At 45.2% G+C, this 72,089-nt stretch overlaps 2 protein-coding genes across 14 annotated transcripts in view; both read right to left on the bottom strand.

Moving 5' to 3' along the window:
- Nucleotides 1-1,329, bottom strand: part of elp6 (elongator acetyltransferase complex subunit 6) — a 3,396-nt gene extending 2,067 nt beyond the window's left edge. Inside the window, exons 1-4 of one of the 2 annotated variants that reach the window (XM_014162759.3) lie at nucleotides 850-1,329; nucleotides 684-762; nucleotides 383-453; nucleotides 88-212 (exon numbers count right to left, since the gene is read on the bottom strand). In XM_014162759.3, coding sequence (XP_014018234.1) covers nucleotides 88-212; nucleotides 383-453; nucleotides 684-762; nucleotides 850-903 — 329 coding nt within the window. In that variant the 5' untranslated portion in view covers nucleotides 904-1,329. The remainder of the gene's footprint in view (nucleotides 1-87; nucleotides 213-382; nucleotides 454-683; nucleotides 763-849) is intronic. The other variant, XM_014162768.3, reaches the window with a different exon arrangement.
- Nucleotides 1,330-16,573: 15,244 nt separating this feature from the next.
- On the bottom strand, nucleotides 16,574-63,170 carry cspg5a (chondroitin sulfate proteoglycan 5a). 12 transcript variants are annotated; one of them, XM_045702875.2, is made up of 7 exons: nucleotides 62,553-63,170; nucleotides 51,073-52,048; nucleotides 25,469-25,657; nucleotides 22,131-22,287; nucleotides 20,152-20,208; nucleotides 18,641-18,742; nucleotides 17,290-17,425 (listed from the first exon to the last, which is right to left on the bottom strand). In XM_045702875.2, the coding sequence occupies exons 1-6, from the start codon at nucleotides 62,647-62,649 to the stop codon at nucleotides 18,656-18,658; spliced, it is 1,563 nt and encodes a 520-aa protein (XP_045558831.2). In that variant the 5' UTR covers nucleotides 62,650-63,170; the 3' UTR covers nucleotides 17,290-17,425; nucleotides 18,641-18,655. The 12 variants fall into 12 exon arrangements, with proteins under 12 accessions (XP_014018255.2, XP_014018252.2, XP_014018266.2 ...); XM_014162810.3 differs by having other exon boundaries at nucleotides 22,209-22,287; nucleotides 62,553-63,165; XM_014162780.3 differs by lacking the exon at nucleotides 18,641-18,742 and having other exon boundaries at nucleotides 16,574-17,425; nucleotides 22,131-22,284; nucleotides 62,553-63,162.
- Nucleotides 63,171-72,089: the final 8,919 nt, after the last annotated feature.

The following is a 72,089-nucleotide window of genomic DNA, read 5'->3' as shown; positions in this document are numbered from 1 at the left end:
GCACTCTCAATGGAGCTTCTGCACTGAATGAACATGCTTTTTAGTCCAGGAGTAGGCTTGATCAGAGTCAACGCTACAGACAGGTACCTGAGGAAGTCCACTGCCCGGGTTCCTTTGCTGGCCTCCCCCTGAAGCAGTACCCCCAAGGATTCCTTTAGTCCCTCTAAGAACACCAGCTGCCCTTTCTCCCTTGCCTGGGTCAAACTCACACCCTGATTAACATGAAACACAGTGAAAGAACCCATACAAAATGTAGTTAATACATCTCCACCAAGCAACAGCAAATCATACACAACTGTAAAGACACATTTACTTGCACAGTATGTATAAGAGTGGCTGGGGGAAAGTTTAACCCAGCGTTTTGGAAGATAAGTATACTCACCAACCGTTGACTGATTGCACTGTAGTGACTGAAGGACTGCACAAGACCCAGGAAACACACCTTACAGCCTGCTGTAAATCACACCAAAAAATTCTGAGCACGTCTGGCCTCAACAGATTTTATTTTTACCACTTATGAGAGTGCATCATAGTACACAACTTAGCCCCATATCTTCCCTCCATTACTGTCTTTCATTGTTTCTCACCTAACACTACAATCAACAGTCAACATCAATAGAGGGCACAGTGTTACAGACAAGTATCAGTCAACTAGACATCAGTCCACTCACATAAATCCTCACCTCGTAAATAAAAGGAGAGGAAATGGTGAATGAGGAAGGACGCGTCTGTATGTTTGTCAGACACTAAAATAAACTCTCCCTGCAGAGAACACACATAAATCCACAAAGGTTAGGATTAGGCATAGGGGTTTAAATTGGTTACGGTTAGAGGTGAGGTTAGGGTTACCGGCTTGAAGCTGTCGGGACTAGTATTGAGAATACTGTTGAGTTCTGCAAACATCTTGAGAATGGATGAAGACGTATCTCATACGAATCTTTGGGATGTCTTCTGGTGAGTTGCTAGTTATCTAGATAAATACTAACATCGATTGACATAAATTACTTTATTAATAGCTAGCTAGATATCTTAACCAATGTCTTTATATATGAAAGCTTAACACTCCCAGGAAAGTACATTTAACGTTAGCTAGCTACAGTAGAAGTGCAGACTGTCGAGGGAGGCTATGAAGTTGGTTAGATTGTTGACACGAATTTTTTGCGTTATCCAGGACAAATCACAACAGCTCAAAGTACCCTTTCGTCAATATAACTGCATTAATAGAATATGTTTAAAACAATTCCCTATTCATAGCTATTTCTTTTTCCGAATGTTTGTTGTGAAAAAGTAGCATGGTACACGACCGTAGTTTCTACTGCACGAAGAGAGGGACAATCTGAGTATGTGAAAAGCGTTTCGACTTCTTCTTCGATGAGGTTTAACGGCGGTTGGCATCCAATAAATGTTGCATTACCGCCACCCACTAGACTGGAGTACAACTCCCTTATTCTTTGCTTGAAAAAATTAACAATAAAATAAACAAATACCCTACCATCTTAAACTACACTCCCCCCAAAATCACCCTACTCCACTATTTAAATATATTTAGTCCTACATCAGGCCAACAACCTGAAAGGATGGGACACCACCACTTATCACACCCTGTAACTCTGATGTCAAGTCTCGCACACCCAAATACCTCACTGCAGCTGCCACCACAACCACAATTTTCTGCGATTTACTTTCCATACCTGCAATAAAGTTGATAACCATTGCTATAAAGGCAAAACATCCAATCTTACTGAAACATATATCACTTGTTGGCCTATCCCTCTGTACTGGTACAGATCTACTACTCACACCACTCCTCTCAAAGTCCCTCCCCCTTGACCCATATTCCTCTACTTTCTTCACTGCCTCAGCATATGACAACTTTCTGCACTACTGGAAACCTCAACCTGCCTCTCTCGCACAGGACATTTCTGATCCCCAGTCCCATGGGCACACCTACAATTAACACATACCACTACTTTCCCCAATGCTACACATTCCTTTGTCTCATGCCCTTCTGCACACTTCTCACATCTAGGAACCACCCTCCTACACGCTGCTCCCACATGCCCATAAGCTTGACACCTGTAACAACGTAATGTATTCGGCACAAAAACTCATACAGGATAACTTATCTATCCTAACATCACTTTGTCGGGCAAAGACTCAACATAAAAACTCAAAAGAAGAGACAATGACTCTTCTCTTTCACCACTCACGCCACCCTGTCTGTGTTGTACCAAATGTCTAGCATCACAAACACCGGGAATCTTCTCCTTCAGTTGGTCAACTTTTATATTTACTGCTACCCCAGTAATCTCGCTTTTCAATGGTGCCCTTTTCTTGAGAGCAAAACATTTCACATTTCTTGCCTCCATTCGTTTAACACAGAGCACCTTCTCCCTCTGACCAGCAGAAACACAAACAATTATCACAAGACCACTTCTGGTTCCCCTCCCGATTCCACAGCACCCAACTCTGTTTTCACCCACCCTGAAACCACAAATGGATCAGCCAAAAGGCAAGGGTCCATTTTTTCCAAAAACTTCACTCCTACTGTCACAGACTCATCTTTATCCTGAACCTCAGTGCAAGGCTCATTCTCCAAGAACTTCACCATACCTACCACCTCCAATACTTCGACCTCATTCACTTCCATTTCTCCTCCTGTCTTCAGCTCACTCTACTTACACTTTCTACCATTCTACTTTAACAAACCATCTCCCTTTTTCCAGCGATTTGTAACACACTGAAGCTCACCCTCTTCCTCCCTCTCTCTCTTAGACCTCCTCTGCCTCTCTTTTCCCTCCATTGCTCCTCCGTATTCCAAGTATACGACTCCTTATGATAATCATGCACTTCTCTGACATGCATCTTGTTCTTGCCTTCTCAAGGGACACCATTTAGCCAGCTGTCACAATCTCCATATGGACCCCTTCTTCTTCTTTGGAGTTTAACGGCGGGTGGCATCCAATATGTTGCATTACCGCCCCCAACTCAACTATAATATAAATCCCTTATACTTTGTGATACAATTATTTTTTTTTTTAAACTTACAACTAACCATACACATTAAAAACCCACTACCCCATTCCACTACTTAAACCCTATCTGTTCCTGCACCATACCAACGGCCTGGGAAGACGGGACACCACCACTCAACACCCGCTGTAACTCTTCTGAAATCAGATCTTGTATGCCCAAATACTTCTCTGCAGCTGCCACTACAACATCTATTTTCTGTGATTTATGTTCTATTTCTGCAGTACAATTGATAACCATTGCTATGAATGCTAAGAAGTCAACCTTACTGAAGCATGCAGTACCACTCAAAAGTTTGGACACACCTACTCATTCAAGGGTTTTTCTTTATTTTTTACTATTTCTACATTGTAGAATAATAGTGAAGACATCAAAACCATGAAATAACACCCATGGAGTCATGTAGTAACCAAAAAAGTGTTATAACATATATTTTGATTTGTTTATTTTAGATTCTTCAAAGTAGCCACCCTTTAACTTGATGACAGCTTTGCACACTCTTGGCATTCTCTCAACCAGCTTCATGAGGTAGTCATCTGGAATGTGTGCCTTGTTAAACATTAATTTGTGGAATTTTCCTTTCCTTTTTAATGTGTGTGAGCCAATCAGTTGTGTGTGACAAGGTATGGTATACAGAAGATAGCCCTATTTGGTAAAAGACCAAGTCCATATTATGGCAAGAACAGCTCAAATAAGCAAAGGGAAATGACAGTCCATCATTACTTTAAGACACGAAGGTCAGTCAATATGGAAAATGTCAAGAACTTTGAAAGTAAATACATTACAATTGTCAGGGGTGTGAATACTTATGTAAATGAGATATTTCGGTTTTTCATTTTCAATACGTTTTTTTTTACAATTTCTAACATGTTTTCACTTTGTCATGATTGGGTAATGTGGGTAGATGGGCGAGGGAAAAAAAACATATTTATTTCATTCTCAATTCAGGCTGTAACACAACAAAATGTGGAAGAAATCAAGGGGTATGAATACTTTCTGAAGGCACTGTAAATTGTAGTAAATTTGACTAAATGACTCACTCAAAATGTACCAAGTATAATATATTATCCAAAATGTGACCAGAAGACAATACTTAGGAAGTATTTCAAAACCCACAAAAAGTAGGCTATTTGAATGACAGCGTATCTTACTTCTGTTACAATGTAAAAATGCAATCATAGACTTTCAAAATGTAGATAACCTCTCTCAATAAGATTTAGTACAGACCAGGTTTGAAACAAAATGTCGAAATAATAGCCTAGCAACGATTCAGTGAATGCAACAAGTATTAGAAAAGATGCAAAACACAACTACTGTTCAGAGAAAAAGTTTATTTGCATTTAGCCTACAACATGCCATGAAACTTCTTGAAGCATTGCCCCATCCTGCAAAGTGGCACAAAATGTAAAAAATAGTACTTTGACAACAATTCAGTAAATGCAATACGTATTAGATAAAGATTCAGAGCAAAAAAAATCAAAATGCTTATTGAGAGTTATCATATTGACAAAAAACATTTACTTCTGTAACAATGTAAAAATGCTAACAACTATTCAGAGACCTCTCTCAATAATATTTAGTACATGCTAGGCCTGACACAATGAAGAAATAGTAGCCTACTTTGACAGCAATTCAGTGAAAAGAGAAAATACAAAACACAGTTTTTAAAACAAAGCAAATTCCCTATAAGACTTGTAGGACAAATGTATATTTCATACTGTCATGGTATTTCTGGAAGCACAGCCCCATCCTGCAAAGTGGCACAGAACACATAGAACACCCAAAGGAGGTTTTTACACATTTCCCAGTCTTAGCCCTGCATCCACTCTGGATGCACACCACACACCCTCTCGTGCGCCCTTCAAACTTCACCGGGGAGTGGCCTGCTTTCAAATTATGAGTAACAGCTCGGGTCCACACCCCATGGTGCCACACAATTGGCACCCTGTTTCCTTCCACTGTAGCCATTACAAAGTGAATGCACAAGCTGCATTTTGAATGCCTTCAGGGACCAGTACCTGTCGTTTCTGGGAAGGGGCCTTTGCAGGGTCCCCCACACTGGTCTACTGACACCACAGTCGTGTCGTGACTACCATTAATGCGATGATGGCTATCCTTTGAATAATTACATACCACATTCAATTATTACGCGATTAAATTAATCATATAACAATTAATTAAGTAGTAATCTGGGGCACCACGGGACAATTTTGTTTAATGAGTTGCCGTTTCCCGAATTAACTCAAGAATAGATCAGTCAATGCGGAAAAGTTTAAAAACTGAATGTTTCTTCAAGTGCAGTTGCAAAAACAATCAAGCGCTATGATGAAACTGGCTCTCACGAGGACCGCCACAGGAAAGGAAGACCCAGAGTTACCTCTGCTGCAGAGTATACGTTCATTAGAGTTACCAGTCTCAGAAATAAATTACCAGCCCAAATAAATTCTTCACAGAGTTCAAGTAACAGACACAACTCAACATCAACTGTTCAGAGACAGCATGAATCAGGCCTTCATGGTGGAATTGCTGCAAAGAAACCACTACTAAAGGACACCAATAAGAAGAAGGGACTTGCTTGGGCTAAGAAACATGAGCAATGGACCTTAGACCGGTGGAAATTTGTCCTTTGGTCTGGAGTCCAAATTTGATATTTTTGGTTCCAACCACCGTGTCTTTGTGAGACGCAGACTAGGTGAACGGATGATCTTCGCATGTGTGGTTCCCACCGTGAAGCATGGAAGATGTGTGATGGTTTGGGGGTGCTTTGCTGGTGACACTGTCTGTGATTTATTTCGAATTCAAGGCACACTTAACCAGCATGGCTACTACAGCATTCTGCAGCAATACGCCATCCCATTTTGCGCTTAGTGGGACTATAATTTGTTTTTAACGGCACAATGACCCAACACACCTCCAGGCTGTGTAAGGACTATTTGACCAAGAGCGAGAGTGATGGAGTGCTGCATCAGATGACCTGGCCTCCACAATCACCCAACCTCAACCCAATTGATATGGTTTGGGGTGAGTTGGACCGCGGAGTGTAGGATAAGTAGCCAACAAGTGCTCAGCATATGTAGGAACTCCTTCAAGACTGTTAGAAAAGCATTGTACAAAGTTGTCATCAAGGCAAAGAGTGGCTACTTTGAAGAATCTCAAATTTGAAATATGTTTTGATTTGTTTAACACTGTTTGGTTACTACATGATTCCATATGTGTTATTTCATAGTTTGGATGTTTTCACTATTATTCTACAATGTAGAAAATAGTAAAAATAAAGAAAAAACCCTTGAATGAGTACGTGTGTCCAAACTTTTGACTGGTACTGTATAACACTAGTTGGCTTATCCCTCTGTAGTGGCACAGATCTACTACTCACAGGGATCCTCTCAGGATCCCTCAACCATGAGCAGCCCTACAGTTGACACATACAATTTCATCCACCGAAATGATACACAATCCTCTATCCCATGCCCTCCTGCACACTTATTACATCATGGAATCTCCGTCCTACAAACTGCTGCGACATGTCCATAAACGGTGCACCTGAAACAGCGCAGTGGATTCTGTACCAAAGCTCTAACAGGGTAACTGATATATCCTAAGATGACTCAAAACTCAGAAGGACTGACAGTGACTCCTCTGTTTCACCGCGCTCACCACTGGGTCTGCGTCACAGCAAACGGCGGGCATCACAAACACCATGAATCTTCAGCTTCAATTGCTCCACCTCCACACTTAACGCTACCCCAGAAATCACTCATTTCAATTGTGCCCTGTTCCTAAGAGCAAAGCAAGAAATAGATCTTGAACCAAGTTACATGACACCGAGCGCTCACTCCCTCTGGTCAGAAGAAACACAAAGAAATATCACAAGTCTACTACAGGTTACCTTCAGTGATTCAACTGCACCCACCTCCTTTCCCACCCACCCAGAAACCACAAATGGATCCTCCAAAAGGCAAGGACCCACTTTCTCCAAAAATGTCACTCCTACTGGACCAGATTCTTCTTTCATGTCCATTGATGCCAGGCTCGGGTCCGAGCTGTTCACTACACCTTCCACCTCACTTAACTCACCCTCATTCACTTTCATTTCCCCTCCAGAACTCGGTCTGGCACACGGCTCACTCTGCTGGCACTTGACATCAATCCTGTTCCTGTTCAACACCCCATCTCTATTTTTATCACCATCTTCCTCAATTTCAAATTCAACCTTTCCTTTCCTCATTTCTCTTCGACCTCTTCTTCCTCTTTCCCCCTCCATTCTTCGTCAGAATACACCTTTCTGTGTCCCTATCCCAATATACCTCTTTGCTTGCGGCCCGGTGGCATCCTGACGTAACTCCCTCTCATAATCCTGCTCACCTCAGAAACGTGTCTTCTCCGGGCGCCAACATTTTGAGAGCATGATCACAGGCCACACCCCCAAACTTAACTCTGTTCTACTCTCGTCGCGGTGGAAAACCTTCAGCTCTCCACTTCTTTCGTCTCTCTGAACGTTGGACCTCGTTCAACGCATTTCCCCCGTGTCGACATTTCACAAACAAATTTTACACATCATGTTTTAAAATATATGTTGCTCTCATGGAATGTAATTAATTGAGCAGTGCTCAATTATAGATTATAGATATGAAGCGCTATTTGCATTTGAACATATCAAGGGAGGAATCAAGGATGCATTTAATTGACGCATTTGCTCCATACACGTGCTTGTTATTCTTCTTCTTCTATAAATTTGTATTGACGGATGGCAACCGAGAGGTGCATACACCGCCATTGTACTGGACTGTGACGCAGGTCACGGCCTCTCTATTAATCAAATCCTCTTCACTAGCCCTGTGTTTCCGCCTACTGTTCTGGAGTGTGAATTTATTACACTTTGTGACACAAAAAAATAAGTGAAATTTACGGGGTAAAGGGAATTAAAAATGCCCGACCAACTAACCTTACACCCATTAAAACATCAGCACTTTTCCACTGCTTGGGTCTATCTTATCCTACACCAGGCCGGCAGCTTCGGAGGACGGGCCACTATCGTTCAACACACCTTGTAACTCTTCTGCAGTAAAATCTCATACACCCAAGTACTTCTCTGCAGCTGCCATCACAACATCTATTTTCTGTGATTTACGTTCCATTTCTAAGGTACAGTTGACAACCATGGCTACGAATGCTAAGAATCCAACCTTACTGAAGCACATGTTATTCCTATCAATCTCTATTGGCCTCAGCCTACTTAAAGGGAGCCTCTTAGGATCCCTCTCCCTGGACCCATCTTCCTTTACTACTCTCTTCACTGCCTCGGCATATGACACCTTCTGTACTACTCTGATCCTGGCAACCTCAACCTGCCTTTCCATCACCGGACACTTCTGATCTCCGGCACCATGGGTACTCCTCCCTATAGGTAACACACACACAACTTTTCCCACCGATGCTGCAACCTGGTCTCAGAGCATTTCATTAGTATATGTTACGTCTCGTATGGTATGTATTCATTTGTGGATTTCATCACTCATTTCATATGATATGTTACGAATTTGCAAAACGTACAATATGTTACAAATTTGCAAAACATACCTTATGTTATGATTTGCAAAAAAGTACGATATTTTATGAATTCTAGATAGGTGGCTAACGTTAGTTAGCCTAGGGGTTAGGGTTAAGGTTAAGGTTATGGTTAAGTTTATGAGTTAGGTTAAAGGGTTAGGGCAGGGGTGGGCAATTCCAGTCCTTGGGGGCCTGATTGGTGTCACAGTTTTTCCCAGCCCCAGCTAACACACCTGACTCCAATAATCACCTAATCATGATCTTCAGTTTAGAATGCAATTTGATTAATCAGCTGTGTTTGCTAGGGATGGAGAAAAAGTGTGACACCAATCAGGGCCCTGAGGACGAGTTGCCCACCCCGGGTTAAGGGAAGGGTTAGCTAAAAGGTTTAGGATTAGGGGAAGGGTTAGCTAACATGCTAACAAGTAGTTGCAAAGTAGCTAAAAAGTAGTAAGGAGTTGAAAAGTTGCTAAAATGCTAAGTTGTCCATGATGAGATTTGAACTTTGGTTGCTAGATGTTTGCGTTACACACCTACCCATCCTCCCCTACCAACCACCCTACTTTAGTTTTTGCCTTAAGTAACTATCTGTCTTATGAAACCATACCAAACGTAACATATCATACTAATTTGAGTGTTACATATTTTCATTTACTATGTTATGTCTAGTCTATGAGACCAGGCTGCAACTACACATTCCTTTGTCTCATGCCCTCCTGCACACTTCTCACATCTAGGAAACTCCCTCCAACACACTGCTACAATATGACCATAAGCTTGGCACCTAAAACACTGTAATGGGTTTGGGACAAAAGCGTTCATGGTGCTTGTTAATCTAACAACCACTAATAAGCCATACCTCTGGTTCGTTCAGCCATTCTTATGGAGGAAATTAATGCAGAAAGAATGGTGTTTTGGGATAAACGCTGAAAATAAGGTCTGAGGTTAACACAGGTTTAGGAGATCTTAGAATTTTTGTTCTATGAGATAATATCAGTCAGTTATGACCTTTAGGAATTATGAAGCTTGTATGTGCTTTATGTGCTCCTTTAGATTACATGAATGCAAAAAAAATCACAAAAAGTGAAAGAAACAAATCTCTAAAAGCTGATGAAGATTATCTCCAGTGGCGTGCAGTTTTATAAATAATTGCATGCTATTCTAACATTTTCCCATGAGGCTGAGAGAAAATGTTGCTGTTTTAAAGCTAATTTCCTGCAATTCTACACATATTGCCACATATGTCGCTGCATGTATAAAATTCGAAGAAATGTTCAGTAATTGACACAAGCTGTCTCCAATCAATCAATGTCTGGTTGTGTGTTTGGCAGGGAGGGGTCACCTGAGGGGTATACTACAAAGCAGCATCAATGAGTTAGCCAGCTAACTAAAGAGAAACAACCAACAATAACCACATATTTTCTGGTTCATTGAGAAATGTAAACTTAGATATGTGTTTTTGGTTGTGGAGTCAACTACATCATGCCATTTCAAGCTTATCTTTCAAAAAAATATAAAGTTATGTCAGAATATTGAGCTGAGTAACTCATTGATCTTGCTTTGTAGTATACCCCTCTGAGCCAGGGGAGGCTGAGTTCTGTGAATCTTGATCGTATACAAAACCTATCGTTTGAACTCACAAACGTAAGAAGCTTGTGGGAACGTCAGCATGGAAGATCCGCCCATTAAATGTTCATGTCCTTTTAAAAAAAAAGACAACTGAGGAAGGTTTTGATCCATCGACCTCTGGGTTATGGGCCCAGTGCGCTTCCAGTGCGCCACTCTGCTACTAACCACCCAGATTGATCCAAACTCACAATTCATGGCTTTGAAGGAAAGTGCCTCATCCATTAGGCCACTGGGGCTTGATGACACAAGTACAGACTGTATGAACTGAAAGAAGCAGGGAAACTGTGATCCCCTGCTCCATGTGCTTCCCATGCCGTATGTCTTCGTTCTGTGGTCCTGTGGTTATGAATAGAAAAGTAATCTTTAGATAGCCTCACAGAAACTCACAAGAAACAGTTCATATTAACAGAGAAATGATTTTACTTTATTGTATAGAAACAATTATTTTGTTTATATCATAAAAATATAAGTATTTACATAAGTATTCAGACCCTTTACTCAGTACTTTGTGGATGCACCTTTTAGCAGTGATTTACAGCCTCAAATCTTCTTGGGTATGATGCTACAAGCTTGGCACACCTGTATTTGGGGAGTTCCTCCCATTTTTCTCTGCAGATCCTCTCAAGCTCTTTCAGGTTGGATGGGGAGTTTCGCTGCACAGCTATTTTCAGGTCTCTCCAGAGATGTTCAATCGGGTTCAAGTCAGGGCTCTGGCTGGGCCACTCAAGGACATTCAGAGACTTGTCCCGAAGTCACTCCTGCGTTGTCTTGGCTGTGTGCTTAGGGTCGTTGTCCTGTTGGAAGGTAAACCTTCGCCCCAGTCTGAGGCCCTGAGCACTCTGGAGCAGGTTTTCATCAAGGAGCTCTCTGTACATTGCTCCGTTCATCTTTCCCTCGATCCTGACTATTCTCCCAGTCCCTGTCACTGAAAAACATCCCCACAGCATGATGCTGCCACCACCATGCTTCACCGTAGGGATGGTGCCAGGTTTCCTCCAGACGTGACACTTGGCATTCAGGCCAAAGAGTTCAATTTTGGTTTCATCAGACCAGAGAATCTTGCTTCTCATCGTCTGAGAGTCCTTTAGGTGACTTTTGGCAAACTCCAAGCGGGTTGTCATGTGCCTTTTACTGAGGAGTGGCTTCCGTCTGGCCATTCTACCATAAAGGCCTGATTGGTGGAGTGCTGCAGAAATGGTTGTCCTTCTGGAAGGTTCTCCCATCTCCACAAAGGAACTGTGGAGCTCTGTCAGAGTGAGCATCAGGTTCTTGGTCACCTCCCTGACCAAGGTCCTTCTCCCCCGATTGCTCAGTTTGGCCGGGTGGCCAGCTCTAGGAAGAGTCTTGGTGGTTCCAAACTTCTTCCATTTAAGAATGATGGAGGCCACTGTGTTCTTGGGGACCTTTAATGCTGCAGACATTTGTTGGTACCCTTCCCCAGATCTGTGCCTCTACACAATCCTGTCTTGGAGCTCTACGGACAATTCCTTTGACCTCATGGCTTGGTTTTTGGATGATCAATGGATCAGGATGCACCTGAGCTCAATTTATTTTGAGTCTCATAGCAAAGGGTCTGAATACTTATGTAAATAAGGTATTTCTATTTTTTTATTTGTAAGAAATTTGCAAACATTTCTAAAAACCTGTTTTCGCTTTGTCATTATGGGGTATTGTGTGCAGAATGATGAGGAAAAAAAAACTTTTATCCATTTTTAATAAGGCTGTAACATAACAAAATGTGGAAAAAGTAAAGGGGTCTGAATACTTTCCGAATGCACTGTATGTGTTCAGTATATCCATGGTGAAATAGCTAGCTGCTCGAGTGACTGTTTGTTTTAAAATCAAGTATCCTCAATGTGTCTGAGACTTCCCACTTGAGTTGTGTCACATTCATTTGCCAGTGTTCAAGTTTGTAGTGCATTTACAGCCACTGTTATGTAACTAACTATAGTATCCACCAGATGATGTGAGGTAGTTTGAAATCACGGCGACCAGTAAACTTAATGGTCTGAAATAGCTTACTCTCCCAGATCAGTGCAATAGACGGAGAAGAGAAAAGAAGAGAAAGCCATTTTAGACTATTGAAATACAGACCAAGACTTTTGATTAATATTTCAGCTGCACGGTTATGGAAGAATCCACCTTTTATGTTTTGCAACTCGCCAAAAACCCACTGATGATGGATAAAAAGTTCAGTATGACTCTGTCCAGATGAGTATATTTCATTGTTTGTCAGTACAGTCTTTCATTCTCCAGTTCCAGTACATTGCAACACTCTGTTTCAGTTGTCAGTATACTCCTATACAGTGATAGATAGAGGTGTGGCGATGTTTGACCCAGGGCTTAGGGAGTGCACACCTTGGCTGTCCGTGATCGTGCCCTATAACCCCTGGCGTCGATGGTCGGTAAGGACTGTGTACTTAGGGGGCTGTACATAGGACAGGGGTGTGAAGAGGGGTACATGTCATCCTCCCACCTCAGTACCTTACCCCTGGGCCTGGCCCCTATCCGGTTGACAACAGGAGCTTTGGGCAGGGCTTTGGGCACCTTGTAGAGGTACACGTCATAGTGGATCAGGGGACTGCAGGGGGGCCTCGGCTTGGCGTTTCTGGGACGGTAGAGCTCCATCTCGATGGTCACCTCGCCCTGTAAGAACACGCGCACAGACACACACACACACACACATACAGTACAGAGTTGGGTAGGATCTGAATACATGTAATCAGTACATGTAATCTCTTCAAATAAAAACTGTAACTGTAATCAGTTACATTACATTACAAGCAATATATTGTACTCAGATTACAGATACTTTTGAAAAACTAGAGGATTACTTCTTGGATTACTTTTAAATTCAGAAAGGACGATTGCGGAACAAAATACATTATGACACCTTTCTGTTTTCTCAATGACATTCAATTCAACATTGAAAAACGGCGAAAGTTTAAGTTTGTTCCACCTGAGCGAGTCTGACCACAAATCAGAGACCACTATGATAACACACTAAAATGTGTTTGATGGATTCTTTTTTCTCTTCTAATGCCTCCTAAGAGGAAAGTAATTCAAAAGTAACTGAAAGTAATCTGATTATGTTACTGAGTTTGGGAAATCCAAAAGTTATGTTACTGATTACAATTTTGGACAGGAGGTAACTAATAAATGTAACGGATTACATTTAGAAAGTAATGTATCCCACCCTACACACACACACACACACACACACACACACACACACACACACACACCAGCTCATAGACACACATCTGTGTGGTTACTTCTACCTAAAAACGGTTTTCTACAGAATTGAAACACCAACATAAAGTGTCTTAATAGGGCGTTGAGCCACCACAAACCAGAACAGCTTCAATGCGCCTTGGTATAGATTCCATAAATGTCTGGAACTCTATTGGAGGGATGCGACAGCATTATTCCACAAGAAATTCCATAATTTGGTGTTTTATTGATGGTGGTGGAAAACGCTGTCTCAGGCGCTGCTCCAGAATCTCCCATATTGGGTTTTATACATAACGCTAAGCATGATGGGATGTGGATTTCTTAATTCACTCAGGAACCACACCTGTGTGGAAGCACCTGCTTTCAATTTACTTTGCATCCCTCATTTACTCAAGTATTTCCTTTATTTTGTCAATTACCTGTACCATCCAGCTCTTTACATATAGCCTTTCCTTCTACCCCCCAACCCTCCATTGCAGCCGTACATTGTTCTACACAGGATAACACATCAGAGAAAGGCCACACTCTGTGGTGTGAATAATTGTATATTTTTTCCCTCTCTCCTTTCTTTGGGGAAAAGTGGGAGTAGGATTTGACCTCAGTGTGGTAACGTGTGTATACTTTGACTCTGTGCAATTTTGTGTGCTTTCATGTGTGTATGTGTGCGCTCGTGACTGTGCGTGCGGGCATGTATGTTTGTCTGTGTGTATATGTGTTTGCGTTGGCCAATCCTGAGGCTCCCTGTGGAATTCACACACCATCGTTCCACCACATCCTCAGCCAATGGCAGTGTGCGGATGAATCCAACATCCCAGCAGGCTTAGGGAGGCAGAGAAAAATCTTGACACGCACTGTTTGTGCCCTCTCTTCCCGCCTTACCCCCTCTCTCCCTACCTGAAGTGTGCCCTTCCTCTCTCCTCTCCAGATAAATGATTTGGTAAAGGTGAGCAGGAGTGCATTCATCATCAGAACGTTGTAAAAATGCTATAAGAACACAAAGTGGTGTTAATGTCAGCTAGAGAGAGAGAGGGAGTATTGTAAGGGGGTTATGTAGAATCAGAGTGTATTTAATGTCAACAATTCATGTTTTCCTAGATAAACATTAAATCTGCATAATGCATTCTTGATTTTATATATCTATTATACATCATTTTCTGAGTCTCAGTACAACGCGACAGTCTGGCTGTTCTAATTGTGTGTGTGTGAGTGAGTGAGTGAGAGAGAGAGTGAGAGAGAGAGAGAGTGAGAGTGAGAGAGAGAGTGAGAGAGAGAGAGAGAGAGAGAGAGAGAGAGAGAGAGAGAGAGAGAGAGAGAGAGAGAGAGAGAGAGATGAGAGAGAGAGAGAGAGTGAGAGAGAGAGAGAGAGAGAGAGAGAGAGAGAGAGAGAGAGAGAGAGAGAGAGAGAGAGAGAGAGAGAGAGAGAGAGAGAGAGAGAGAGAGAGAGAGAGAAATGGTGAGGTCATTGAGTTGGTCCTCTCAAGCTTGGACCAAAGCGACAGAATTGGTTTCCATGGCAACGGCGCCCCCTCTGTCTTAGGCTGCATTTGTAAAGACCCTCCAGCAACAGGGAGGAGAGGAGCGATAGGAGAGTGGAGAGAGAGATAGAGGAGAGAGAGGACTGGGGGAACGATGTGAAACATTTTCTGGAGAGAGAGGGGGAATAAGCCAGACAGAGAGGGGGAGAGGTTGATGCCAGAAAAAGAGATATAAAAATAACAAAAGGGAACAAAAGGGAAAGAGGGAGGGGTGGGGGGGGCTGTATAAAAATACATTTAGAAAGGGCGAGCGGATTTTAGAGGAATAGAGATAGACATCTATCTCAGTGCCCAGCTCTCTCAACCACACCATCACCTCTTGTCCTGTGGTGTGATGGACACTGTGCTCTCTCTTCCCAGAGACAAGCCTGAACACACACACACACACGCATGCATACACACACAATCACACACACATTCACACAGAAACACACACAAACAGTCAAATTCAGAGTGGCCCCCAGGGAAGGGAGGCTTTCTGGTTGAGTCCTCAAGTGTCATTGGTGTTGATTGGAGATAAAGCGGAAATTAAAGAGATGAGGGTAGAAACATAACAGGTTCATTGGAGAGTTCTTGGGTCTGCTAAAATACCAAAGAACAATCCCTAATGTAACGGACATCATGCTGCTTGCTTAGCTAGTACCACTTTCTCCTGATTGGTCTCACACCAAGGCTCGAACCAGGCACAATTGAGGAGCAAGTTGTTGAGCTATAGCTCATGCAGGTTGATTGATTTTATATTCTTTGTCCGTCCAAGGACACACAAATGTTTCAGCTTTTAACCTTCTTCAGTGTGTGTATGTGTATGTTTGTGCAAAGCCGTTCAAATTTTGTCTGAGAAAGGTGCAAAGCCAATAGGTCTTCTCGTTTGAACCACGAGTGCTATGTGTTCTCTTACATTACGGAGACTGAGGGAGAGATAGAGAGAATGTGTTAAATGCTGTTGTAGCTGCTTGCCTGCTGTTCATTCCCATAGCCAAACTTTTCCTCTGTAGTGGTTTGAATATTTCTCTGTCCCTATTGATGGGAGAGGGGTCCTCCATCCCCCATCCACCCAACCAAAGGTCCCGCAGCCTGAGAAGGGCCCTAGAATAACAGACTCTGTCCAATCAGTCTAGAACTCTCTCAATGATCACTCTGACAAAGGCATGGCATCGGAGAGGCCTCCTTTGAGACTCATTGAGAATGCTGTCCGGTATGAAAAATGATGTGTGAACGGGGAATGTAACAGAGGGTGTGTGTGTGTGCGCGTGTGTGTGTAAGAAAGAAAGATAGTTATTTGTGTGTTTGGCCTTCTGAATAAGGCCCTTTCTGGCATGAGTGGTGAGAGAAGAGTTTTCGTTTGGTGTCAGCTGCAGTTCTGTGAGAAAGCAAACTACAGGATCCATGCAAGCTGCAGGTGTGTGTGTGTGTGTGTGTGTGTGTGTGTGTGTGTGTGTGTGTGTGTGTGTGTGTGTGTGTGTGTGTGTGTGTGTGTGTGTGTGTGTGTGTGTGTGTGTGCAACCTAAGGCGCTACCAAGATGTAATAAGCCATGCAAGAGTTTGAGAGGGAAAGGGACAGTATTGTTCAGGAAAACACAGGGACAAAGGTGTCATGTTAAAAAGGTTTATTTCAACAACTCAGATTTTGTTCTCTGTTTTGAAGTCTGTATTCCCAAAAAAGTACAAAATAAAACAAGTACATCAAAGGATTAGAAATCACATCAATGAAAACGAAGACACATTGTGTTGTTTCTTTTATATCAATCCAAGCATTTTTTTCATATATTTATACATACTCACTTAATTAGTCAGACAAACATTGAAACCTCTCAGTAACTTTTATATTTTTTACAATGTTTAACTTCTTTTTTTAAACTTCATATGATTTTTTTTCTTTTACAAAATACACCAATGCAGGCAGGGGAATATGAGTGTATATGTGAGTGTGTGTATGTACATATATGTGTGTGTTTGTGTGTTCTGGTGTGTCGGTTTGTGTGTTCTAGTGTGTGTATGTGCGTGCGGGCAGGGGGTAAGAGGGAGCAGAGTGACAGCAACGAAGGGCAGGGCAGCGAGGCAGGGGGGCGTGATTGGGCGTAAGGGGTCGCTATAGGCGGTGGCAGGTCAGGGGGGAGTTTCAGCAGGGGTGGTGTGTTTTTTTTTTTCAGCGGCGTGGGCCGCTTGGTGGCAGTGTTGCCGTGTTGTAGACGGTGGTTGGCTGGTGGTAGCAGTTGTAGGCGTGGTGGCTGAGATAGAGAGCAGGACTGGAGCTCTCATCCCGACCCAGGCTTCTACATCATGTTGTTCTGCAGTGAGTTTACCTCCGAGGAGTTCTCCTCGCCCAGTACCTTGTGGTTCTCGTGTTTGGGGGTCAGGGAGTTGTGGATGTTCAGGGAGTCGTCCTCCTTGGGCACCGGGGCCTTCACGGGGTCCTCCAGCTTGTTCTGGGTATTAGGATCATCCTGCCAGGGACGGACGGACAGATGGACGGAGGGAGGAGAAAACACTGTTAGGCCCACCCAGTCAGACCGCCCCAAAACTGTTATAAACCAAACCCTCCCACTAGTCTACCATGTGATCTTTTGTTGCATCCTGTTATTGGGACTGTCACAACATCGGCCAATAGATGGCCTTCAACCAATCAATTTATAGCCCCTTATAGACAGACCACTGCTATTGCATATTGTCATTCCCCTAAAAGAGATGAGAATATCTGAAATAGCATTCTAACATCTCCAAATACTAGAGCCTCTAACTCCACCTCTTACCACCCCTCCATCCCTCTCTGTAATCCCATTTAATATATTGTTTGGATATAAATATCCCAAAATCCCATATTATCCTCACACTACCTGACTATCCGTCAATGGAAGAGAGCTGTGAGTCAGCTAACCGTAAAAAAGACCCATTGTACATTGGCCGTGGCTATCCAATTGTTTCAACATCATGCTCTCTTTGCACATTTGTTTTGGTTGAAGGGACATAGAGGTGATTGAAGAACTGTATGAGCGACCCCCCTCCCACCCTTCATAACCCACCAACAAGCACCCCATCCTGGCCAACCGGGAAGCTCATGCACATCCACATGCAAGACCCCCCCCCCCCCCATCACTCATCCAGCCCCCTTCACCTCGCTACTGTCCCAATTAAAACACAATGAGTCGTGCCCTCATTGGCATTAAACACATTGTCTGTGGAACCACCTTCATACATACCTAGAGTACAGCTGGGGCTGGAAAAACAACGCATTAGGAGACAACTCTGTTTCACTTCAATTCATCCTTTTGGCTGCATTTAATTAAGGTCAAGAACAAGAATGGATTGGCATTCATTTGAACCTGATTTTCCTAGCCTGTTATCCTCATTAATATTGCATAGCTTCATCGACCCTGCTGTGTAGAGGTTGAAGTGTCTGTCTGTGCTCAGGCTGACTGACAGACACACACATGCATACACACATACAAACACACACGCATATACACACATGTGCACGCACACACACACACACACACACACACACACACACGCGCGCAAGCACACACACACGCACGCACACACACACAGGCACACGCACGCGAACGCACACACACTGCAGACCCTGAGGGCTGTGCCATTACGAAACAGAGCTGAATGCTTGTTATTCAATGGCACACAAAAGGGATGGCGAGAGCATTTACCCATTGGCTGATGGCCTAGATAGTAACTTCGGGCAGGACGTGGGGATACGTCACTTCCATGGTTACAGGATAGGGGCCATCTTTCCTTCCGTCAGCGTGAAACTGGAAAATGTGTTTGTTTGTTTGCTGTTGTTTTTCATTGTATTGGGGAACGAGGGTGAGAGGGACTTTACGGGGACTTTTTGGAACAGAGATATACGAGGTGTTGAGATGAAGATGAAACATGACAGATCTTTGTATCCTTCCTGCTTTGTGTGTGTGTGTGTGTGTGTGTGTGTGTGTGTGTGTGTGTGTGTGTGTGTGTGTGTGTGTGTGTGTGTGTGTGTGTGTGTGTGTGTGTGTGTGTGTGTGTGTGTGTGTGTGCGCGTAGTGGAGGAAGGACACGAAGAGGGTGGGACAGGACTGAGTCAAACGATTTGTTACAGATAGAGAGCCTCAATGCTCTTCACTGGCACAGCACAGTACAGTATGGCTCAGCACAGCACAGCAAAGCACAGCCTACGGGGCAGGACTGGACAATAGGAACACCGGTACTGTACATCCCGGGACTTTTAACCACAGCACAGGACTGGCATGTCAACATTACAAGGACATGTCAGTATTATGAAAACATGTCACTATGTATCAGTACAATCCTATAATAATCACTTTATCAATTCCATTTTAATTCAATCAATACAGAGCACATGGACATATACATGTATTAATTACTCTAAATATAGACTTTTACTTATCATCTTTATAATTTTGTCAGTTGACTGAGTTAGAATGGAATTGACACAAGCCATAGTTAAATATATACTGTGAACCAGCATGGTCCATAAAAGGACAGGTATTAATGTTGATAGGAGATTAAGGGTAAACGGATACAATCCACTGTACTCAGTCCATGTAATGCTGAAAATAAAGAAACTATTCTCCCTACAACAATATTTCACTTTCTAGTTGTATTATCTGTGTTTCTGTATATATTATAGTGTTTTATGCATGTTGGAGTGTGTACAGTTTCTGACCGTGTGTTTATCTGAAGAGAGATTTCTCTGGTTTCAGTTTACTGCAGTGTTTTCTCTTCTGCAAAGAACTCATGTGGGAAGGGTCGATATCCCCTTTCTGAAGGACACTTCAAGGACAGAATCGTACTGCTACTGGACTGCTACAATGTTTATCTCTGTGCCATTTAACCTAGATAAAAGACTGTACATTTCATATTTTAAATGATGTTTATTTCGTTGTTGTTATTTTAAGAGCCCACAATATGTAAAGATATGGATCATGTCTAAAATCAGCATTTACTCGAATCCGGAAATGATCCATTAAGAGGTAATGGCTAACTTAACTTATAAACTGACTTTAGATCAGCACTTAGAAATAACAGCACTAGGTTCTGACTAGCCAAGTTTGGGGCCGTGGATTGGGCCGTTGAGTTGAGAGAGGGTGACTGACAGGGTCACAGTACAATGAGAGCCGTTTAAGGGAGAGGGGGACGGGCCATCTGAGGGGGTTTATCTTACCTCACTGTCGGGCTCCTCTTTGGTCTTACACTCCCAGGTGTATCTGCTCATGGTTTTCTGAAGGGGGGGAAGAGGGTTATATACATAACATCCTCAGAGAGAGAAGAGAAGAGAAGAGAAGAGAAGAGAAGAGAAGAGAAGAGAAGAGAAGAGAAGAGAAGAGAAGAGAAGAGAAGAGAAGAGAAGAGAAGAGAAGAGAAGAGAAGAGAAGAGAAGAGAAGAGAAGAGAAGAGAGAGAGAGACCTAGTAAGGGGAACTTCTTAAGGATGATAGCTGATATTCCCAGCTCACATTGAGAGGTAGAGACTGTCTTGCCCATATAAGGACACTGAAGGATTTGTCTCAGTAACTATGGTGCTTTGTGGCCTTGACATTACCATAGTAAATGTTGGATTAAACTTTTCTGAGGGTACCGTGTTGACATAGAAACACAGGGGTTTTAGTTCATGAACTAGATGGAGGGATTTGAGGTATTGGTTATTCACAATATTAGTTTATGTTTTCTGAGCTTTTTTAGTAAGAAGTATGTCTCTATGGTGTTGGCTGTTCTCTGCAGATGAATCTACATAGTATTTTAATGGACCTTTTTTCCAGATACTGTATACTGGTGCTCTATATTGACTCCTATGGATAGATAGATGTACTAATACATTGACTTAGAGCTGTAGAGCTAAGCTGCAAATCCAGGTTGAGACTCAAAGAGCAGAGCGATCCTGTTTCAGTGATTAGAAGATGTCTGGAAGATGAGGGTGTTATATGGTGTTTTATTTGGTTGTGGATGGTATTGGGTTGTGGTTACGGTTAGTAGTGTTCTGTATCATGGTATGAACCACTGCAATATGATGCCCCCCAAGTTGTCACTATATTATATTTACAGAAACATTATCGCAATTACCCAGAAGGAAGAATAACACTGCATCTACAAACAAACAAAAAAACGAGCAAAAGAAAGCTAAGTGAAGCAATTTGCTTGTGGTTCTACCAAGTATAATGACCAGAACTATTTGATGAGTTGTTAGAAAGTGGCATCACATCTTATGTCGTAGCACTACTTCTACTCATGCTGCTATGACCATGTTAGCGCTATGCTACCCCATGCTTCCGTTTGTTGTGCATCTAGGTCTATACTCTCCCCCGCCACCTACAGGCAGCAGGGAGACGTTGCATCTCAGATGCTTATCCTGACTTAATAGCCCCGCCCACCTTGCACACCTCTCGCACACCATCCGCTATCAACCTGATAATAACCCCATAAACGAAATACATTTCATGCCCCCGGATTCATCGCCCCCCCAAAGCCCTATTATCGACCAATCAAGAGCCCTTCTTCCCTTTTCCAACCTATCCAGCCCAAGTCAGGATAAACGAGTGAAACAGACAGACAGAGATACAGAGGCAGAGCGACAGACAGGCTGCTGCAGTGGCTGACATGGCCACCAGGGGGGGCTACCATGTGAGCGATAGAGCAGGCATGCAGTGACATACCGATCGAAGGGAGAGCAGATCAGGGATAGATGGGGTGGAGGGGGTTACAGTGAGGGCTATAGGAGTTCTCTCTTGGTCAAGTCTTATCCTAGGCAGATAGGCAGAACTGACCACACCACCGGGTCAGGAAGATGTATAGGTAAAATAAACGTATTTCCTTGCTCCATCTTTCGCATCTGCAGTGTGTGTACATGCATGTGTGTGTTTGTGTCACCTTCAAGTGGGATCAATAGCTAACAAAAAAACTCAACCAATAACTGCCAACGAAGCAATACACAGTAGAGACTTTACAGCCACGTTGTTGCTATGGTAACAGTGTTGCCTCAGTAACCGGGAGTAGTACTACGCCTGCCTATCTGGCTGTAGACTTGTCCCATAGCGAAAGAGAACGCCCCCACTGTAACACCCGCCTTGTACCCCGGAGAGGTGACACTCAAGCCCATGCGGAGGAGGGAAGGAAGAAAAGGGTGAGAGAGAGACGAGAACCACGTTACCTGACAGATAATGTTATCATAGTAAGCCAAAGCACGGGCATGAGGGACGTTAGGAGGGGTGTCGCACAGTTTCCTTACATTTGGGTGGGAGCCCTCAGCGATGGTGGACAGGGAGAAATTATCATTGTGCTGCTCCGATGGAGGCCGGTACTTACTGCTGGGAAGAGGAGGAGGACAGGGAGGGGACCAGAGACGAGAGGAAGGGAGGACAGGGAGGGGACCAGAGACGAGAGGAAGGGAGGACAGGGAGGGGACCAGAGACGAGAGGAAGGGAGGACATGGAGGGGACCAGAGACGAGAGGAAGGGAGGACATGGAGGGGACCAGAGACGAGAGGAAGGGAGGACAGGGAGGGGACCAGAGACGAGAGGAAGGGAGGACAGGGAGGGGACCAGAGACGAGAGGAAGGGAGGACAGGGAGGGGACCAGAGACGAGAGGAAGGGAGGACAGGGAGGGGACCAGAGACGAGAGGAAGGGAGGACATGGAGGGGACCAGAGACGAGAGGAAGGGAGGACAGGGAGGGGACCAGAGACGAGAGGAAGGGAGGACAGGGAGGGGACCAGAGACGAGAGGAAGGGAGGACAGGGAGGGGACCAGAGACGAGAGGAAGGGAGGACAGGGAGGGGACCAGAGACGAGAGGAAGGGAGGACAGGGAGGGGACCAGAGATGAGAGGAAGGGAGGAGGGAGAACAGGTAAAAAAGGATTAAACGAGGAGGAAAGTAGGAGGGGTCACATTGTGGAGGAAAAGGAGAGTGTCGATGGGGAGGGGGAAAATGAAAAAGAGGATGCAGCGAGAGGTGGCGAGAAGAGAAAAAAGAGAGATGAACGGAGAATAGGGAGGGCAAAATCAGGATTCAAGGACGAGGGGAAAATATGTGAAAACGGGGGTAAAGGAGGTGGGGAGAGGAGGAAGGAGGGAGAGAAAAAGCAAGAGAGAGCAGTGTTAGTTACAGTATAGTGTAAGACTTCAGTTAGCAGATGACAGACAGACAGACAGACAGACAGACAGACAGACAGACAGACAGACAGACAGACAGACAGACAGACAGACAGACAGACAGACAGACAGACAGACAGACTCCCTCTGTGATGCAACAAATCAGCTGTGACTCAAAACTAGACTATAGCTATTGCCACTGAAAGCCAATCCTGGGTTGCATTCAATAGGGCACACTGTATAGCAAAATGTTTTGCAACCGAAAACAAAAATGAGAGGTACTTTCCAAACAGGCAACAATGACTCACCATTGACCTACCATTGAAGCACTGTGATTCACTTTGTGTACCCAATTAAAAACTTGGAGAAACTTGATATCCAAAACAGACTTCCCAAACAGTCATTTGTCATTTTGTGTTATTCCAGAAACTGGAAAGAGTCTCTCAGTTTCTCTGTCTCTTCTCGATCTCCTCCTCTCCCACTCCTCATCATATCCATAGTTAAACATCCTCTGAACTAGACCCATCAGCACAGCCCCAGCTGTTCCCACTACTGTCTGATTGAGATGCAGCGCCAATATTTATATTTAAAGAGTTCATATGACAGGCCAAACAAAGCTCAAGTAATGATGAGGGAGAGTGTGCTAGAGAGATGGAGTAGAGAAATAAATAAATAGGGAGACAGAAAGAAGTTGACAATATTGACTATTATAATTTTAATTATGTTAATATTGAAATCTCCAAAGTAAGCTTTGGCAATATATACATTGTTATATCATGCCAATAAATCAGAGAGAGAGAGAGAGAGAGAGAGAGAGAGAGAGAGAGAGAGAGAGAGAGAGAGAGAGAGAGAGAGAGAGAGAGAGAGAGAGAGAGAGAGAGAGAGAGAGAGACGTGGCATAGGAGAAAAGGGACTAAAGCCAGGATGTCTCAGTTTTAATCTGGCTCTTCAGCCAGAACACACACACACTCCTCTCTGCAAAGATAATGTTACCTGCATCTCTCTCTCTCTGTCCTCTGCCATTCACTTTCTGCCACTCTTGTCACCCCTCTCGCTTTCTCTCTCTTTCCCTCCCTCAATCCCTACTATTTTTCCTTCCCTTTCTCCCCATCATCCCATTCATGACCTCTCTCTTTCTCCACCTTCCCCAGCACCTGTCCCTCCATCACTCTCTCGCTCCATCTTTCTCTCTGCCTCTCTCTCTCTGACAGGGAAGCAGACCCCATCTTGACTGTGGCACATACACTGTGCAGCCCACTGCAATTATCTGCAGCAGATGGAGGGAGAGAGAGGTGGGTGTCTCATGTATACATGAGCCTCATCAGCAGTGCCCTATACATGCGCGCGCACACACACACACACACACACACACACGCACACGCACACGCACACGCACACCCCCCCCCCCCCCCCCCCCCCCCCAGGTCGCACAGCTGTATGTAGGTCAACTTCACCTCCCCTGCCTTGTCTCCCCCTCCCCTCCCCTCTCATACACTCCTGATCAGACTGCCCTACTTTCAGCTGGAGCCAGAGCAGCAATGACATCACTATTTTCAGCTAGCACCGCGCGCTAGCCATCAGCACGCTATCCACCGCACTGACTGCTGCACTTTTCTTCATCATCATCATAATGCTAACATCATCATCCTCAGCTAAGAAATGTGCATTGCTGATGGAGGCATCCACACTCATCCACCCTCCTACATGACTTCACTGTTGCTAGGCAAAACGACCAGCGAAGGCACAGCCGCATCTCATACTGCACTCGTTCTAGCTATCCTCATCCTGTTCTCTTTCAATGCAAACTCAATCCCTCCCTTTTTTTCACTCTCTCTCTCTGCTTTATCTTTTCACTCTTTCTGCGTTTCCTCTCTCATCTATCTTGTCATCGTGTTTTCCGCCCCCTCCTCCTCCTCCGCATTCCTTCATTGTCTCCTTCGCTCATTTAATATCCTCCCCCCTTTATCTGATCCATCCAATTCTCCCCCTCTGTCTGTCCTGTCTATCGCCTCTTCTTGTTTGTGACCCATCCCCCATCCGCCTCTTTCCAGTCCAGCCTCCCTCTCTCAGCCTCTTCTCTTGAATACTAAATATGATCATTTTCAAAAGTGCTACAAATGCTAAGCTTTGTTGATAGTGAGTGTGATTTTTATTTTATTTCACATACATATGCTGTGAGAATACAAGAGCTGAAATACCTGTCTATCTGCTGCCTGGTTTTTCTAGTCCATAAGCTCACCTGCGTTTGCACAGCCAGTTTTCCATGGGTTCTATGATCTATGGTTGCACTGCCTGGTTTCTCCTGGTTTTCTTACACCTTTGTGCTAGCTGGTTTTGTCTGGTCCATAAACTCCCCTATATTTGTGCAGGTTTCCCCAGGTCCACGCTGTAAGCTTACCTGCGTTTGCGCAGCTTGCTGTTCTCGGTCTTGAGCACGTGGAGCTTCTTGGCGAAGCAGACGATGATCATGAAGAGCAGCAGCACCATGAGGGCCGACGCCCCGATGGTCAGACACAGCACCTGGAACTCTGTCACCACCGACTCACAGCGGGAACCCTTATGCCAGATGTAGTCCTGGACATTACACCTGCATGGAGGAGGAGGGATGAGAGAGAGAGGAGAGAAAAGGAGAGGAGAGAAAAAGAAAAAGAAGACGAAGAAAGAGGAAGAACAGGAAGACGAAGATGAAGACGAAGAGGGGAAGTAGTAGTAGTGGAAACAATGAGGCATGTGTGATGGAATACGGAGAGGAGGGAGAAGAGCAGCCAGGGAAAGATAGATAGGGTGACAGATGAAATGGCCAGATAAGGGAAGAGTGGAGAAAGGCCATGAGAGGAGGGTAAAGGGAAATAAATCAAGGATGGAGAGAAAAGAAGGGCGGGTGAGAAATGGCAGAGGGTTTATTTACCAAATAAAACACTTCAACAAAATAGTGTGTGTGTGTGTGTGTATCTCTGTCTGTGTGTGTCTCTGTCTGTGTGTGTGTGCAGGCTCTAAATTATTTAGATTAGGGTGAGGGCAGTACCACTGTGTCATTCATAGTTCAAGCTTGAATGGTTGGCACACATTTACATCCAGTTTGCTCTGTTTAAGAAAATAAAGAATTTCTGTTTATAATTATCCCAAGTACTTAATTATGTGAGTCTGAAAGCTTTCAGGGCTGGATTCAATCCGTATCGTGGACAATCTCAGGTTTTTATTTTTTTTATTTTACCTTTATTTAACCAGGTAGGCCAGTTGAGAACAAGTTCTCATTTACAACTGCGACCTTGCCAAGATAAAGCAAAGCAGTGCGACAAAAACAACAAGACTGTAACGCCCTGGCCATAGAGAGGGGTTTTTTGTTCTTTATTTTGGTTAGGCCAGGGTGTTACATTGGGTGGGCGTTCTATGTTATTTTTCTAGGTTTTTTGTATTTCTTTGTTTTGGGCCGTGTGTGGCTCCCAATCAGGCACAGCTGTAGTTCGTTGTTGTTGATTGGGAGTCACACATAAGGAGCATGTTTTTCCTTTGGGTTTTGTGGGTAATTGTATTTTCTGTTTAGTTTTGTACCTAGCAGAACTGTAGGCTGTCGTTCATTTTCGTGTTTTGTTTGAAGTGTTTCTATTAATTAAATATTGAATATGAACACATCCTCCGCTGCGTATTGGTCCACCTTTTCCGACGATGACTTCTCTGTTTCATCTGACGACGAAGACAGCCGTTACAAAGACAGAGTTACACATAAACAAACGTACAATCATATAACACAATAGAGAAATCTATGCGGGAACATTGTCTTTCAATTTAAATCGTGCTATACCACGGATCTTCCACGATACAGATTAAATCCAGCCCTGAGTGTGGGGTCTAAAAAAGGCTCTTCAACATCCCACATATGCAGCAGTGTATGTCATTTATGGAAGTGAAATTTCAACTCCTAGTCTAAAACAGACTCTCAGATGCCTTAAGTGTCACCAGCAGGCCTTCAACATGGCTCTATTTGAAGGGATAATGTGATCATTCTGTCAGAAAATAAAATAGAAATAAACAAAGAGCCAGAGGCTGTTTTCCATACACACACACACACACACACACACACACACACACACACACACACACACACACACACACACACACACACACACACACACACACACCCCCCCCCCCCCCCCCTCCCCCCCCCCCCCCCCTCCCGCCATCTGAGCCCTAGACTCTTTTTGCTCCAGTTTGCCAGTGTACGGTTTCTGCCTGCGGACAAAAATGACAGAGGCAGATGGCTTTGTCTGCTGACTATCTGGCATCTAAATATCTCAGTTCTTAACAAGACTGGAACCTTACTAACCAAATGTGCTGCTTCACATGCTTGTAACCACTAGGAGAATGAGTTGTATGGCATGTTGCATAAGAAGACATAGACTCTATAAACTGGGTCGATCACACTGGTTAACAAGGGGAAGTGGTAATGACTCGTCTCTCACTGCTTATAACAGGAATGAAACCATAGTAACCAGATACTATGCATATTCCTGCCGCTACTGTATCTAGAACCTAAAAGGGTTCTTTGGTTGTTCCCACAGGAGAACCCTTTGAAGAACCCTTTTTGGTTCCAGGTAGAACCCTTTAGGTTCCAGGTTGAATGTCTGCATGTGGATTTTAGGGGGAAATCACCACTTTCGGATGGACACACATTCACTTGGAAGAATTTGAATGTGATGAGCAACAGAAATGCACCTCTCCCTTCCCCTGTTCCCCTAACACAGGCCAAGAGACCTACAGACTCACACATATGAATGTAAATGCGCAGTATGAATGGAGGTGTGGGTATGGCCTTTCAGATTCACAGTTTCAATTCAGCCTAGTGAGCGGGTGATGGGGGGCTCGGTTCCTTTCAGCACCACTTCCTGCATCCTGCCCCCTTTCTGCCTGTGCTGAACGTGCCAACCGAGGGGCGTTGGCTCTGTGCCAGGGTACCAGGGACCCTCCGTGCCAGGGTACTGTATGTTGGTACAAAGAGGTAGTTTATATAGGGAAGAGAAAGATATAGCGAGAGAGAGTACATTTAAGGAGAGGGTAAGGAGGATGGTTGGTTGCCATGGCGATCCAGCTGAGTCACACAAGAAGCAGATGCAGAACTGATATGTCATTCCACCACATGCATGCACGCACGCACGCACACACACGCACACACACACACACACACACACACACACACACACACACACACACACACACACACACACACACACACACACACACACACACACACACACACACACACACAGAGCTCTCATGAGACTCTCTCGCTTAGTAATCACTCTTTATTTCTCATTCTCAATGTCCTCCTCCTCCCTCCTCTATCACTCTTGCTCCTTGAGTTTCTCCATCTCTCCAATTTATCACAGATTTACCACCTCTTCTCCTCCTCCTCCCACTATCCTTATGTCTTTCTCTACCCTTCCGCTCTCCTGCTCTTTGCCAGCTGCCTCCAGCAGACTGTAATCTTGTTTCCATTGGTTTTGACATAATTTAAATGGTGTCCTAAAAACCCTACAATTTGACTTGAAGATTTTGGTTGCACGTTTTCTCAAGTGTTAAAATCAAACCGAAACAATCCAGCTGAAATAAACCCAGTAGAAACATTCACTATGGCTCTTTGTTTGATTTACCTTAAAAGGCTTGGCTCTTGCTAGGCTTGGTTCTCTTTCTCTCTCTGAGCTCCTCGTTTAAACACTCACGACTCCCACAGCTTTACCCTAACCAGTTACCCAGTGTAACCACAGAGCCTTCCCTCCCTACCCCATCATTAACTCAATTAAGGTTTACCACAACCTCCAATCGCCACCAAATACAGCCCTCTAACCCAGCGACACAATGGAATTACCCGAGCCTGAGCCACATTACAAAGAGCTCACAAATCCCCTCAATATTAACTTGATAAGGCTTGTAAAGGCTGCTCGACTGCCAAAATCCCCCGGGATAGATACCCTAACCTGGCCAAGAGGAGGGGGGCAGAGAGTGGGTTGGAAGGTAGAGGGGGGCACAGATGGGATGCCCCCCTACTGGGAGCCCCCCCATAGTGTTGTGGGGTGAGGTTGAAGGGGGATGAGGGTAGATGGGGGATAGGAAGGAAATGGGGTTGGGGGCAGGTTAGTGGGGGGTACTGTACAAAGGGAAGGAGAACGAGGGATAATGAAAGGGTAATGGAGGGTAAATGGAGGGGAGGATCAGCAACATTAATCAGAGTCCAGCGTGACTGTCACAACATTGAGCAGTGTTTCCCCTAGTTTTACAACTAGAGCCCCAGCTTAGTCAGCCCCCGAATCGATACTAAAATAATAAATAGAAACTCATTTAATTGACAAATGATGGTGTGGGAAGTCATTAGGTGAGTGGCACCATGATCGGGAAAATGTTATCGATAGAGGAAACAAATCAGTCAAACTATCACCCATATGCCTCCTCTGGCAATACAAAACCCATTACCCTGCTGGGTAACGCTTTACATGACACCTAGCATCATAACACCTTATGACACGGCCATAACCATGTCATAACAGCTGACATAACTTGTCATAACCTGTCATAATATGGTCATAACACTGTCATGACAAATATATTTAGACCTGTTGTGACATATATTGCGTTATGTTATGGCTGGTTATGACACCTACATAAGAGTGTCAAAACTCACTCCATTACACCCTAGCCGACTTGTCAACAGTATTTTTATGTTATATAACATTTTCAGAAATGGGCCATATTAAATTATCTTTGTAATTGCGCACACATTGATGTCAGACATGCACCTACCCCAATGCTCTGTTGCTGATGACTGGGATGAATGCAGGAGTAGATTTCAGGAGCAGGACAAGACACCCTCTTTTTAACTGATGACTGACATAAGGGCATGTACGTGATAGGTCTATCTGGCTCATATGATTATGAGGGTTATAATTCTTAGTCCAATTAAAGTGACACAGTATAGTCATAATGCTTCATGACAGTGTCAAAAAGGGTATTTCTTTAGTTCAAGTAAAGTGACGCAGGATGGTCATAATTTCTCTATAATTTTCTCTAAAGTGTATTTTATACAAGTTCTTTAAGATACGATGAAAAAAACATGACTGTAAAGAAATCATTACTACAACCAACTTGCAAACAAAAGGAAACTTCTTGGCAGGGAAAAATACATTTGAATAAATGTGGGTTTTGACACTCTTTAGTAGGTGTCATAATATACACTACATGACCAAAAGTATTCCTAAATCATGGGCATTAATATGGAGTTGATCCCCCCTTTGCTGCTATAACAGCCTCCACTCTCCTGGGAAGGTTTTCCACTAGATGTTGGAACAGTGGGGACTTGCTTCCATTCAGCTACAAAAGCATTAGTGAAGTCGGGCACTGATGTTGGGCGATTAGACCTGGCTTGCAGTCGGTGTTACAATTCATCCCAAGTGTTCGATGGGGTTGAGGTCAAGGCTCTGTGCAGGCCATTCAAGTTCTTCCACATCAGTCTTGACAAACCAATTGTTATTAAAAAAAAAACATCTTACCCCCATTTTTGATCTTGTCTCATCGCTGCAACTCCCCAACGGGCTCGGGAGAGGCGAAGGTCGAGTCATGCGTCCTCCGAAACATGACTCACCAAAACACACTTCTTAACCCCTGCCAGTTAACCTGTAAGCCAGCTGCACCAATGTGTCAGAGGAAACACAGTTCAACTGACAACGGTAGGCACCCAGCCCACCACAGCACAATGTGCCAAGTAAAGCCCCCCCAGCCAAACCCTTCCAATTACACACCATCCTATGGGACTCCCAGTCACAGCAGGTTGTGACACAACCTGGGATCGGACCCGGGTCTGCAGTGACACCTCAAGCACTCCAGTGCAGTGCCTTAGACTGCTGCGCCACTCGGGAGGCCTCGACTAACCATTTCTGTATGGACCTTGCTTTGTGAACTGGGGCATTGTCATGTTAAAACAGGAAAGGGCCTTCCCCAAACTGTTGCCACAAATTTGGAAGCACAGAAAAGTCTAGAATGTCACTGTATGCGGTCGCTTTAAGATTTCCCTTCACTGGAACTAAGGGGCCTAGGCCGAACCATGACAAACAGCACCAGACCATTATTCTTCCTCCACCAAACTCTACAGTTGGCACTATGCATTGGGGCAGGTAGCGTTCTCCTGGCATCCACCAAAACCAGATTCATCCGTCGGACTGCCAGACGGTGAGGCGTGATTTATCACTCCAGAGAACGCGCTTCCACTGCTCTAGAGTCCAAAAGCGGCGAGCTTTACACCACTCCAGCCGACGCTTGGCAATGCGCATGGTGATCTTAGGCTTGTGTGCGGCTGCTCGGCCATGGAAACCCATTTCATGAAGCTCCCAACGACCAGTTCTTGTGCTGACGTTGCATCCAGAAGCAGTTTGAAACTTGGTAGTGAGTGTTACAACCGAGGACAGACCATTTTTACGCACTACGCGCTTCAGCACTCGACAGTCCCATTCTGTGAGCTTGTGTGGCCTAACACTTCGCGTCTCAGCTGTTGTTGCTCCTAGACGTTTCCACTTCACAATGACAGCACTTACAATTGACCGGGGCAGCTCTAGCAGGGCAGACATTTAATGAACTGTCTTGTTGGAAAGGTGGCATCCTATGACGGTGCCACGTTGAAAGTCACTGAGCTCTTCAGTAAGGCCATTCTACTGCCAATGTTTGGCTTTGGAGATTGCATGGCCATGTGCTCGATTTTATACATCTGTCAGCAACGGGTGTGGCTGAAATAACTGAATCCACTAATTTGAAGGGGTGTCCACATACTTTTGTATATAAAGTGAATGTCACAGCAGGTGTAAATATATAGATCATGACAGTGTTATGACCATATTATTACAGGTTATGACCGTGTCATAACAGGTTTTGACGCTAGATGTCAAGTAAAGTGTTACCAAACACTGTCCTCCCCATAGTGTGATAACAATGCCATGAACCCTAATTTGAAATACCTGTAGTACATCTGCCTCGTGTTCCATTCAACTGCTGTGTGTGTGTGTGTGTGTGTGTGTGTGTGTGTGTGTGTGTGTGTGTGTGTGTGTGTGTGTGTGTGTGTGTGTGTGTGTGTGTGTGTGTGTGTGTGTGTGTAACACAAATCAACAAACCAGACTCTACTGCCATGGAATGGCTCATCGGATACATTACTGTGTCCGTGTTTGTGTGGGTCTGTATGTTTGGGTCTGTGTGTTTGCACGTGTGTGTGTGTGTGTGTGTGTGTGTTCCCTGATCTGAGCCCTCTCACTAGATCTTCATCTCCTGTGTCTGACCTCCGGACCTCTTGAATGACCCTGTGCTCTCTTACTTCTGCTAATTGGTGGAGGGGGTCTTAATATAGCCATAATCCTAGAGGAGGGGAGTGCGTGCGTGCGTATGTGTGCATGCGCATGCATGTTTATTTGTGTGTATGCTTGTCATAATGCGAACAAAATTTGAAATCGCTATGACTACATGGGACTCCTGGTGGTAATACCTCTTTTTAATTATATCAAGCTGCAGGACACACACACACACACACACACTAACACACAAACACAGCTATGACTGTATACACACACACACATGCTCACAGTTAATTCAACCTGGCTCGTCCTGATCTGTTTCCATACTGGCAGGCAGGACGAGCTCTGACTCATTTTCTCTCTCGGTCCCTCCTACTCTCTTTTTCTCTCTTTCTCTGCCATGTCTATCTCCATCCATCTCGCTCTCTTTCCCTCCTACACTCCATTTTACAGAGTGTTGTCCTCAGTCCTCCAGCTTTGGGGGAAATTATAAAAAATCTTAGCGCTCTCAGGCCGTGTCAGTTAGGATAGTAGAGAGAGGTAAAATATTGACAACGTTAGGTAGATCAAACATTCAAATTAGAACCACTTCATATCCAAACCAACACACACATGCGCACACACATGTAGAATGCAAACGCTTACAGTACACACATACAAAGCAGGACATGGCTTTGTCGGTAAACCCCAGAGAGAGATGTGAAGGGCAGACACAACCAACTACTTGTTGGAGTGTGTTATAACAGAGGGCAGAGCCCTTTGCATTCATCCCACTGTAATTCAATTGGGCTGGTGTATGAATCAGCCTCAGTTCACCATTACACACAGACACACACAGACACACACAAACTGGGCTAAAATTGTGCCAGAGCTCCACTGACCCATATTGCTTCTTACTCCAACCTCAGACAGAACTTGGACTGTCCCTCAGTGTAACACAGATCTTCACTGACTCAGTCCAACAGTCTCGTGGGACAGTGTCATCTAATATGGACTTCTCACAGACATCAAAATCAATGTACTTAGTGCATTGTTTACTGTTTGTGACCTTGTCTTCTAAAAGTGCAGTGATAACCATTTACATTTGAGTCATTTATCAGATGCAGAGTGACTTACAGAAGCAATTAGGGTTAAGTGCCTTGCTCAAGGGCACATTAACAGACTTTTCAACTAATCGGCTCAGGGATTTCGAACCAGCGATCTTTTTGTTTATTGGCCCAACGCTCTTAACCACTAGATTACGTGCCGCCACACTGCTGTAAAATCCTAGTTAAGTTTTATGGGAGCGATTTGCGATATTGCTCTTGGCTTTCCAACTCCATGGCCTGTTACTCGAATGATTGTAAATTAGGATTATATGGACCGTGGCTCCAATGACTATAAACGAGTATAAAGGATAAAACCAATCTCTGCAAAGATTGGGCATCTGCCATCTCAATCCCACACCTCATCTCTGGCCATTAGGCCTGCTGGGAGATGACCTACTGCTGACCTGCCACAGGAAACTGTCAGGGTCAAGAGGTCAGGGCCAAGATCACTGAACAGTTTAACTGTATAGCCACACACTGATGAGAAACGGTGTGTCTGCAGGGGGAGGAGAACAGAGGGTCATTATGTCATGATTAGGGCCTTGAGTTGGGAGAGGTTCTATTGGGCTCATGGTAAAAGCAAAATGTATGTGTGTGTGTGTGTGTGTGTGTGTGCGTGCGTGCGTGCATGTGTATGTGTGCGTCCGCGTCTGTGTGTATCCGTACCTGCATGTGTGTGTGTGTGTGTGTGTGTGTGTGTGTGTGTGTGTGTGTGTGTGTGTGTCTCAACTTGAGTGTATGTGCATACATACATTTGTGTGAGCTCTCCTGAACATAATTCCGTTGGCATGGCGACCCTGTCTGTTCGTTACATCTGCGCCAGCTCTCATTGCCATCATCATCTCCATCAGCGTCAGTCAGGAGGCGATGGCCATCCAGGGACTAACTACCACGCATACATTTGCATGCTAATTCACACAGATGTTTGCTAATTTCTGATCTCTCCCTGCTGATCGGTTCATTCGGTGAGTTACAGGATTAAGGGAAATAAATATCTTGGCATAGATCTGCATAATGACCCATTGCTCTACTACTCAAAGTCAGAAGGGTTTCATAACTATGGGTTGGATGAGTTTGGGGAGGAGGGGGTGTTGTTGAAGGAAGGGTTTTAGACAGAGGTACTGATGTGCCCCTCAACAGTTTAGACATCTAGGGATTTAGTGCTCCATTCCATTTAAACTCAAGCTAATACCCGAAATTGAATCAGACATGGGATTTGAAACCCTTTCTGAAACCCAATCTACATAATGGGAAGGTTTCATTTCAAATCCCATTGTTGGGTTCTGATTTCTTGACTTATGAAATCATGAAATATATTTATTCCTTTCACTGAGGGAGAGAGGGTAATTTATAATGTTTACATAATGTCAAGATATATTATTGTTAGCCATCAGGGATCCTATGGGAGGAGGAAAGACACCGTCTGGTACGAGACAACATGAGGAGGAGTGAGCGAGTGAGCACTTTGGGGAGGAGTGAGCACTTTGGGGCAGAGGTCAGGTCAGATGAAGTGAGGAAGAACAGGTATCACTAAGGTTCTGTCTAGCAACAGAGGTGCATTGGCTGTTCAGATGTGTAGGAGACTCAGCATAGGAGAAAGGGTTAAATATCAGTGCTTGTGTGAATATGTCTTTTGTCTGTATAGCTGTTTGACCCTTTGGGATGAATAAACTTGGTTTGAGCTCTCATAGTGTTCGTTGAGTTCTTACTCTGATAATTAGAACCTAACAGTTGGCGCTGCGAGCAGGGTTCACCACGATTTGCAGTCCAACCAGAAAGTCCAGATCAGCGGAGCAAGAGCTGGCAACAAACAAGGTAGGCACAGTTCCTACACCTGTTTCCACTCATTTTGACATCTTGGGGAGATGAGAATCGTAGGCTGAACAATTATAGGATACGGACCTAGAAAGCCTGAGTTTGTTCAGTAGGCCCATTGTATTATGACCGGTCGTAGATTTAAAGGGAGTAAGTCCCGAGCAGGATAGTTCATGTAGAGGCTAAGACTCATAGAGAGACAGGGTCATTTCCGTGCAGTTGGTCCTGTGGAGGGTAAAACCTTAGTGTAGCGTTTTATCAGCCAGACCCGTAAGGAGGGTGAAGGTCTCAGCCGCAGTGGCCATGCGGCAGTAGAGTGTGTGTGGATGGATAAAGTGACATGCTTGTGTACTAGGATCAAAGGTTGCCATTCAGGGTTAGAAGAAAATATATTTGAACGCTGTTGGATTTGGGTGTATTAGCAGTAGCAATAAATATAAGTTGGTTTTATGTCCTGTTGGGGTGGGGAACCATGACAGATTATGTGGAAATAGGAAGACAAGTGTGAATAATTTTGGTAATGTGTGTTATCAACAACAGTGATATTTGAGGCACAACACTGGAATAAGACATTAGGTCAAATGTATTCTCCAGTAATACATTTGCAGACGCTATAGTATTGGTTCTAATACAAGGTATTAAGTGCCGTGACCAATTAATAGGCACAAATAACATAACTATTCTCCGTGGAAGTGGGTAGCGCTACCTTGGAAAATAGTTAATAGAAGGTGTGTATTAGAGATGGGAGTGTAGAAATCTAAACACCCTGGACACTGATGGGAGAGGTTTGGGAATAATAACTATTGAAATGGTGACAGACGGCCCCGATTCTCCCTGTAAAGCGGAGCTAGAGTATTTTAATAAAGCTATGGAGGCGCTGAAAGAAGCGCACAAGCATTCTACCAATTCGGCTCGAATCTGGGAAAAATGTAGCAAACTGGATGAAATTGGGCAACATTTCCCTGCTGACGGAAAATTTGAATCAAATAAAAAACTCAGAGATGCTTGTTGTGGTATGACACAATGACATCAATGTAAAATTGCAAGCTCAATATACGTGTTTTGATGTCGGCGTTTTATCAACAGAAGAGTATAACAGATAAAAACGAAATTAGTAAATGTACTCAGCTGCAAAAATACTGTGTACGTGAGTATATTGATAGAATTTGTACGTCGGCTTTGATGACAGGGTTGAAACCTGTGATCAAAACGGCAATTGTGGGGGTAGTGGATGAAATAGAACAGGATGCTTTGAGAGTGGAATATAACTCTGCTCATGTCGCAGACACTTTGCAGACGCGAGGGGTTAATACTCCACAGTGAAAGTCACTAATAGAGGTTACAATGGCCTAAGTAAGAGAAATGAGGGAAATGTGGCGGAAGAACATCAAAGCGTAAGGAGATAGATCCCTGCTTTAGATGTGGGGCTGTTGGGCATTGGAAGAATGAGTGTAGAGTGGGAATGGAGCCTGCTGCATTCGGAGGAAATGCGGCCATGTGAGCGTTTGCTTCTTTTTCAAAAGAGCAGCAGCAAATCCTTCTGAAACTAGTGGGACAGGAAACTTTTACATAGCGCTGTATGATATTGGTGCAATGGATAGTGGTTCATAGAGATTACAGTTTCTATATGAACAAAGATGGATGAGATCACGTTTTACACAACTTGTTAATAGATGCCAGGGATCAAATATCGCAGATTCTTTATGATGAGAAATTTGCTAAATTTGCCAAAGGAAAAAGTATTTTGGGTTAAAGAATCTAGGCGAAATGCCAGGGGGATGCATTCTAAAGAGGTAACAAATTAAAATTATCTAGCCGAACATTCCTTGAAAACCTCAGAAAACCTTGTTTTTTTGTTGTTGTTTTATTATAAAATAGATTTAGGTTTCATGTCGTCTTATTCTGAAATAGATTTCTAGAATGGATGAAAGGGTGGAGGGGTCATGAGGAATAAGCATAGGGGTTACCAAACCTAAAATGAACTTTTAATTTTTTTAGTTCTGACACGACTTCCGCCGATGTCGGCTGCTCTCCTTGTTCGGGCGGCGTTCGGCGGTCGACTTCACCGGCTTTCTAGCCATCGCCGCTCCATTTTTCATTTATCCATTTGTTTTGTCTTGTTCCCTGCACACCTAGTTTTCATTCCCCAATCACAGTACATATATTTATTCCTCTCTTCCCCCTCATGTCTTTGTGTGAAATTGTTTTGTGTTACGTGTCAATTTTGACGCGCTAGACTGGTGTTCGTTTATTCCGTGTTTTATCACGAGGTATCTTTATTTGTTTGAACATAATTATTGTGACTGTTTGCGCGTTTTGCACTTTTGCCAATTGGCTGGAGGTTTCGATGCAGTGGCGTCCATCTGTTGGTTTCTCCTGCATCAATAAAGTGTGCGCCTGTTCACAACTCTCTGCTCTCCTGCACCTGAATCCGCTCCCAGTACGCACACCATTGACAAGTTCATGAACATTGTGGTGCGGTGGTTATGGAGAATCATGGGGAAAAGAGACCAGTGAATCGTTGGACTCAGTGGTGATATAAAGTTACAGTGTCTAAGGGTAGTATATGCTGAATAAAGGATACATAAAACAAACTCTTAATGATTGGAATAAGGACAGTGGATTTACCAATATCAGGTTTGGTTTATAGTTAATACTTTTGGATTGCTGATTAAGATGTAGCATAGTGAATGCTAAGGAAATGTACACTTTCTTTTCCAGAGACTATGGTCTTGGGGAGAGCAGTTAGTGATAGGTTTAAGCATACAAGTTTCTGGAGTAGGCCATAGATGGAGTTCGCAGATAAGTAAGGCCTGTTCATGTGTGTTTTGACCTACGGTTTACCACACACACACCAGCACCCACACCCAATTTACCGGTTATGAATATGCATTAGTGGTGTTGATACTGTGGGATACTGTGGGATTTATTTTGTGGGGTCTTTTCAATTTGGTTTTAAATTGGGTATGCAGAATGATGGAAATGTTTGAAATATTTTAAAGGGTTTCTGAAGGACATGGAAAGAAAGGGGAAAGGGAATATTTAATGGTGTTGAATTCCCTGTATCCTGACTTTCTGGTGAGGCCTGATCAATCTCACTAGAAATGATCGAAACAGGTGGGATTTAATTATCAAATGAATGAGAAACACCAGTCTCTATTCTATTTTACCATTACTTTATGGGATACCATTATTTCCTTATGGAGTTATCAAGAGTTGTAATTCTACGTTGATTGGTTATTCGAATTAGTTTATTTTTTATTTAACATGTTGTTTTTGAATCACAATGTGAATCATGCGTTCAAAGGGGAAATTACCAGTTGCCTGGGGCCCTGGTCTTTGGGTAAATATACAAATGTATTTTGTTCAGTCTGCATATAGAAGGAAAAATATGTTAATGAGGGTTGACAGTTACTCCAAATGGATTGTGATATGTGTATTGTTGATTTCATGAAATGGATTGTGATATCTGTACTGCTGATTTCATTTTTTGTCTTTGTTTCGATACAAATTTCACCAGATTGGGTCTGCTGGATTGTTGGGATTCCCCGATGGGTTAGATTGCTAGCTCCCTGATCTGGTAACTCTTCCGAGAGGTCGCCAGTGAAATAAGGGAGTATGAACTAATTTTGAAAATGGTTTCAACAGTAACAGCATGTTGTTATGCTCTTTGACATTTGTCGTATAGATAATGTTATTAAGAAAATTGGGAATGTAATAATGTCTCATATAGTCAATGTTTGTCTGGATTTCCTGAATCAAAAATTAATTGAACTAAACTGTTGTTCTGATCTGTTCTCTCTTGAGGTTATCATGGAAGGTGATGTCAGATCGTGTCTTAATGCATCATTGCCTCAATGCATCATAGCCTCAACTGAGCCTCAATGGTCCCGTGTGGCTCAGTTGGTAGAGCATGGTGTTCGCAATGCCAGGGTTGTGGGTTTGACTCCCACAGGGGACCAGTACGGAGAAAAGATGTATGAAATGTATGCATTCACTACTGTAAGTTGCTCTGGATAAGAGCGTCTGCTAAATGACTAAAATGTAAATAGGAATAATTTGACCACAAACAGTGTGTGTGAACTTCAAAACCCCCCCTAACCGGCTGAAGAAAGAGTGACAAAGGCGTTCAATGCGACAGTGTCTTTGAACACTCCAATCTGGGTATGGGCGGCAGGAGTGCAACATCTTTTAAAAATCCAAGATAGCGTAGCAGTCAGGCGTCTTTTGTCTTTGTCTTGTCGTGTCCCGTGTATATGTCTTTTCTATATTTTTTCTTTGCGTATATTTTTTTATATCTTTCTTAATCCCATCTTCAACATGCTCTCCTGCAACCCGCCTCACCCAATGTGGTATGGATCTGCTATTTCCTTTACTTTAGAACCGGAACCCCCAACAGAAGCTAGCCAGCTAACTAGCTACTAGCTAGTAGTCAGCTAGCCACTGCTAGCGGTCATCAGCTAACCTTTAGCCCTGACAACTTCTGATAACCAGGTGGCGATCGCTCTCGCATGTCTGGCAGACATATCAGTGTGGATGACGGATCACCACCTCAAGCTGAACCTCGGCAAGACGGAGCTGCTCTTCCTCCCGGGGAAGAACTGCCCTTTCCATGATCTCGCCATCACGGTGGACAACTCCATTGTGTCCTCCTCCCAGAGTGCTAAGAGCCTCGGCGTGACCCTGGACAACACCCTGTCGTTCTCCGCTAACATCAAGGCGGTGAACCGATCCTGTAGGTTCATGCTATACAACATTCGCAGAGTACGACCCTGCCTTACACAGGAAGCGGCGCAGGTCCTAATCCAGGCACTTGTCATCTCCCGTCTGGATTACTGCAACTCCCTGTTGGCGGGGCTCCCTGCCTGTGCCATTAAACCCCTACAATTCATCCAGAACGCCGCAGCCCGTCTGGTGTTCAACCTTCCCAAGTTCTCTCACATCACCCCTCTCCAACGCACACTCCACTGGCTTCCAGTTGAAGCTCGCATCTGCTACAAGACCATGGTGCTTGCCTACGGAGCTGTGAGGGGAACGGCACCTCCGTACCTTCAGGCTCTGATCAGGCCCTACACCCAAACAAGGGCACTGCGTTCATCCACCTCTGGCCTGCTGGCCCCCCTACCTCTGCAGAAGCACAGTTCCCACTCAGCCCAGTCAAAACTGTTCGCTGCCCTGGCACCCCAATGGTGGAACAAGCTCCCTCACGACGCCAGGACAGCGGAGTCAATCACCACCTTCCGTAGACACCTGAAACCCCACCTCTTTAAGGAATACCTGGGATAGGATATAGTAATCCTTCTAACCCCCCCAAAAAAATATATATAGATGTACTATTGTAAAGTGGTTGTTCCACTGGATATCGTAAGGTGAATGCACCAATTTGTAAGTCGCTCTGGATAAGAGCGTCTGCTAAATGACTTAAATGTAAATGTAAATGATATCCCCGGATTCCTACTGCAAGCTCTGAACCTCTTCACCTGGATCATCGCAGCTAGCTAGCTGCTATCCGATTGGCTTCTCCTGGCTAACGTCTCTGTCCTGAAGCAAGCACTAATTAGCCTGGAGCTATTCTATGCTAGGCCCATCTCCCGGCTAGCTGAAGAGGTCCATCAGCCACTCCTTGGGCTACAATACCTATTTTGCCAATTGGCCTGGACCCCTTTTATTGCCGATACGGAGCCCCGCCGATCCATCAAGACTGGATTACCGACGTAATCCGCCCGAGGGGGTTTTTCAACAGGGTCCTCCATCGCGACGACCCCTGAATGCCCATCTGCTAGCCTGCTAGCCGCAGCCCGCTAGCTGTCTAGAGTATACCGGACTTTTACCTAAAGAGGTCCATCAGCCAATTCTTTGGGCTACTATACCTATTTTGTCAATTGGCCTGGACCCTTTTACTACACGGACCACTGCTGATCCATCACGACTGGTCTGCCGACATAATCGCATGCAGGGGCTACAACAGACTTCTTCCGTCGTGACGTCCCTCTAAGGCCCTTCTGCTAGCCTGCTAGCCCCGGCCTGCTAGCTGTCGGAATCGCCGTGTCTCCAGCCCGCCCAGCTACTCACTGGACCCAATGATCACTCGGCTACGCATGCCTCTCCCTAATGTCAATATGCCTTGTCCATTGCTGTTTTGGTTAGTGATCATTGTCTTATTTCACTGTAGAGCCTCCAGCCCCGCTAAATATGCCTCAGCTAACCCTCTTGTCCCACCTCCCACACATGCGGTGACCTCACCTGGTTTAATTGATGTCTCTAGAGACAATACCTCTCTCATCGTCACTCAATGCCTAGGTTTACCTCCACTGTACTCACATCCTACCATACCTTTGACTGTACATTATGAATTGAATCTATTCTACCACGCCAATCTATTCTACCATGATCTCCAATTAGAGACAACGATGACCAGCTGCCTCTAATTGGGAATCATACGAAAACCCCAACATAGAAAAAAGAAACTAGAACACAACATAGAAAAATTTACCTAGACAAAACCCCCCAGTCACGCCCTGACCTACGCTACCAAAGAGAAATACGAGCTCTCTATGGTCAGGACTTGACAGTACCCCCCCCCCCAAAGGTGCGGACTCCGGCCGGAAAAACCTGAAACCAAAAGGGAGGGTTAGGGGGGGTGTCTAGTGTTGGTGGCGGCTCAGGTGCAGGACGAAGAACCTTCCCATCCCGTGGATCCTCCCGCATCGGAGGCGGTTCTGGTGCGGGACGAAGAACCCTCTCATCCTGCGGATCCGCCAGCATAGGAGACGGCTCTGGTGCAGGATGACGAACCCTCTCATCCTGCGAACCCACCAGCATCGGTGGAGGCTCCGGACTGCAGACCGTCGCTGCAGGCTCCGGACTGCTGAGCCGGTGCTGCGAGGAGGTTCCGGACTGCGGACCGTCTCAGGAGGTTCTGGACCGCGGACCGTCTCAGGAGGTTCCGGACTGCGGACCGTCTCAAGAGCTTCCGGACTGCGAACCGTCTCAGGAGGTTCCGGACTGCGGACCGTCTCAGGAGGTTCCGGCCTGCGGACCATCTCAGCAGGTTCCAGACTGTGAAACGTCGCCGGAAGCTCTGGACTGGGAACTGTCGCCGGACGCTCTGGACTGGGAACTGTCGCCGGAAGCTCTGGCCTGGGAATTGTCGCCAGAAGCTCTGGACTGGGAACTGTCGCCGGAAGCTCTGGACTGGAAACTGTCGCCGGAAGCTCTGGAATGGGAAGGCGCACTGGAGGCCTGATGCGTGGGGCTGGCACAGGTGGCGCCGGACTGGTAACACGCACCTCAGGGCCAGTGCGGAGAGCAGGCACAGGACGCACCGGACTGGGCAGGCACACTGGAGGCCTAGTGCGTGGAGCCGGGACAGGTGGCACCAGACTGTTGACACGCACTTCAGGGCGAGTGCGAGGAGCAGGCACAGGACATACTGGACTGAGGACACGCACTTCAGGGAGAGTGCGAGGAGGAGGCACAGGACGTACTGGGCTGTGGAGGTACACTGGAGACCTGGTGCGTAGAACCGGTGCAGGATATACTGGACCGTGAAGGCGCACTGGAGGTCTAGAGCGTAGAGCTGGCACAACCCATCCTGGCTGAACGCTCACTTTAGCCCGGCAAATGAGGGGCGCTGGCACAGGACGAACTGGGCTGTGAATGCGCACTGGCGACACAGTGCGTAGAGCTGGCGCAGAATATCCTGGACCGAGGAGGCGTACTGGAGACCAGGAGCGCTGAGCCGGCACAACCCGTCCTGGCTGAATGCTCACTTTAGCCCGGCAAATGCGGGGCGCAGGCACAGTGTGCACTGGGCTATGAATGCGTACTGGAGATACAGTGCGCATCACCACATAACATGGTGCCTGACTGGTCACACGCTCCCCACGGTAAGCACGCCCGCTCTGCAGCGCTCTCAACGCCAACACCTCTGTCCGGAATCTTTCGTCCAGTTCCTCACTCGACTCCCTGACTTGCTCTGGTTCACCCCTCGGCTCCGCCGACTACTCCATGTGACCCCCCCAAAACATTTTTTGGAGCTGCCTCTCGGGCTTCAGTTGTTGCCGTGCTAATTCCTCATAGTGTCGCCGTTCCTCTTTTGCTGCCTCTATCTCCTCCCTTGGACGGCGATACTCCCCAATCTGCGTCCAGGGTCCCTTGCCGTCCAGGATCTCTTCCCATGTCCACTCCTGGCCACGCTGCTTGGTCCTTTGGTGGTGGGAGATTCTGTCACTTACGTCATATGAAGGAGACCAAGGCGCAGCGTGGGTATCGTTCCACATCATTTATTTTAATGTGAAACTATGCAAGACATACAATAAACTATAAACAAAACAACAAACCGTGACGAAGAGGTGCAACATGCATTAACTCAAAATAATCTCCCCCAAAACACAAGTGGGAAAAACAACTACATAAATATGATCCCCAATTAGAGACAACGATGACCAGCTGCCTCTAATTGGGAATCATACGAAAACTCCAACATAGAAAAACGAAACTAGAACATAACATAGAAAAATTAAACTAGACAAAATCCCCCAGTCACGCCCTGACCTACTCTACCATAGAAAAATACGAGCTCTCTATGGTCAGGACGTAACACTATCACTCCAGTCTCTATCACTCCAGTGTTTAATTGCTAAATTGTAATTATTTCGCCACTATGGCCTATTTATTGCCTTACCTCCCTTATCTTACCTCATTTGCACACACTGTATATATACTTTTTTTCTATTGTGTTATTGACTGTTTGTTTTGTTAATTCCATGTGTAATTCCATGTGTTGTTAGTGTCACACTGCTTTGCTTTATCTTGGCCAGGTCGCAGTTGTAAATGAGAACTTGTTCTCAACTAGCCTACCTGGTTAAATAAAGGCGGTCCTGAGACCGCACATGTGGAGTGAGTGATGAGAGAGACAACATACAAACTTCTCTCATGCTGCTGGTGTACTGGTGGGAGAAAGGAACCAGACAGAATGGTGGTAGCGCCTCAGGTGAGAGACTCGTGTATGTGGGAAAAACTGATGCATCTATTTGGATATTTAAATCGGGGCATTATCAAGGGCCATCAAATGTGACAGGCAAGAGTTTTATGCGCCATTGGGAAGATGAACTGTAAAGCTATCTGAAGAAGACACGCTAGAATGATAAGTGCCTGGAGAAGGGGGGGGGGGGGGTCAACCGTGCCCCTAATTGTTTAATTGGGGTATCAGGTTTATTGAGGAAGGTCTACACACTACGAACAATTTAAATAAGAATGCATTGAGATAGCGATCTTTCAGTACCATGCCACTCGCGACAGGAACACAGGGACAAAGGGGGGCTGTAATGAGAAGAGTTATTACCGGCAATAAAAGGTCCCGTTTATAAATGTACATTCTAACCGTGATGATGTGTGATAGGTTGAGAAACTCGAATGTGAGTGATAGACTCAAAGTAAAGCACTAAGGACTGTTATTCTAAATTTGGGTTGGATAATTTATAAAATGTTTTAGTTATGATCCGGATACCTTCGACAGGGAGGTTATTAAAGAACTCACTGGATGATAACTTGGTTTAACCATTAAGGTTTTTTGTTTCTTTTGTTTTACCATGTCATCAGAATTTTATGTTAAATCGCATTAATACATATAGATTGCTGGATGATACGGTACAATTAATGGCATACAAGGCTCATAGTCTGTGTCTTGTGTTAACACCCAAGGATGAAAATGAAGCTGACGGGCATGGAGACTAGCATCACATGGGCATACAACGTAACGGATGGACGGTTCTTTCCCCAGTCTAGAGACGCATCGAGGGTGGTGTGAAATTACTGTATTTTTTCTCTTCCCTGCTTAAGTCAATATGTTTTTAGGTTTCAGGGAACATAAGAGAGATCATTGTTCCAGAGGAGGGACTGATGTATATTGACTAATTGATTTGACATTGTTTTAGTATGTTTATAACTTTAGAAGTGCATTAGGAGTTGTGACCATTGTGTTATGGGTTAGATGGAGTGACATATGTGCAAATGTATCTGTAGCAGAAACCTGGTACACATGAGGCCTGTGTTTGAGACATAGTGTTTACATAAGGCTGTTAAGTGGGATGGAATGTGACTGGGGTGGAGATCTGTGGGGTCTCATAAATGAAGGTTGTGGTGATAGAGTGGTATCATTCTCAGAGACTATGTATATTGTTACAGGAGATAGCTCGTAGGAGAGGGAGGACAGCTAACTGTACACAATATAGGGACTATTATGGAATTCAGTTGAAAGTTACACATACCCAGATCTTGGTGAGAGTAGCAGAGATAGTGAAGGCATTTCAGACACTATTGTCAACTTTCAAGAAACCTGTGTCTCAGAGTTTTGTTAGGTTGGATATTCTTCCAAAGTCATTAATCTCTTTCCCATTTACAACAGCCAGCGAACACTTGACGAATTCCATGCAGTAGTTATTCTCACAGCAGTCACTGTAGGGACAGTAATTAAAGGAGGCTATAGTAACAGCATGGATTTGGAGTACAGTGCAAATTAGGGATTTTGAGGTATGCGTAGTGCAGTGTCAGTAATAGCAGGGGTTACTTTAGTAGAATTGTTGGGATATAATTTTATGAGGACTCATGCCACGTGGCTTGGTAGCTGGTACCTGGGAGACCGATGAGGGTATCGGCGGGCTGTTATTCACGTCACAAACTAGTGATCTTGCCATAAGGGGAGAGTCTATGTTGTCCTGTTGTCAGGAAATGACCCATGCGTTGCAGTGTGTATATTCCCAGGTGAAAGCGGCACATGAGGAGCAGGAGATAACCAAGGGTACGGGCTGAATTCTGGAGATTGAGTTTACATCAAGATACACCAGGCGGGACAGCGTTGGTCTGGTCCACACACAGCACTCCTTTCAGCACCTGCAGCGGTAAAGATCGTCGTGTCTCTTCTCGGTGAGTTCACACTTCTCACGTTAAATGAGATCCAGCTACATAATGGGTGAGCGTGAAGACGCCATGACAGAGGAAGCGGAGCTAATGAGAGAGAGAAAGACTAGATTCTACTGTAGACATACAGATGGGTTGGGTCTGGGAGCTACTTTAACCGCCATAGTTGGGTTGGGTTGGTTGCTTTATTGGTTAATGCATCATATAAAAGGATAGATTTTGGGGTAATTGTCAGAGGTGTGGACTCGAGTCAGACTCGAGTCACAAATATGATGACTTGCAACTAGACTTTGACTTTAACACCAATGACTCGTGACTTGACTTGGACTTGAGCCTTATGACTCGACCTGACTTGATACCCTAAAAATGATGCTATTAAAAAAAGTGTGCAACGCATCAACTCTTCATTTAACGGATTACAGTTTGAATCAGACAGCAGCCAATCAAATTGTGCCAGCTGAGAAAAAGTTGTACGTGGCAGTGCAGAGGAACGTCGGCGGGTGAATTCAGTCGGAGTCCTTGGAAAGATGATACCCCAAATTATTATTTTCGGATATAAAGACGACGCTGTATCAACAAAAAACGGATTGTAACTTGCAAAACATGCAGGAAGAAAATTACAGACGGAGGCGCAACAATTTCCAACTTTGTTCGACATTTGAAGCTGCTCAAAGAACGGTAAGTCGTGGCTAATATAGCCGACAGCTATATATTTTATTACTTTACTAGTGTATCATGTAGGCTAACGTAACGTTAAATCAATGAGCCTCCACACGGTCAGTCAGTGCGGGAACGTGATCATTGCACCCAAGATTGAGCTACTACTGGCTAGGCAATTGGTAGCCTAAATCCTACCTGATGTTACTGCTGTTCCTAAAACCATTGACATACGTTAGCCTACTGTAACCACACAGAGGGAGTGTGTGTGTGTGTGTGTGTGTGTGTGTGTGTGTGTGTGTGTGTGTGTGTGTGTGTGTGTGTGTGTGTGTGTGTGTGGGCGATTGTGTACAAGCCTACATCGTGCCCGATTGCGCCCCATAGTGATCCTCGATAGTCGATCACTACTGGGGGGGGGGGGGCTTTCTCACGGCTACCCATGTATTTCCATAGAAATATAACATTTATTTGGAAAGTAATAAATATATAGATATTTTTAAAAGCATTCATGATTTGCGTAAATGTAATATGCTAACTATTACTCTTGTTAAAAATATGAAATGGTATTACATTTGGTGAAGAGCATATTATGACTTTAGGACTTAAGACTTGACTTGATCCTTGACGGTCTTGACTTGGGACTTGACTTGGGACTTGAGTGCTAAGACTTGAGACTTACTTGTGACTTGTAAGACAATGACTTGGTCCCACCTCTGGTAATTGTACACTTGACAACATTCTGAAGACATTGATGTGAAAGCATATACAGTGCTGAGTTACCTCAAGAGGATGTAGCGTTGATTAGGACTACCCACTTGCCTATCAGGTGACGTGGCTATCATGTGGCAATGGAGGAGATGGGGAACAAAGTGAAAATGACATGGCTTGGGAACACCTCTCGGAGCCTGTGGCCGGAAAGGGGAAGACTGGGTGAAAGCATGAGTAGGTTCTCTAGGGCCTTCATTTTTGTGGAATCCAGCAGAAAAGTATCCTGGAGGCACAGAGTCAGGCGAGAGAGAGTGGGAATTGTCATGTTATCAGACGTTGGGTTTTCATGCATATATAATTATGCATAGCTTACATAGCTTGTTAATACTGTTATGTTTTGTGTTTCTTGTTGCTTTTCAAGTCTTGTACTATCACTCTCTTAGGAACCAGAAGGAGGAAGTTGAAAAGAAAGAAGGCTCCAGCGGACAGGTTATTTTCAGTGTGCTACGAGAAATGGAAATAAGAGTGTGCATGGTGTGACTATAGAACAGAGCCCATAAGTCTCTGAGTTTGTAAACCTCACTGTGAATGTTAATCATGTTTTTTAGTTTTTTGTGTTCATGTTTTGTTGTCATTGTTTGTTGATTTATAAGTAATTTCCAAGTTTATATAAATTGAACAGTAGGAAGCTATTGTTCAAAAGGAGGGACTGTTGGGTTCTGATTTCTTGACTTATGAAATATACTTATTCCTTTCACTGAGGGAGAGAGGGTAATTTTTAACAAAGGGTTAAATATCAGTGCTTGTGTGAATGTCTTTTGTCTGTACAGCTGTTTGACCCTTTGGGATGAATAAACTTGGTTTTATCTTTCATAGTGTCCGTCGAGTTCTTACTCTGATAATTAGAACCTAACACCATGTTACCTGATGTAATGGATGAATCAATGCCCCTCGTTTGGTGGCTGAGGCAGAATACCACAAGATTTCTCTGTGTAACATCTTATTTCATCCAACCCGCCCCTCCTCCCCCATCCACGCCAGTAACCGTATTAATCCTCAACCTAACATGATGACATGTCATGGTTTTTCCTACTCATGTAACCTGGCTTACACGTTCTCCTCATGGTGACCTCCATAAAGATCTGTTGGCCTGGTATCAATGCACCAGGATTGGGACCCTTGTAAAACACACAAAATCACACAACCACCCTTTCACCAAACTTAATCAGTGTTTATTCTAGAAATACATGTTTCACATTGCAATACATGTTCATATAAAGTAATTGCCTTTTACAATGAAATGCTCACATTACTTTTGATATGATCCCCTTCTAATTTGTTGAAATACATTTTACTATTACTTAATCCGACCGCTGTTAATTGATAATCACTTAACCGTTTGGTAGACCTATAGATTTTATATTGGTTGGTCTACTGCAGATTTTGAGAACTACATAACGAAAAAGTATTTTTGTTAAGTATTAACATGTGAAGCATGATATATACTGTACTGCACTATTACCACTATTCTGATATTACTTCACAGTAAATTAAAAAAATCAGACAATGACAAGATCAGAGATGTACTGTATGTAATGCATCCCTTATACTGTGAACATATATCCAAAATTAAGTTGCTGGGGTATTTTTCTTTACTAAAATTGCATTGGCCAATACAGTACTGCAATATATGCCATTTACGAAGCAGGTATTTTTATCCAAAGTGACAACAGTGAGTGCTCACATTTTTGCATGTGACCCCAGTGGGAATCAAACCGACCACCCTGGTGTTGCTAGTGCCATGCTCTTAATACTGTAACTGAGCCACACAGGACCACTACAATACATACATACATACAATACAATACTGTAAAATACAATACATGATTACAATACAAGTGGAATGTGTATGATTGTCGTCCCCATGAGCATGCTACCCTCCGCCAGGCCATGGACGAAGCATGCAATGACATCAGAGTGCAAAGCTGTTATCAAGGCAAAGGGTGGCTACTTTGAAGAATCTAAAATATAAAATGTATTTTTATTTGTTTAACACTTTTTTGGTTACTATATGGTTCCATATGTGTTATTTCATAGTGTTGATGTCTTCACATTTATTCTACAATGTAGAAAAATAAAGAAAAACCCTTGAATGAGTAGGTGTGTCTAAACTTGACTGGTAGCTTGGATTCACCATGCCAAAAACAATTCCCCAGGTGCGTGAACAATGAGGACATTTACTGTGATGTCGATGAGAACCTACAGATAAATGCTCTACTGGCTTGATGCAAACTAGTGCCTGCTAAACGTTATGTTTCTTTCATTCGTTTAATTTCTTTCATTTGATTACAGTACACCTATATTGTAATGACATTGAACAATATATTTTTGCATCAATGATTGTAAAAGATGTCTTCAATTATCACACACCTTTGATCACACATAGGATAGAAATTATGGAAATTTGATATTCCATTTTTGGTTGATATTGCCTAATGTGAAAACAGTGTAATATTCTGTAATGTACAGTACTGTAGCATATTGCATTCAAAGGAACATTTTTAAACATGTACAGTATCTTGAATTTTTTGCTATTGGATTAACTGGTTAACTGGTAAATTGAGAAGATATCATCATTATCATTCCTAAGAGTTTAGAAAATTCGGCACATACCTGGCACCAAAGCGATTGAAAAAAACTGTATTATACATTGTCTGAGGTTGAGACTGATAGGCTGTGGAGCTTTGGCCAGTGTTGACCATACTCACATGATGCCTAAAATTTGGAAATAGAATTAGGGCAAGAAAATAGAATAGAATATGGAAATAGAATGTGTGTGTGTGTGTGTGTGTGTGTGTGTGTGTGTGTGTGTGTGTGTGTGTGTGTGATTGATTGCGTGATTGATTGCGTGATTGATTGCGTGATTGATTGCGTGATTGATTGTGCCCGTGTGGGTCGCGTGACTACCACACTACAACCGGATGGTTGAAATTGATCTGGCAAAACAATGGACGTATCCTCATAAACGTCTCTGTAAAGCATCCAGGAACATGTGTTGCTTTATATTCTCAAGTCTAAATCACTGAGCTGCTTCATATGGGAGCCCAATTTTCATTTACATGGATATGGGGTTCTCTTTCTCTCTCTATCTCTCTTTCTCCCCTCTCTCTCTCTCCCTCCCTCTCTCTCTCCGTCTCCCTCCCGCTCGCTCTCTCTCTCGCTCTGTGTGTGTGATGGGGAACTGTTTTCCATCCTCCACCTCATTGACTCATCAGGCTCATCATACTTTCTAAACACATTGTCAAGGGTGTAGATATCTGTTATTGTAATGTAGATGGGTTTTATTGGTTCAATGTTTATCTCTGATATGTTAGTAAATTTTATTTCTTCCATCTGGATGCCTTGCCTATGATGTAAGGGCGTGATGGCTGTGTGTGCCAGAGTGTTTGTGTGTGTGTGTGTGAGTGAGTGAGTGCTCTCATTCCATCTCTCACCTGCAGAAGACCCCCATGCCGTCCAGTAGGTAGCACTGGCCTCCGTTGAAGCAGTAGCTGGGCAGTGTGTCGCAGGGGGAGCGGCAGGTTCCATTCTGCTTCACGTAGCCCTGGCGGCAGCCACCGGCCCCGTCTGAGCCATCCACAGGTAACGCTGGAGGGGGGGCCGCAGGGCCCTCTGGAGCAGCAGCAACACCCCCACTGGGCAGCCTCTTGTCTGGGGTGAAGGAGCCGGAACCTGGGGGAGCCCTGGGCCTGGAGCGCGATGGAGGCCCGGCAGTTAGCCTCAAGTCGTCATCCCCATCCAAGGTATCAGTAGTGGTGCTGTAGGAGTACTCATCAGGGGTGGGTGACGCACCGTCTTCGTACGGCGTGAGGTAGTCGTAGGATTCTGGCATGTCCCAGGAAGTGGGGTCGCCGCCCTGGAGCTCGTGGGCCAAAGAGGAGGGAGAAGGCGGGGCTAGGTCCAGGCCGCGGCCGCGAGAGGCGGGGTCAAAGAAGTCTACCGTGAGGACGTCCGGGTGGGAGGGGTTAGCAGCGGCGGGTGGAGGGGCAGTGGTGGTGGCCAGATTGGCTACTCCTTCTTGGAAGGGGCGGTCCAGGTCGAAGACGTTGTCTCTGGCGTTCAGCCACGGTGGGTCGGTGTGCTCCTCTTCATCCTCTTCCTCGCCACGGGGGTTGCTAGGCAGCAGGAGCTCTGTCTCTGCTGAGTCGGGGCTGATCCTGGGCGGGGCCACCACCTCCTCCTCGGCTGGCAACACCCCTTCTCCCAGCATGCCACTGCCCTGCTCCTCTTCGGAGCGCGGCATGTGGCCGGGCCTCTGGGTCACCGTGACGACGGGGCTGACTGAGCTGCTGACCCGGGTCACCGTGGTAACGACATCATTCACTTTGGCCGCTTCCTCGACCTTACTGGGCAGGGATGTCACATTGGCTGTGGTGTCCAACTCAGTGACATTGGCCCCCAGGGTGTTCCCTGCAAACATACAAGAAAACAATGTTGTCAGGGCCATGAGTGAATATCCTTTTATCAATCTGTCCACTTAATGTCATTCATAATACAAAACACAGACACAAGAACTAGACCTACTATAAGCGGCAGAGATACAGATGTAGGATCTTAATTGGAGCCAGTTTGCTACGGCATGAAAATAATCCTGCAGCAACAGGAAATGTGAATTATTATGTCCATTAGAATTAATAAACCTTTTTTGTAGGAGTTGATACATTTTTCGTTAGGGCAAGTCAAGTCTGACATTTTTTAAGTGGAAATTACAAACCTTAGAAGCCTTTTTAAATCTCAGATACACTACACGTTTGCATTTCCTGCTGTGCAGGAAAATTCTCAGCCACAAAAGAGTGATAAAATTAACATCCTACATCTGTAGTAAACAAACACCAACCGAACAAACTATGAGATGACCAGTGACTTTCTTGCATTGAGGCTTCAGCCAAAAATCCACACACGAGTTGTGTCAACCATTGAATGACTGAACATATCGTGACTCAAGTCCCTAGTCATTGGGCGGTATCTGTCTCCCAAACTGGCTCAACAGTCCAACATTACCCTGAGGCTAAAATGCAAAACAAATTAAACCAAGATGGACTGGCCATATACTTATCCACTGGTAAATGACTTCAGCCAAGTGTAGCTCCTTATTCCTCTCCTAAAGCAGCTTTGGCGAACCCCATGGATTATGTGTAATAATTGACTAATGTACTTGAATGGCAAGGAGCTGAGATTAGGGATTATGGTTTGGGGTTTAGGGTCTCCGGGGGCTCCCTGTGGGAGGTGGAGTGATCTGGAGGGGAGACGGTCATATGGCATCTTCACCCTGCAGTCTCACAGAGAGCAGCGCTGAGAGAAACACAGTGAGACGTATTACTTTAACCAGACAAACATGTAGTTCAGTGAAAAAGTGTTGGACTTACTTATCAGTAAGAGAGACCAACATGTTTTCTTTCACAGAAATTCTATAATCATATTTAATAAGCGCTATGCCATTTGTGACGTGATGTCTCGGTTTCAGCGTGAAAACGAAGAAGACGAACCTTCACACCCACACAAACCGTTATCTCATATGAAACAATATAACTATTTCTTCATTAAAAGTGGTGCGTGACAACCAAATAACTCACAAAGCTTCAACAAAACCAGTTGCTGTTATACTAGAATTATTTCTAGGAAATATACAGTAGGCCTATAGAGTACTACATTACTAAGAAGATAAAGGTCGTTAATGGGTGCCGTCACGTTAGTATTATGGTAGCAGCCAGGTGGAATCCTGGGCTTTTTACTGCTGTCGTCAGAGAAACAGAGGCTTTTAAAATTAGGGTGAATTTTGAGTTAATCCATCCATCCACCAGATAGACTCATTCTGCAACTCACACTGCTGTTAAAGACATCATCTGACATTCTGAGCAGCACCGCTTCTGCCAAAACCACTATGGACCGCCATGCTTACACACATATTCAGGGAATATACTTTAAAGGAATATACTGCACACAGACACACACACACACGCATGGACACACACACACACACCACACACACACACACACACACACACACACACACACACACACACCACACACACACACACACACACACACACACACACACACACACACACACACACACACACACACACACACATACACATAGACACAGACACAGACACAGTCATTCCCTCATTAAGTGATGAACTCTACAGTGAACAGAACAGGCTAGCTAACTCTGTGTGAGTAGTCCCCAGGGGAGCAGGCTACTCAACAGACAGCTCCCTCTGACGGTAAAGAGACACTTTAGTCACACTTCTGTATTTGTTCAGCTCTAACAATCACTCAGTCACTTTGTGTCTTTTATAGTTGTATGTCTGGAAAACAAACAGAGACAGAAAGTAACGTTCTAAAGACAAGGTCTGTCTCATTGTTTCTGGCAAAATGTCCAACCAGTAACCTGAGTCTAGGTTTCCTTTTGTTTTCACCATCAACAACTAAACTCAGCAACAACAAAAAAACGTCCCTTTTTCAGGACCCTTTCTTTCAAAGATCATTCGTAAAAATCCAAATGACTTCACAGATCTTCATTGTAAAGGGTTTAAACACTGTTTCCCATGCTTACCATAAACAATTAATGAACATGCACCTGTGGAACAGTCGTTAAGACACTAACAGCTTATAGACGTTAGGCAATTAAGGTCACAGTTATGAAAACTTAGGACACTAAAGAGGCCTTTCTACTGACTCTGAAAAACACCAAAAGAAAGATGCCCAGGGTCCCTGCTCATCTGCGTGAACGTGCCTTAGGCATGCTGCAAGGAGGCATGAAGACTGCAGATGTGGCCAGGGCAATAAATTGCAATGTCTGTACTGTGAGACACCTAAGACAGTGCTACAGGGAGACAGGACGGACAGCTGATCTTCCTCGCAGTGGCAGACCACGTGTAACAACACCTGCACATGATCGGTACATCCGAACATCACACCTGCGGGCAGGTACAGGATGGCAACAACAACTGCCCGAGTTACACCAGGAACGCACAATCCCTCCATCAGTGCTCAGACTGTCCGCAATAGGCTGAGAGAGGCTGGACTGAGGGCTTGTAGGCCTGTTGTAAGGCAGGTCCTCACCAGACATCACCGGCAACAACGTCGCCTATGGGCACAAACCCACCGTCGCTGGACCAGACAGGACTGGCAAAAAGTGCTCTTCACTGACAAGTCGCGGTTTTGTCTCACCAGGGGTAATGGTTAGATTTGCGTTTATCTTCGAAGGAATGAGCGTTACACCGAGGCCTGTACTCTGGAGCGGGATTGATTTGGAGGTGGAGGGTCCGTCATTGTCTGGGGCAGTGTGTCACAGCATCATCGGACTGAGCTTGCTGTCATTGCAGGCAATCTCAACGCTGTGCGTTACATGGAAGACATCATCCTCCCTCATGTGGTAGCCTTCCTGCAGGCTCATCCTGACATGACCCTCCAGCATGACAATGGCACCAGCCATACTACTCGTTCTGTGTGTGAATTCCTGCAAGACAGGAATGTCAGTATTCTGTCATGGCCAGCGAAGAGCCCGGATCTCAATCCCATTGAGCACGTCTGGGACCTGTTGGATTGGAGGGTGAGGGCTAGGGCCATTCCCCCCAGAAATGTCCAGGAACCTGCAGGTGCCTTGGTGGAAGGGTGGGGTAACATCTCACAGCAAGAACTGGCAAATCTGGTGCCGTCCATGAGGAAGATGCACTGCAGTACTTAATGCAGCTGGTGGCCACACCAGATACTGACTGTTACTTTTGATTTTGACCCCCCTTTGTTCAGGGACATATTATTCCATTTCTGTTAGTCACATGTCTGTGGAACTTGTTCAGTTTATGTCTCAGTTGTTGAATCTTGTTGTGTTCATACAAATATTTACACATGTTAAGTTTGCTGAAAATAAACGTAGTTGACAGTGAGAGGACGTTTCTTTTTTTGCTGAGTTTGTATCAGTATCATTCAAAGTATGGTCAGTGTAGTGGCCTAACAGCCTTAGAAATATTTGTGTGATACACGGCTGTCATTTCTGTGCAGTATAAATGTCTAGATTTCATGAATGTCGGGTTTGTCAGGGTTATTAAGTCAGGAATACTGGAGTTGTACTGCATTGGGCATCAACTCTTTCATCAATTAAAACATTCCATACATGTGGTTCTCTCTTCTAAAATGTCATATAATCACTATATAAGCAATGTCATATCATGGAGAATCATAGGCTGTCCAAAATTTGAATCTTCAAGTGATTACTTCAAGGAAAAAATAAATCATCTTCAAAGGCTTCTTAAAACCTTTTACTGCAGTGGGCTGAATCAGGGTCACACAGAGTGATTCTTGGTAGTCTTAAACAAATCTACTTTGAAAAAAAGTATACACCTCACACACATGGTTATGTGCTTAAAGAAAAGAAAACACCTGTACAATGTTAGATATAGAGTTGAAATATATTACATTTGAGTTTGCATACCAATATAACACTGTATATACTGTACATCACAGAAGACTGAAATATAACAAAACCGTTTGACATAGAAACACCGGATTTTCAGCAGGTTTTTATAAATAACGTTACATAATTATGAAATTACAAAAAATATGAATACCATTCCACCCATGAGGCCACTAGGCGATTTGGTCCTTAAACTGCAGGAAAGGTTATTAATCACTTATCACCGTAGACACACACACACTCTCTCAACCCCGTCCGTTTCTCTCTGTCTGTCTCTCTCTCTCTCCACGGAGGACACCAGTGGTGCTCTTGAAGAGCCGCTCTATTGGAGGCAGCAGTGTGTCTGTCTGCCAGAGAGCTTTGCTGATTCTCTGAAGTGAGTTTCAATTAAAAATGTATCCTCACATAGAGTCTTGTTAACCTAATTGGATTAACAAGGAGACTTTTGATGGGCCGCTGATTTCGCTGGGCACCACCGGCCAGGACTAGGGTTGTAAAATTCAGTGAACTTTTAATAAATTCCCTGGTTTCCAGAAATTCTGGTTGGAGATTTCCAGATTCCGGGAATCCTCCAACCGGGATATCGGGAAAACCAGGGCATTTATTGAAAGTTCACGGAATTTTGCGGCCTTAGCCTGGACCCATAGATAACCACTGTGAACAGCAGATCCACACCTCCCACTGGTACACAGCTATCTATCTCCTCATCACCTGACCAGGCCACAAGTAAAGGCTTTTGATTCAATAAGGAGAACTGAAGTTTAGTCATAGACTTCTGCTCACATGCAGGGAGAGTGGGCCTGTCTGTATATGTGTGGCTGTTTCTGAAGTCAAAGTAGAACACATGAAGTTGCTTACGCCATGCTTGGAGTTACTTGAGCTGAGGTTTCCATTGAAAGACTTGTATACACCAGAGACAAATAACACTCTCATTCTCTTTAAACAATGTGAAGACACTGATTTGATTTATCCAGTTGCAAGGCGAGACTATTAATACCAGTCTAAAAATACTTCATGTTGCGTTTGAGACCGTTTGTGATCAAGAAATGTTTTAGGAGATCAGAGAATACAAAACCTGCATGTCTTATCTAAAAAAAACGTTATTTGAGGTAGAAAAACAAAGCTCAAAAATGCAATGTAATTTAAAGCCTAACTTGAGGTAGGCCTACAGACGCAAAACTATTGTGTAAATCATGGATTGATATCAAAGGGAGACTTGCGTGAGATAGAGGTAGGTGACTCACCTATTCAGTAGGAGTAACCATACATCCTAAACACCAACCCAATCCCTGCCAACAAGCTACACTGTGCCCACTATGACACAGAGCCTGTTAACAAGGTTGTGGTATGCGGGATGCCAAATAAAATGGACATTAGATCCACAGGTCCAGCAGGGTGGCAGCCTGGCATGATACCACAATGGCCTGAATGGGGATTGCCAGGGCATTGCCAGGGTAGGGTCAGATCCCTGTTTAGACCTCCACCACTGATTGTCCCCCTGGCCCAGATGGAATGAGGCTCACAGGGGCCACAGCAGACCCCCGGGCCTAGGGCTGTCGGAGAGCGATGTGTGGCGGCCTGGGAGGGTGGGGGGGGGGGGGGAAATAAAGTGGTCTTTGTGCTCCCCTTTCAGACAGGACAGTCAGACAGTGTTACATAAGGGACACCCTCACCCCTTAAAGGGTATTCTGAGGTGTTTGGGGGGTATGGGGGGGGGTTGGGGTAGGTTCCAGCCCCTGTTGCGGAGGGCGTGGGTGGCGGTAATGAGAGCTATTTGGCATTGCCAGGGGCAACAGGGTTGATGTTGGCTATTTGCCAAGTCTTTTGTTTCCTGGTTAGTTGGGATGCGTTGCCTACCTCCAAATGAAACGGGGGATTGTGATTGGCTATGACAGACAGTAAAGAGACGGTGATTGTTTGTGACAGATTTAAGCTCCCATACAGTGTCTGCTGACACAGACAGGAGGATATAGGGGTGAAGGGTCAATGGTCAGGGTGGCCAGAGCAGTGAGATAAAGTACAGCCCTGCTGGCTGTAGCTGCAAATAAATATATCTGTTTATACGTCTCTGGGAAAGAGAGTGAGGGAAAGAGGGAAAGAAAGAGAGGGAGGGAAAGAGGGAGGGAAAGACTTGGAGGGAAAGAGTTGGAGGGAAAGAGAGGGAGGGAAAATGGGAGGGAAAGAGAGGGATGGAAAGAGAGAGGGAAAGGGAGGGAAAGAGGGAGGGAAAGAGAGGGAGGGAAAGAGAGAAAGGAGTTGAGAGAGAAATGGAGAGATAGAGCGGAGGGAGGCACAGAATAAGCGAGAGAGAGTATGGAGATGCGAAGAGTGAGAGTGTAAGATAGGAGGATGGTGTAGTGAAAAAGATAAGCAGACGGAATGGCAGTTAGGAGCGCATGAGAGAGAGAGAGAGAGAGAGAGAGAGAGAGAGATGAACAGCAAAGGATGATAGTCAAGTGAAAAGGATTATGAGGTTGTGTGTGAGAGAGTGAGTGTGACTGATCACTCGTTTCCATTGATTTTATAGTGAGCTCCCTCTAAACAATCCTCAAGAGAGGACCTTCAAGCTGTATGTAGACACACACACACACACACACACACACACACACACACACACACACACACACACACACACACACACACTATATAACCATTATTAATAATACCTTTTTCTCTTTACTCAATACCACTCATTAATATCGATGAAAGTGGATATGCATTCAGCAGACTAATACCCCTGCATAATACCCCTGCACTGATTTCCACCTACCACTCTGCCACTCTCTCAATCTCTCTCTCTCCTTCTCTCTCTCTCTATACCTTCCTCCCTCCATCACATTAAACCTTTCATTTCTGTGCTCAACAGGTGGCAGGCTGGAGGAGGGCTGTGTTGCCATGGCAGCGGTCTTGCCCTCACTGTGCAGAGAGAGAGTTGATGCAGCGTTGCTAACCTAACAGATCTGCACACAAACACACGCATGCACGCACACACTACAAGGACAAAACGCTAATACTCACATTTTCAGACAGAAATATTCATTGCGTAAGAACAAAGGTTGTGTGTGCAGGTGTGTGGCTTACGTAACACTTGAAGTTTGTGTGTGCCTGGTTGTGTGTGTGCATGTGTGTTATCAAAATGCAGAACAGGGGGCCTGTCCTCTCTCAGCATGCCCCTACGGTGTCCATACTCTACTCCTTTACCCTCCTGCTTCCTCCTGATTGGTTTAAGTCAGCAGTTCCCAACCAGAGGTACTAGGAACCCTGGGGTACTTGGCCTATACATAGGGGCACTTGAGACTCATGATACCATAAAATGCACACGAGGGGGTACCACAGGGGTCCTCCAGGCAGAGCTAAATTCAGTTGGTGGTATACAGTAACTGAAAAAGGTTGGGAACCACTGATTTAAGTGATTAGCCTAATTAAAAATCAAGGATTCGATAAACTCCCAGCTTTCAAAGGCATCCAGGGATAACACAGACCACATTAATCCAGCTATCAGTAATCTTATCCATGTTATTCTTGTTTTTCTTTTGTTCTTTCTTGGGCTGGTTCAGCTGAATGTGGTAGTATGGTGGATTTCTTTATTAATATATAATAACATATGCCATTTAGCAGATGCTTTTATCCAAAATGACTTACAGTCACGCATGCATACATTTTACATATGGGTGGTCCAGGGAATGGAACCCACTATCCTTGTGTTGCAAGCGCCTCGCTCTACCAACTGAGCTACAGAGGACCACCTCTTTGACAGGGGGAGGTAGGGGAATGAATACTAATAGGACAGGGCTCAACTATGGAAGCCGTCTCGGTGATGTAATACGCTCTGCTTGCATTGCAGAGCACGGTTCGCTGTGTGGAGGAGACTAGATGTGCGCTGACACATTAGGAGGCGCGTGCACTGACATGAACTCACTGACACGCACACAGACTACTAGAACATACAAGAACACAAAGACACACACTTATTCTTAACACTATCACAACCTATGGGAATGCTCACACACACTTATAAACGGCTGGCCAGGTCAAGCCAACCGACACCCATGTTAATGGTCCCCTGCTGGCAACTGGAGGCAGAACCTTGGAGCAGGGGGGTGCAGGTGGTAGGACAGAGAGAACGGGAAAACACTATTTTGTCTTCTTCTCTGCTTGTCCCCATGCTTCTCCTCCTCTGATGAGATGCAAAATCACTCCACAATCCCCCTGAAGCAACACCGAGAGGAACTGCTTGGGAAGGAGGGTGTGCCTAAAGCGGGTTTCATGTTACACATGCAGAGGCATCTTTGCGCTGAGCATGGAGGTGGAGTGCAGAGATTCTACCAAGCAGCATGTGAGGTGCTGGGGGTTGAGGTTGTCCTAGTGATTCTAATGATTTCAGCTCTCCATCGGTGATGTGTCCAACCTAGCAGTGAACAAAGCTCATTGTATAACTAATGTGAAATGAGTAACGTATACTACTGGGACTAGAGAAAGGAAGGACTACACCCATTGGCAGGTGTTTTCTAATGAGCAGACCAATGTAAGAAGGATATGTAGGTAGACTGTTTTAGCATGTGGCATATCTAACCTGGGTCACATTTACCATTCCACAGAGCACATACAACAGTGGCATCATACAGAACACACAGACACACACACACAGACACACACAGAGAGAGCGAGATGTGCACTATTTCTCCAATTTACTTTATATTGATTTTAAAATGACTGTTATGATCAAAATGTGTGTTTTTTCCTAAACTGCTATATAAAAGGCTGGGGGGATTTGGCTTGAAGATTAACACACTGCGTTTCAAAGATAATCTGTCCGCGGCAGATGTGTGTCAGCAGGCCAGAGGAGAGCAGAGGAAAGGAGGGAGAGGCAGGCAGGAGGGAGAAGCAGGCAGGAGGGGGAGGCAGGCAGGAGGGAGAAGCAGGCAGGCGGGCGGGGAGGTCCATCATTCCCAGAGTCCATCACCATGCTGGCCCCAGGGACATAAATCCTGGAAATGTGGCTGAGCCTTGACTACCATTACCCCCTCCATCACCCGTCCAAACCCGCTCACACAGCCGTCATTCTGAGTGGGGGAGGGGAGATGCCCTTACAGCCCTCACTACTACCCCCTAACCATCTCTTCACTTCACTATGGAAGACTGAAAATGGTACCAACAACTGTCATTGTTAGGGACACCATTCTTTGGTCACCACAGTGTTCACAGTAGAAGGAGCAGGTGGTGCCACTGCCACAGCCCACAGGTGAAGCAAGAAAATGAATAAAAGCCTAGTTCACACATTTTGTGGCACAAATGTTTTTAATTGTATTTTTATCAGAGGGTGCCCTACTTTACTGAAGATATGATTGTATAAACTTGGAATGGCTGACGTTATATTATATATTCACCCATTTAATCAGGACATTGTTTGAGCATGTCTTAGCGCATCGGTACCGTCTTCAGTGCCCTGTTGCTGGGCGGTGATGGGCATAAACGGATCCTCTTTTTGCCGGTTGGACAATAGTGCACCAACCCGGACCAGCGACGCGCCAGGGAGATTCCAGTCTCCAGAGGCTACACAGACGGGTTTTTATACTGACATATGGATAAATAAATATAGCCTATCATCCCATCCTTCCGCAGACTACATTGCCTGTAGAGTACCAATTCACGCTCCCATTCCTACAATCACTGGACATTATCCTCCCATCCAAGCAGAAGGGGCCAAACATAAAATCTAATGGTAATGGCGACCGAGTAAGGAAATGTAAATAAAATGAATAAACTAGATTAGGTAGCCTATATCCCCATGATGTCATATTGATTCTATCCCTAGGCTATTCATATCCAACAACATTATTAAAATATAAGAAGTGGCTGTGATTCAGCATGAGACAAGGAGGATAGAGAGTTTTCAGTGTCTTTTCACGTTTTCTATAAAAGCCAAGGCGCGCTGTATCAGAATGTCCGTTCAGATTGGTTGATGAATAATGCAACAGAGACCCCGACCGTAATCCTGCCTTTGTGTCGCCTGGCTCCATCATTGCCATAGTGACAGCAGCAGCCTCGGGGGAGCAGTCCTAGCGCATCGGCTCGCCACTATTACCCCGTAACACCGATACCGAGAGTGGGTCATTGCTGAAAGGCAATTGTGCCATCCGGCTCTCCAAAAACCAATACAACCTCCATGCAATTGTCTCTCTTTGGAATTGACACATTGCCCGACAATATCCCACCCAGAATGTCATCTCATAACACAAATAAAATATTGGTTTGCGTCCTGGGCAAAGATAACCTATGGTGCAGTGCTTAATGACACTATTCTGAGAGTGAGCGCATGAACAGTCGGCTCTAGCCTACAATAGAAGACTCACTGGCCACCTTTGTTGGACTGACTCTCTGTGCAAGTGTGTTTTGTCACTGGTTTCACGGTGGTCTGCCTATTATACACATCCGAGGGAAAACAAAGAGACAACCCATGCTTTCTTGTGAGTCAAAAATTATATTATTTCTTACCATGTACAAAGAGGGGAATCAAGTGTAGAACCAGAATGCTTGACAGCAGCAGTTGCCTCCAGCATCCCGTGCAAAACCTCGCTTCCTTTCCGTTCATGCTTGCGTGTGATAATGGCCAGAAAATCGGATGAAAATCCCTCTGAAAATGAAGTGTTCAAAATTGAATTAATCCGAATAGTAAATCGTTTGATTTGATTTGTGCCCCCTATCCACGTTAGACTTCCGCCTCCCTGCGCTTCTCCATAGTAACTTCGTCTTGAGTAGTGTGCTCGTATTTACTTATCCCCCTTCTTCAATTAACCACAGTTCAATCGTTCAAGGCCCCGTCGCCACCGAATATCGGCCAGACGGAGACCTCGCACAGCCAAGGATGGACGTTCCGTACTGGAGCTGAGTTGAGCGCAAGCGAAAGCTGCGGCTCCGTTTGTTTTTGATTAGAGCGATGGCACTTCACCATAGGACGGCTGGCAACGCTCCGCGGAATGTGATGCGATCGGCACTGTTCTCACCATCTGGGAAGGGAAAAGGATTGTTGCTGCCCCCCTCCCCCGGTCTCCTACTCCTACCCCTCCTCTTCCCAAGGCTTTTTTCCTTTCAATAATTTGGACCAATTTGCTATTCAACTGAGACTTGGATCTTGCCAGTGCACACACAGCTCAGCGCTTCAGCAGCCTTTTAAACACAATTTATCAACGGAGACTTAAAATAAAATATATAATACTTCTGCGTGAGCGCGCAGGCGTGTGCTTATTTTCCACTGTCAAATGTTTCAAACATTTCCCTGAAGAGATTGATGGCTTTGGCCAAATGTTTGAATAAATCAAGTTAAATATAAATCATGGGTTTATTCGGTGCATGGGCCACATGCCACATAACAGTTGGATGAGAGGGAGATTTAAAGTAAAGTAGTGATTTAATGCTTTAGAAACAACATGTTTTGGTTAATTGTGTGTTAAGATAAAGAAACAAACAGCAGAGAGGGGGCGGGGTGTGAGAGACATTGGGATGCAGTGATGAATGCATGAGGGCCCAGACGGTGGGGGTCCCATACATTCTTTCACAAGCTACCAGCTCTTACAGTCTCAGTTCAGAATTGGGCTAGATGTTCATCAAACGTGAAATTTCGAACGTGAAATTTCGAAGTTCTTCCAAACGTGAAATGTCAAGGTGTTTAAGGTTTAGTTTAGGCATTTTTATGGTTGGGGTTGAGTTTAGGCATTACATCCAAATTCTTAAGATTAGGCATTAACTCCGAATGGATAGGCTTAAAACAATAGTATCAAAAACGTTCTATTGCTGGATTCCAACATGCAACCTTTGGAATCAGAGGCAGATGCTTGAAGATACTTACCGGTGCTCACTGTTGCCCCTAGTGGGCGTTTTACACTTCATCTCCGGACGTTCTCAGACATGGATGGACTTATACTGAATACTGAAGAATACTGACTTGTATCACGGGTGACCTGGCTGGCCACAAGACCATGGAGGAAGACCATGGAGGAAGAGGGGAAGAAGCCCCGGCAACAGGCTTTTATGTTGTGTGTGTGCATGTTTGTGTGAGCGTGCGAAAGCTTGCCTGCACGTGCATGTGTGTGTGTGTGTGTGTGTGTTACAAGTTAATAAAACATTTTAAATGTTTTTGAAAATGCTACATTAGTTAAATTAATTGTGGAAAGTAAGTAAAAATGCAGTGTGAAACAAATTAATAATTGACTGCTATTTCAAATTAGACTTTTCAACGTGTTCACGTAGGCAGGGTTCAGCAAAATTAAGGATGGTACTCACACATCCTACCTCTCCAACACACCTGACCTGAGGATGATCGCTTTGCTTTCCTGTGAGGGCTTTGTGTGTGTGTAAATGTGTGTGCTCGCTCCCTCCAGACTGCCTGCAGCCCCCCTGCCTACCAATACTCCTCTTTGGGGGAGCAGACAGACAGACAGACAGACAGACAGACAGACAGACAGACAGACAGACAGACAGACAGACAGACAGACAGACAGACAGACAGACAGACAGACAGACAGACAGACAGACAGACAGACAGACAGACAGACAGACAGACAGACAGACAGACAGACAGACAGACAAATGGCTGGTGGCCACTCATTCTCCCCTCAATGAACTTTGCTTAGATCTTGAAATCATCTATCAGAACTCTCCTTCACCAACTGTTGTCATAGTCTGCAGTCCCCATGCTTTTTAAACACAGTATACAGAGACTTTGTTAGTATCCTCTATGTCCTGAGAGACTGTGTATATATTAACATTTGAGATGGGGTCGATTGAGTCAGAGCGACTTAACTTTCACTACCCTCTCTACTCACACGATAACCCCCTTTATTTGCCCTCAGAAATGCACCCATCCAGAGCTGAATCAGCCATTTGACTATGTGTGAGTCAGGTTGATGGGTTAGAAGAGGGGATTTCCCCAATGCACAAATAGACCCCCCTAAACCACCTCACCCCAGATCTGTCTCTGGGTGTCATATACTCATTTTGGGTTAATGCCTCTTACAGCTATCATGTCTGCTCTAGCTAGGACTGTTGTTATGACAGCCTCACCAATCGGTTTAATTTTGAACACGGGGCCGTCAACAACGTTGGGATTAGACAATAATCCTCACTCTCCTCTCCCCAAAAATATGACTGACCCCCCCCACCTCAGGGGAACAATTATTATCCGGTTGTGGTGACACATGGGTACTGGGTACAGGCAGGCACGCACACAACAACAAAACAAACAATGTAAGAATTAGGCAGTTTCTCAGACACCCTGGGGAAGACTAAGGTCATCGTAGGTCAGACTGGAAAGGTGGGAGGTTCAAAGGTCATACCTACCCATCTAACAAACAAAAAAAGACTGGGACATAATAGATTTTCCCCTTTGATTCCCTTTTTCTTCAATGTTCTAGGAGCACCTTCCTTCAGCTCTGTTGGAATGTTCTCAGAATGTTTCTGAAGCTATTGTAGATTATGCCGTTGACAGACATTAACCTTTATGTAAGAAACACTGCAATATGTTTGCTGTGTGGGTAACATATCCTGTGTTAGGTATGAACATGATAAAGAAAGATTGGAGAAGAGTTTAACAGATGACCCCAGGTCATTCAGTGACCCACATTACTGTATATACTTACTAATAATATCTCATTATGGTTTCATTATTACAGCTGTGTGGCAGATAGTGCTAATGAGGCCAGACAATGACCTTTTAGGCTGCTTCGCTTCTGAATTCCAGCTACTGTATACATGCCCAGTGAAAATGCTCATGTGGGAGTTTGAGTCCGAGGGAGAGACAGTGTGCGTGTGGGAGACGTCAGTGTGTGTGTGTGTGTACATACTCGTAGTTGTGTGTGTGTGTGGTGTAGCATGAGGTCTTTATCAATGAATGGACAGACACGCACAGATTCTATTGTATAGATCCATGTTCCAGATGTATTTTACAATCCACTTCCAGTCCAGTTAGAACCCATACTGTCAAAGCCTTCCCTTTTTCTCCATCCCTCTTTGTCCTCCTCCTCCCACCTCCTCCTTCTTTCCGTCGCCATCTGAACAGTGATACTATTCCTAGTGGTGGGTTGGGCTGTGGGGAACACAAGCTGACGTGCTGCTATTCCTAGTGGCGGGTTGGGCTATGGGGAACACAAGCTGACGTGCTGCTATTCCTAGTGGCGGGTTGGGCTATGGGGAACACAAGCTGACGTGCTGCTATTCCTAGTGGCGGGTTGGGCTATGGGGAACACAAGCTGACGTGCTGCTATTCCTAGTGGCGGGTTGGGCTATGGGGAACACAAGCTGACGTGCTGCTATTCCTAGTGGCGGGTTGGGCTTCGGGGAACACAAGCTGACGGGCTGCTATTCCTAGTGGCGGGTTGGGCTATGGGGAACACAAGCTGACGTGCTGCTATTCCTAGTGGCGGGTTGGGCTATGGGGAACACAAGCTGACGGGCTGCTATTCCTAGTGGCGGGTTGGGCTATGGGGAACAAAAGCTGACGTGCTGCTATTCCTAGTGGCGGGTTGGGCTATGGGGAACACAAGCTGACGTGCTGCTATTCCTAGTGGCGGGTTGGGCTATGGGGAACACAAGCTGACGTGCTGCTATTCCTAGTGGCGGGTTGGGCTATGGGGAACACAAGCTGACGTGCTGCTATTCCTAGTGGCGGGTTGGGCTATGGGGAACACAAGCTGACGTGCTGCTATTCCTAGTGGCGGGTTGGGCTATGGGGAACACAAGCTGACGTGCTGCTATTCCTAGTGGCGGGTTGGGCTTCGGGGAACACAAGCTGACGTGCTGCTAACCAGAGCAGAACTAAACTGTTTGTGCTCCCACCTTTAAACCAACCAACCTCCCATCCCCAAACCCCTCCCCCTTCGCTTAAACCCCAAACATAACACGTTGCAATGGCCCAAACCATCGTCCTCCTCCTCCATACATACTGTACATAAGCTTCAGCCTCACCCGTTCCAATCACCCCCTCTCCCTCTCTCTGCACCCAGTGCACCCAGCAGCAACACTTTCCTCATCCTTCTCTCTCTCTCGCTCTCTTCCTCCCTCCTTCGGCAGAAAAGCTTCAATAATTTGCAAGAGCATTTGTTACTATGTACATAGCCAAGGCAACCACCCACTCACAGGCTCCAGAAACTAAGATGGGAGTATACAAGAATGGTCTAATGCACAGATGGAAACACACACACACACACACACCACACACATTAAAATACTTCTCTTTTTTTCTTTGTTAACCAGACATTCCCTGGACCAGTTTTCCTCTCTACAAATTTACCAGTGTCAAAATAAAGCACAGCCTGACACGTGTCTGTCACGTCCTGACCAGTGAAAAGGGTCATTTGCCATAGTAGAATGTCAGGGCGTGCCGGGGGGGTTGTTTTGTGTGTTTTGGGGTTTGTTTGTTTCTAGGGGAATGTGTTCTAGTTTTCATTTTCTATGTTTCGTTTTCCAGGTTTGGCCGAGTATGGTTTCCAATCAGAGGCAGGTGTCTTTCGTTGTCTTTGATTGGAAGCCATACTTAGGCAGCCTGTTTTCCTTTGGGTTTTGTGGGTGGTTGTTTTCCGTATAGTCTATGTACCTTACGGAACTGTTGGCTGTCGTTTGTTTTTTCTTGTGAAGTGTTACTCATTAAAAGTAAAGAATGAGCACTCAACACGCTGCGCCTTGGTCCCCTTTCATCGACCGCTGTGACAGAACCACCCACCAAAAGAAGACCAAGCAGCGTGGGAGGAGGTACTTGGAGTCCTGGACCTGGGAGGAAATCCTGGATGGGGCAGGACCCTGGATTAGACCTGGAGAGTACTGCCGCCCGCCGGAGGAGATAGAGGCAGCGAGAGCGGAACGGCGATACTGGGAGGAACAGAAGCCCGAGAGGCAGCGGCAAAAACATTTTTGGGGGTGCATACGGGGAGATTGGCGTGGTCGGGGTTGAGACCTGAGCCTACTCCCCGTGCTTACTGTGGGGAGCGAGTGACCGAGCAAGCACCGTATTATGCAGTGATGCGCACTGTGTCGCCGGTGCGCACTCACAGCCCGGTGCACTTGGTGCAAGCTCCTCACAGTTGCCGTGCTAGAGTTGGCCGTCAGCCAGGAAGAACTGCGCCGGCTCAGTGTGTCTGGTCTCCAGTGCGTCTCTACGGCCCAGGTTATCCTGCGCCTGCTCTACGCACGGTACCCCCCATTCACCAGCACAGTTCGTCCTGTGCCAGCCCCCCGCCCTCGCTGGGCTACAGTGACCATCCAGCTAGGACGGGGTGTGCCAGCCCTGAGCTCCAGACCTCCGGTGCGCCTCCACAGCCCAGGGTGCCCTGTGCCTGCTCTGCGCACCCAGTGTCCTGTGCGTCTCCCCAGTCTGGTGAGACCGGTTCCAGCTCCCCGTAGGAGGCCTCCGGTAATGATCAATGGTCCGAAGCCTCCAGCGATAATCCATGGCACGAAGCCTCCAGTGATGATCCATGGCCCGGAGCCTGTAGGGTTAATCCATGGCACGAAGCCTCCAGTGATGATCCATGGCCCGGAGCCTGTAGGGATGATCCATGGCACGAAGCCTCCAGTGATGATCCATGGCCCGGAGCCTGTAGGGATGATCCATGGCACGAAGCCTCCAGTGATGATCCATGGCCCGGAGCCTGTAGGGTTGATCCATGGCACGAAGCCTCCAGTGATGATCCATGGCCCGGAGCCTGTAGGGATGATCCATGGCACGAAGCCTCCAGTGATGATCCATGGCCCGGAGCCTGTAGGGATGATCCATGGCACGAAGCCTCCAGTGATGATCCATGGCCCGGAGCCTCCAGTGATGATCCATGGCCCGGAGCCTCCAGTGATGATCCATGGCGTGGAACCAGTAGTGATGATCCATGGCACGGAGCCTGCAGCGAAGGTCCCCAGTCCGGAACCTACAGAGACGCCCCTCAGCGACGCCCCGCAGCCCGCGGCCTCCAGCGACGCCCCGCAGCCCAGAGCCTCCAGCGACGGTCTGCAGCCCAGAGCCTCCAGCGACGGTCTGCAGCCCAGAGCCTCCAGCGACGGTCTGCAGCCCAGAGCCTTCAGCGACGGTCTGCAGCCCAGAGCCTCCAGCGGGGGTCGGCAGCGCAGAACGGGGGCTACGCCCGGAGCCAGAGTCACCTCCGTAGCTGGAGGATTAGCGGAAGGGTTGGGTGTAGCACAGGAACCGTCGTAGACGGTGGCCACCCTCCCTTCAGGTTTGGGGTTGTTTTTGTGGGGTTTTGTTTGAGGTGCAGTCGGGGTCTGCACCTTCGGGGGGGAGTACTGTCACGTCCTGACCAGTGAAAAGGGTAATTTGCCATAGTAGAATGTCAGGGCGTGGCAGGGGGTTTGTTTGTTTCTAGTGGAATGTGTTCTAGTTTTCATTTTCTGTTACAAACTGGCTCTGAGTTCGCAACAAAAGGGAGACAACGTGGAGACAAGGAGCATCAAAATATATATTTATTAAATAAAGTAACTGAACAAAATGAACAATTAACAATGGTGTGTGTAATCAGTAATCAGTAGTGTAAGTGAGTGTTTTGCATACCTGAATGTAATAATGCAGAGTGTTGAAAGGTGTCAAAGCAAATAACCAAAATGCCACCAAAATACTACAACCAAAATCAACAAAGTGTCTGCCTGGAGAGAGTCTCCTCAATCAATGTGTAAGAGGTCTATTTATCATGGGACACAACCGGCCCAGGTGTTTCCCATGTAGCTGACGACCCTCCCAACTCTGCCCACCGGCATCCTAACAAGCAAACAAAAACAAAGAGAGAGAATACAGCAGACAGAGGGTCGTCACATTTTCTATGTTTCGTTTTCCAGGTTTGGCCGAGTATGGTTTCCAATCAGAGGCAGGTGTCTTTCGTTGTCTTTGATTGGAAGCCATACTTAGGCAGCCTGTTTTCCTTTGGGTTTTGTGGGTGGTTGTTTTCCGTATAGTCTATGTACCTTACGGAACTGTTGGCTGTCGTTAGTTTTTTCTTGTGAAGTGTTACTCATTAAAAGTAAAGAATGAGCACTCAACATGCTCGGTCCTCTTTCATTAACCACTGTGACAGTGTCCATTTTTGATCGCCTCTCGTACGTCAATTCCAGTAAACCATTGAAATCCATTTAGCAACATTGGCTCCAAAGAGACTGGTGGATGTTAGGCTCATGGAAATGGCACAAGACTAATCTCTGCATGAACCAGTTAGCCGAGGCCAATGACCAATATAAGAGTGAGAGCTGAGAGAGACTGGCGACTCATGATTCCACCATTCATAATTCTACAGACTCCATGTTGACATAGTAAGTCAGTAAATACAAGGTTCATGAATAAACAAGACATGACAGTGTCATCAACAGCAGAGTGGGGCCTGTTGAAGCGGTAGTGTGTGGGGGGGGGGGGGGGGGGGGGGGGGTTCTGAGTAGAGAGAACAATGAGAGGTAAGTAAGTTGCACACAACACACTTCACACATACACTTTGATAGTATCAGGCTGCATTTTTGTACTTTCATTATATCACATCGTCAAAGTGGGCCGTGGATATAGAGATCAAGCCTAGCCACTGTAGCCTACTGTCGAGCCACTGAGGATTTCTTCTTGCATCATTTGAAGTTTGAGACAGTGACAGACAAAATGGATGCAGGTAATGAGGGAGATGGAGCGAAACGGAATGTTTATGTATCCGTCGCCCAGGACACAATGAGGCGTGGAAACGCAGGTCATAATAGCTCAAGTGTGTGTGTGTGTGTGTGTGTGTGTGTGTGTGTGTGTGTGTGTGTGTGTGTGTGTGTGTGTGTGTGTGTGTGTGTGTGTGTGTGTGTGTGTGTGTGTGTGTGTGTGTGTGTGAGAGAGAGAGGAGAGAGAGCTAGAAAGAGAGAGAGCTCTATTGTCATTGTCCCTTCATGTGTTCACAGCTAATGCGTTCTCATCAAATACCCAGCAGAAAGATGACAGAACTGCAGGAATCCATGCGGGTGCTGCCAGGGTTGCTTTGCCCATTAGCAAGCACTGAAACCTCTTGTCTACAGCACTTTTACAGACTATGACTGTGATAATTAGCTAAGTACTGCTCAGCAATGGCTTTCACTCAATCAGTCGAGCGGAAGAACAGAATTGGAGCAATTGAAAGGAACATTTGGTAGTCCTGTGTACAACTAAAAGCATGGTAAGTGAGGCTGATTGTGTGTGTGTGTGTGTGTGTGTGTGTGTGTGTGTGTGTGTGTGTGTGTGTGTGTGTGTGTGTGTGTGTGTGTGTGTGTGTGTGTGTGTGTGTGTGTGTGTGTGATGCTACTTTATGCATGAGTCATCCATTGCCAGCGTTTACATTGCAGCTGTACTACTGAGTGGTATCTAAATGTCATTTCAGGGTAGTTCACACTGGCCTTCTTCAGTGTTATTTACATGTCAAAGGTTACTTCATAGGGGAGAAGGGAGAGATGGGCGACTGCAGTACAAAGATGGCCATTTAAAAAAAAAGAAGCTTGTTTGACCATTTCCCTACAAAAATACAGTAAATATTGTGTAATAACTGAGAAATGTTTGTCAATACTACCGTAAATTAATATGGTCTGATACCTGCGTTGGAGTAATTAAAACAATGAGATGAGAATGTCTGTGAGGAGAGAGGGATGGTGGGTGAAGGAGAGGAGAGATAAGGAGAGGTTTGCATACGTCGCTCCTTTCCCCATCACCCCCTCTGGCAGTGTGAACCGCTGCCCTACTTTAACATCCTCCATCTTTAATAAACCCCTCGCTCACATCCCCCTCAGAGTTTACAGTATGAGACATCAACCTGTCAGACAGGAGCACAACGCACACACTTGTCTTACTGCAAAAGCTGATGTGTGGTGAAGTCTCTGGCACAAAATGGCTGCCGTGCACCACCTACTCCAGATGGATGCTATGTATTGAGAGTGGATGGAGTTAACCATACAGAATTTGAAGTGCTTGACGCATGGTGAAAGCACTATTTCAATGCAGTCCATGATTATTATCATTATAGCACTAAGCCACTGTTCTCTGACACTAACCTGTGTGAT

Source organism: Salmo salar, chromosome 02, assembly GCF_965601325.2.
Source record: "Salmo salar chromosome 02, fSalSal1, whole genome shotgun sequence".
Classification (NCBI taxonomy): Eukaryota; Metazoa; Chordata; class Actinopteri; order Salmoniformes; family Salmonidae; genus Salmo; species Salmo salar.
This window is presented reverse-complemented; position numbering and strand designations above follow the sequence as displayed.

Coding starts and splice junctions, on each gene's coding strand:
- cspg5a (XM_014162777.3), bottom strand. CDS start 62,649: ATGAACGGAAAGGAAGCGAGGTTTTGCACGGGATGCTGGAGGCAACTG. Junction 52,049..62,552: donor GATTCCCCTCTTTGTACATG/GTAAGAAATAAT, acceptor GTATGTTTGCAG/GGAACACCCTGGGGGCCAAT. Junction 17,426..20,151: donor AAGAGGAGCCCGACAGTGAG/GTAAGATAAACC, acceptor CGTCCCTGGCAG/GATGATCCTAATACCCAGAA.